General features: G+C 45.6%; 1 pseudogene across 1 annotated transcript; it reads left to right on the forward strand.

Annotated features, from left to right (window-relative positions):
• The first annotated feature begins 14,271 nt into the window (after window positions 1-14,271).
• On the forward strand, window positions 14,272-37,101 carry LOC137418646 (uncharacterized; annotated as a pseudogene). Its single transcript, XR_013621484.1, has 12 exons — window positions 14,272-14,394; window positions 17,503-17,589; window positions 18,306-18,445; window positions 19,277-19,401; window positions 19,810-19,890; window positions 20,026-20,111; window positions 20,629-20,869; window positions 21,032-21,112; window positions 21,262-21,386; window positions 30,407-30,625; window positions 31,686-31,867; window positions 36,645-37,101. The product of XR_013621484.1 is annotated as an uncharacterized LOC137418646 (transcript).
• Window positions 37,102-72,089: the final 34,988 nt, after the last annotated feature.

Consider the following 72,089-nt stretch of genomic DNA (forward strand, 5'->3'; position numbering starts at 1 on the left):
GACCGTCTCTATGTGCATCCTCACCTCCCGGTCCTTTGTCTCCATTATCTCTGTCACCTCATCCACCCTCATTGTCAGTTCCTCACGTACCATCTGACATTGCCTCTGTGTCGCTATCAAGTCATTTTTAATTTTTTTTTGTGTCGCCTTTAACCCGCTGAGTACTGCAGTGTTCCTTTGAACCTGCTCCACTAACTTCGTTTGTCCCTCTGTCAGCTGTTCCACCTCCTCCGTCAGATCTTCTATTCCCCCTTGTAACTTTGCCGTATTATTTCTCACCTCATTCTCCATACGCTTCTCACCTCGCTTTACCTCCTCGCGTAGCCCCGAAACCTCCTCACTTACCCCTCGTCGTATTTCCTCCATCTCTTTTGCAGATGCCACCCTCATCTGTCCCAATTCATCCCTCTGAGCATCCAGTTTGGTTTCTACCCCGATTTTCACCTCCTCTATCTGCTCTCCCATTTGTTTGATTTCCCTGGCAGATTGTTCCCCTATTTCCCGCAATTTGTCCTCCATCCTATTTTCTAACCCCATTAACCCATTTTTCACCCCCTCTAACTGATTCTCCTGGGCAGCCATTCTGTTTTCCACCCCCGTTAAGCCATTCTTTACCTCTTTTATCCCGTTGTCTAACCCCTCAAAATTATTGTCTAACTTCCCAAATTTCTTGTCTAACTCCCCGATTTGATTTCCTAGTCGCTCCCCCATTCTGTTTTCCATTCCCTCCATTTCCCTGGCTCTTTTTTCGTTGTCGCACTTCGACTGTGCCATGTATTCGCTAAACGGTGCCATGAACTGCTGCATGTTAAAGCCCGCTGATACAGCAGGCTCGACTACCGCGCGCTCGTGCGAGGCGCCTCTTTGCGCGCCTGAAACCTCGTGCGCGAGAGCGCCATTTTGTGCGTCTGATACACCCTCAACCACCTCATTGCTCTCCTCCTCCCTTTCCTCCACATACATTTCCCCGAGGTCCTGGGTCGATTCTACCCCGTCTATCTCTCCCACCGGCATCCCGTCGCCTTGACCAGCCATGGCGCGATTTCAAAATTCGGGTTTTGTAAAACAAAACAAATTTCGGCCACTCCAAATTTTGACCAAATTTTTTCCTAGATGTTTTAAAAATTTGGTTCGGGCCCCGAATCTCACTCCCAGACACCAATTGTTACAGATCGCGGTTTAGATGTTATGATGACCGAGCGGTGGTGTGTTTAACCGCGACCTAACAGGATCCCTGACTCACCCGATTCACCCAGAACTTTGGCCGTATCGCACCACAGCTGCCCAATCTGGGAAAAGACTGAAACGACGAAATGCAAGAGGAAAAGGAATAAAACGAAGAGACGGACAGAAGAGTAATTTGATTTATTATTTACACAAGCAAAAAGGAGCAATCAAGGTTTATTTACAACACATTAGACGCAGGTGACACAGGGAAAATACTAGCTTACCTACAGACTTAATTAAATACCCAGGGACAGAACAAACAAAACAAACTCACGTATACAAGAAGGGTGGAAAGGCAGGAGGTGGATGGCTGGAGGGAGAGGAAAGGTCCAAGGGGGTCCTGAAGCTCAACCGGCGCGTTTAGCAGCCGCCGTTCCTTTTCGGCCCTGCTCCAAACCGCCGTTCAGGCCCCCTTTGGCTGTTGGGTGTTCTTGCTGCTGCGGCCTCCATCCGCTGCGTTCCCAGGACTTGTCTGACTCGTTGGTCCAAACCCTCAACTCTTTCTTGGTCCCTCACTCTTTACCACCGACTCCTCACCGCAACCAACTCAACCACTTGACCACCACCTCTACTGACTGACTCTTCACGACTCTCTCTTGACGACCAACTCCCTCTGGCAACCGACTCAGACCAACTCACTAGTCACTTCCGTTTGCGCCTTTTATAGCGCCTCCAGCGATTACGGCGCCGGCGTTTTGGACACGCCCATCGGGGTGCTCACCTCGGCCCTGGTTGGTCGCGCGACCCTCGGGCTCCGCCCTGGATGACGACGGGCGGGCACGCCCCTCCTCCCCTCTGACGAGGTGGAGACACGCCTTTCTTCTCCGACTCAAGCACATGGTCAATGGCGGTTATTGGAGGGGAGGTGATTGAGAATCGAGGGCTCAGCAATGACGAGAGGGGATGTAATATGGAAATGGAGGTTTTGGGGATGGGAAGGAAAGGGGATCTATTCTCTTTCACTGGTGCAATGGAGTACTTCAATTAATGGGAGACACAGCCTTACCCTAAAACACAGAATAAGAGATAACTACCAACAGGGGTATTCTATTACTTGGCTGATGTGTATGCTCGTGGACTAATTATGGGATGCCCTTTCACCTTTACACAGCTCCGGAGGTAGGGGGGCGCAGAATAACCAATAATAATAATAGTACAGCACACAATCAAAAAAATATACAGTCCTCATCTCCGCAACATAGTGATTTTAATTGTCACCATGCCAGTTGGCTGGGTGTGGGTACCTCTCTCACCAGCCATGGCTCTTCAGCAAAGGACTTCTGCGACTCACAGGGACTGACACAATCTGTCAATTTCCCGACCCGGATCTCAGTCAACGGAGCACCTTCTCTTCTGGACTTGGTTATGACTAACTTCCCTGAAAATGTCTGCTGCTCTTCTTCTGCTCCAATCGGTTCATCTGATCATGTGCTTTTTAAAGTGGACATCTCTCTGACCATTCTCAGAGAGCCTCCTCAGCGTCGACGAGTCTGGCATTTCAATCAGGCCAACTGGCACGGTCTTCAAGCAGCCATCAATCATCTGGACTGGTCTCCCATCTCTACCGCCTCTGACGTCAACTCATCCTGGGAATTCTTCCAAAGTAAATTGCTCTCTCTCATGCACAGATTTATCCCATCTCGTCTTCAGTTGTCATACCCTTCCTCCCGTCCATGGTACACGGAATCTTGTGGTGAGGCTATTTCCCAGAAACAACTTGCTTTCGTCTCCTGGAAAGCAAATCCAATGGAAGGAAATCTCATTTCCTTTCACAAAGCCCGAAACAAGTGTGTGTCCACCCTCAGGAGAGCCAGGAAACAATATCTCTCGGTTCTCAGGACAGAACTCTCTTATCTGTCTCCCTCTTCCAAATCCTGGTGGCGTCTGGTCAAATATGTTTCTGGTGTTTGTTCCCCCTCCATCCCCTCCCTCACCTCAAACGGCCACACGGCTGACTCCGCACGTGAAAAAGCTGAATGCCTCAACTCTGTGTTTGCCTCTAAATCTTGTGTCCCAAACCCATCCCTCTCTGTACCCACCATACCCAGTCGTACCCAGCTGCTCCTGGACTCTGTGTCCTTTCCTCCTGACAAGGTGGAAAAGTTTCTGTCAACCCTCGACTGTGATTCTACAACTGGACCTGACGGCATCAGCCCACGGGTCCTAAAATCCTGTTCTTCCGCTCTTTCACTCCCTCTCTCTGTTCTCTTCACCCTCTCTTTTGCTCAAGGTCATCTGCCATCTGCTTGGAAATCTGCCAACATCACCGCTTTGCACAAAAAAGGTGCAAAAACAGATCCCAGCAACTACAGTCCAATCAGCCTTCTCCCAATTATCAGCAAAGTCATGGAATCCATCATTGTTTCAGATAAGAAATCTTTCCTCTTCTCCAATGGCTTGATCTCTGATCATCAATTTGGTTTCAGACCTGGTCACTCTACTCTGGACATGCTGCTTCTGGTTTCTCAACAATGGATGGAGGTCCTCAATGCCAAACAGGAAATTAGAGCTGTCTCCCTTGACATATCACGTGCCTTCGATACGGTCTGGCACCCCGCTCTGCTCACCAAACTCTCCTCTTATGGTATCCATGGAAATCTCCACGCATGGCTGGCAGACCTCCTCTCTAATCGTAGTCAACGTGTGGCCCTGAATGGGTTTCTCTCATCTCCTCTTCCTGTGCAGGCTGGAGTTTCCCAAGGCAGTGTTCTGGGCCCTGTGCTTTTTCTGGTCTTCATCAATGATCTCTCTGACTCTCTTGAAAATCCTTTGCTCTTTACTGACGACTCTACTCTCTGTCGCTCCATTCTTCATCCCTCAGATCGGCAGTCTGCAGCCTCCTCACTCTCTGCAGACCTAGACAAAATCACAGACTGGGCAAACAAGTGGAACATGTCTTTCAATCCTGACAAATCTCACACTCTTACGATGTATCTCCGAAAAGACCGACTGGACAACCCTCCCATCCACTTTCTGAATAATCCTCTCCAAGAAGTTCTGTCACTCAAGCTTTTGGGTCTCACTATCTGCCATGATCTTTCCTGGGAAAACCACATTTCAAATCTGGCCTCCAAAGCCAGTCGCCGACTGGGCATCCTCCGTCGTTGGAAGTCCTTCCTTGGCACACCTGAGCTCCTCACCACATACAAGGCTTTCATCCGCAGCTCAATGGAATACTGCTCTCCTCTCTGGGCTGGTGCTCCTGCCTCACACCTAGCTCGCCTTCACGCTGTTGAAACCAAAGCATTCAGAATCATTGGAATCTCCCGCGATAAAGCTAACTCCAAGGGCCTCTCACTCACTCACCGCAGGCAGGTTGGTGGTCTTTCCGTCTTCTACCGACTCCTCTCTGGCCTTGCCCCCCCCAGCTCTCTCTGGGCTCTGTCCCGCAAATATTCCTACAGGTCGCACAAGATCTGCCTGCAACTCTCTTATGGTTAAACTGCCAAAATCAAGACTCTCTGCTCACCTTCACTCCTTCATTCCTCTTTTCTCCCGCCTCTGGAACAAACTCCCTCACTCTCTTCAATCCCACTCCACCCTCCAAGTCTTTAAAACAGCTGTTCACCACCATCTCTTATCTTCCCCCATCCAAAACCTTTATCTTTTCTACCCCCGCTAATTTCACCCCAATTCCACTTTTTTGAAATACCAACTTCTGTCCAGGAAGTCCTTGGTGTCCTTGTGTTATATACTTCTCCCTCCCTTCCCCCCCCCCCCTTCCCATGCCTCCTCCCCCCGTGCCCTCTCCCTTCCACACATCTCCCTGCTCTCGGATGTTGTGTTTGTGTGCTTCCCCTTCTCTCCCCATCTTGTCTTCCGCTCCCTCTTTTTGGGTATTTTATTTGTCTGGTTGATTTGTTTGTGAAGTAAATGTTAGCTCTTTCACGAGCCTCGATTCAGTATACAAAAAAAAAAAAAAAAACTGTAAACTCCCTTGTGAAACACATTCCCTGCCCTTGGAGCAGGCCTGGCTTGTATAAGATAAGGGCCTGGGAATGTCACAATAGCTTACTCTCACATTTTAGCCTCAACCTCAGCACTTCCACAGGAAAGGATCTCGACGGGGGCTGTCAAAGCCCATCATTGCCCTTTCCTAAAGTGCACCTCTTTAGCGGAGACTTTCTATTTTTCTGGCTATATAAAGGATTGTGTTTCAGAGTATTTTCAGTGTGGCTCGGACTTGCACTGCTTTACGTGATAAGGCTCTGCATTTCGGTCACGCTCCACAATTGTGTTTGATTGATTCTTATTAAACTACTGTTGCTTCAACTAGCCTCTTCTTTCCTATAAAGTGAATACCGACAATTACACCAAAGAAGCCACCAAGGAATGGTTTTGGGAGAGATTAGCAAAGTCCATCAAATGCTAGCAGTAGATGTACTAAATGTGCACAGAAGCTTGAAAATCCGAAGTCATATTTATTCAACCGACTATGTTGTCATGGATTTTTCCAGCTGTGACTTGGATTTTATAGTCGTCATTGTCGTTGTCATGATTGTTGGATTATTTTATTTCACTTGTTCCTGTTCATGTCATCTAACACATCTAATGATCTAAAAATATATATTATTTGCAGAATAGCCATTTAATTATCCTGCTTTTGTAAAAAAATAAATAATAATAATTAAACAACTGCTTGAAAAAGTTGTATTTGCTATTCTTAAATTTTTTGAGAAAATGAAGTTTAAGATTTTGATCGATTGTAAGTCCCGATGGTTCAGCATTTTCTTTTTTATTAACGAACTGCTTTATAACTTGTACAATCATAGAAATAGTGACCTGAAAGTAAAATAGATTTATGACATTTTGCAACATACACACATAATAGATGAGCATGCTTTTATAAGTAACTAGCAGAAGTACCCGGCATTGCCGGGCGGGTGAGGGAAGGGGGAGGGGGAGGGGGAAGGGGAGGGTAGGGGAACGGGGGGGGGGGGGGAGGGAAACGAGCCCCTTGGCAAAGCGAGCGATTTTTTTTTTCATAGCGTCATAGCGTTCATACCGTCACAGCGTCATAGCGTCATAGCGTTCATAGCGTTTCATAGCGTCATAGCGATTTTTTTTTTCATAGCGTCATAGCGGTCATAGCGTCATAGCGTTCAGAGCGTCATAGCGATTTTTTTTTTCATAGCGTTCATAGCGTCATATCGTTCATAGCGTTCATAGCGTCATAGCGTCATCACATGATCGCTCTGAGGGAATCAGCACCCACCTGCTCTGATTCCGTTGATTCCGTGCGCTGAAATGCGCTGAGGTAAATATGAACAAAAAATATGGATCGTCAAATATTTTGAGTTCGGCCATGTTCGTCCCAGGCTCAATGGCCATGTCTATGCCAAATATCAAGCACGTAAGCCTCTCCGTTTAGGAGTCTATCGGTAACATTACACACACACACACACACACACACACACACACACACACACACACACACACACACACACACACACACACACACACACACACACACACACAAACTGTGTTTTATATATATAGACTAGCAGAAGTACCCGGTGTGGTGAAAATGTACCAAAGTTGAACCCAGGTGAGATGCTCACTTAAACCGCTGTGCGGCGTCTATAAGACCTCGGACGTCCACGACTTGAGGCCACTCCTGCGACATTATACAATGACATGTAGAATTGAATGATACATACCCACTTATATTCTAGGCTTGCTTGCATCGACTGATATATTCAATCTTTCTCATATGATGCCTAGATCCTGACATATATATATTGCATGATGTATTTTACAGGATGATGCAAAGATCTGATTGAGATTAAACCTACATATGGGACAAGTTGTGGACTTGGTTGATTTTCACAACACTTAATCTCAATCAATGATCTGCGGATATGGCGGGACATGAGTCTGGCGATGGCCGGATGAACGCAGATTCCAGACGAGCGTTTCCCGACATTCTCCACGCTCCTGCGAGGCCCACCTCCGAGAAGAATGACCAGCGGAGGACCCGTCGAGCTAGCTCCAGCCACGGAGCTCCGACTACTCCGCTGCCGGTCTGCCTCGAAGGGACTGGATGCGTTGGGACCTCGCAAGCATTTTGCGGAACCGCGTCGTCAAAGCGCGAACTGCTCTCCTGAGGCCCGAACGCCGGAGCAGGCGTGACGGACTCTGGCAAGACGCCTGGAGAACGATGCTACTGGGCAACGTCCTGTGGCCGAAACCCCGTCGGAACGACGGACCCGCTTGGAGCCGAAGGTACGAGTCTAGCCTCGGTTGCTCGAAACGCTAACGGCTCCGTCCGAGAGAATCATCCTAGATTTACGTGCCTCGGCCCGAGATGAGATTCCCACGCGAGTGTTCACGACTCCCATGTCTGCCATGCCTCACACGGCCGGCCTACCCAACCAATTGATTTGCGTGCCTCGGCCCGAGATGAGATTCCCACGCGAGTGTTCATGACTCCCATGTCTGCCATGCCTCACACGGCCGGCCTACCCGACCAATCGCTGCTCGGTGGAATCACCTCCTACGCGAAGCCACACGCTGCGCCCATCACAAGCACCACTCTGTGAGGCCGGCGATTCCGATCGCTGCTCGTCGGAATCACCTCCTACGCGCGAATCGCGCACTGCACCCATCACGGGCACAACCCGACCAATCGCTGCTCGGTGGAATCACCTCCTATGCACGAATCGCGCGCTGCCCCCATCGCGGGGACAACCCGACCAATCGCTGCTCGGTGGAATCACCTCCTACGCGCGAATCGCGCACTGCGCCCATCGCGGGCACTACTCTGTGGGGCCGGCGATTCTGATCACGGCTCGTCGGAATCACCTCCTACACGCGAATCGTATGCGATTCCCCTCGCAGGCCATACCCTGCGAGGCCGGCGGCCCCGATTGCTGCTGGTCGGAATCCCACCTACGCGTGGCTACTCAACGAGGCCGGCGAACTCCGCTGCCCGGAATCGCCTCAATGCATGAAGCTCGCTTGGCAAGAGGCTCGCTTGATTGCTGCTGGTCGGAATCCCACCTACGCGTGGCTACTCAACGAGGCCGGCGAACTCCGCTGCCCGGAATCGCCTCAATGCATGAAGCTCGCTTGGCAAGAGGCTCGCTTGGCACCATTCGAGGACTCGCCGCAGCACGGATGAGTTTCTAAGGACATCGAGCGGGACCTTCATAGACTTTCACAGCACTCGGGCATTAATAGATGATCATATACTATATGTATTCTATATGACTAACGATGTCTAAAACTCCGGACAAAACACGGCCCGAAAGCTATCAAACGAGACGCTACTTCAGGACGTGATATGTGTTACACGGTCCGAAGGCTATCAAATGAGACACTACTTCAGGACGTGATATGTATAACACGGTCCGAAGGCTATCAAACGAGACGCTACTTCAGGACGTGATATGTATAACACGGTCCGAAGGATATCAAACGAGACGCTACTTCAGGACGTGATATGTAGAACACGGTCCGAAGGCTATCAAACGAGACGCTACTTCAGGACGTGATATGTATTCAATCCTTTGGCCCGAAAGCTATCAAACGAGACGCTACTTCAGGACGTGCAGTTTATCGCTGCCGAGCGTGCTCGCCCACTCGACTCGGCGTGCTCGCCCACTCGACTTGGCGTGCTCACCCACTCGACTCGGCGTGCCGCACTGGTTCAACGGGCCGAGCTCGACTTTCGGTTTTCCCTCGAACGCAGTGCGCCCTAGATAATACAATTCACTCGTCGGCCGGGTTCGTATTCCGTACACCAATCTCGAGCCCGCTCGAATGCTGGTGCCCAATGGACGCGAGACTATAGATTTCGGTGTGCTACTTTACTCCGTCTGGGGATACCGCTCAGCTGGAACTCGCCGTCAAACCCGCCCGCACGCGCCCGAACCAATTGATGACGTCATCGACTAATCACGCGTTTGCCCTACAGCGCCATTAACTGCTTCCCGCGCTTGCGTCATCAGAGTACGTCTACCTGAGTTTGTCTACCTGGGTACCTCTACAGATAGCAGAAATACTCAACCTGACCGCCCCTGCCCAAAAGTGCGTGTCATAACGTGGCGGCCTTCGAGGGCGACTAGCCAACATCGAGGACTTATGCCGTTAATCGATAAGGCATGGGGAATTTGGGAGTACACGGTGACCCCATGAGATGGTAACATTGAGCGTTGCGCCCGACTCCCTTGTCTCCTGAGCAAGCCACGCGGGCACCGTCCTGCCTGTTCGCCCTTGACTCTGGGCTTGTTGCTTCTAGGACAGGGCTCTTGGCTCGCCTCCATGACACATTTCGAGACTGCGAGACGCCTCGCCTGGCCGCTGCCTGTTTGCGTTTCCCTCTGACCCAGACTGTGAAGGTCGCTCGACTTCGGTACGCGGCGTGCGGCTGCTATCTCAAAACTAGAAAAACGGGGGGGGGGGGTGGATGAGTGGGGGGTGAGATGATGGACATTCCATCCGGGACGTTCTCTCGCTTTGAGTCCATGGATGGACAATCCATCCGGGACATTCTCTCGGTTTGTCAATAGGACGGGCCATGGATGATGGACAATCCATCCGGGACGTTCTCTCGCTTTGAGTCCATGGATGGACAATCCATCCAGGACATTCTCTCGGTTTGTCAATGGGACAATCCATCCATCCGGGACATCCTCTTGGTATGTCAATAGGACGGGCCATGGATGGACAATCCATCCGGGACGTTCTCTCGGTAGCCAGTATAGCCGATCTTCTCCGATCCTCCGAGCGCTGTACTGCAGGACGGGATTGCCGTATGCATTGCGGAGGTTCTGCGCGCTTCGCTGGGGAGGCGCATTTCGGTCGTTTTGTGCGTCGTCAGTTTCGGTCGTTTTGTGCGTCGTCTTAATCTGCCATGCCGGTCGTTCGGGCAGCCTTCGGAGGGCGCTCGTGGCAAACGTATATTTGCCGGAGCTTGTAATTCGTACACGCTGCCGTCAGAGGGTGCTCGGGTCTCGTGAGAAGGATCGCTGCCAACGGTAGTTTCGCGTGCCGAAGCAAGAGTTTGTAATTCGTATGAGCTGCCGTCAGAGGGCGCTCGAGTCTCGTGATTTCAAAAAAGGCCGCTGCCGGAATCGACTAACTCTCGTTATGGCTCTCATCGATTCTCTCACTCGGCAATTCCATGACATGGATCTAACATGGATCGACCATGTACCCTTGGGAGCCTAGGCAGGTACAGACTTACTGTAATGGACTTACTGTAATGGCCTCCTGTCATGTAATCTTACTTACTGTTACAGCTTACTGTAAAGAGGCTTACTGATTTACACATCTTCCACATCGACACATCTTCCTGTAATGTGTTGCATTGCGACGAATGGACATTCGCTCTTCGACAAGGTACAACTTATCCTATCTAGCTACTGTGCCGACGACCCCACTGTAAGACTAGACTACTGTGACCCAGGCATGAGTGCGCCTAGGGAACATCTGCCGTCCCTCCCGTTGCCTGATACACCCCTGCCTGAAGCAGCGAAGGCACTGAGGTGCCCCTCCGACACCTGCCTCCAGCGGCTACTCCGAAGCAGGGACTCCGGGCTTGGGGATGTCGTACCCGGTAGTTTCTGAACCTGTGCTGGCAGGGTACTTTGCCACCTTGACCGCTACGGATGGACCGACTGACCTGTAATAACAATAATGGATTTATTTTATATAGCGCTTTCCAGGAAGCCCTAAAGACGCTTTGACAGAGTGCGAAACATGAAACAATTGCACAAAGACAAGAATCAATAGGGAAATATTTCTTTGACACCCCAATAATGATATAATGACTTCCTCAATCCATTAATGCTGACGCGCGCTCGCTTCCTGCCTAGCGGCAGTATAGTTCTAACGGCGGGGAGAATGTGGTGAAAATGTACCAAAGTTGAACCCAGGTGAGATGCTCACTTAAACCACTGAGCGGCGTCTATAAGACCTCGGACGTCCGCGACTCGAGGCCACTCCTGCGACATTATACAATGACATGTAGAATTGAATGGTACATACCCACATATATTCTAGGCTTGCTTGCATTGACTGATATATTCAATCTTTCTCATATGATGCCTAGATCCTGACATATATATTGCATGATGTATTTTACAGGATGATGCAAAGACCTGATTGAGATTAAACCTACATATGGGACAAGTTGTGGACTTGGTTGATTTTCACAACACCCGGCATTGCCGGGCGGGGGAGGGGAGGGGGAGCGGGAAGGGGAGGGGAGGGGAACGGGGGGGGGGGGGGGGGGGGGAGCAAGCCCCTTGGCAAAGCGAGCTATTTTTTTTTTCATAGCGTCAAAGCGTCATAGCGTTCATAGCGTCATAGCGTTCATAGCGTCATAGCGATTTTTTTTTTCATAGCGTCATAGCGTCATAGCGTTCATAGCGTCATAGCGTTCATAGCGTCATATCGTTCATAGCGTTTCATAGCGTCATAGCGATTTTTTTTTTCATAGCGTCATATCGTTCATAGCGTTCATAGCGTCATAGTGTTCATAGCGTTTCATAGCGTCATAGCGATTTTTTTTTTCATAGCGTCATAGCGTCATAGCGTTCATAGCGTCATAGCGTTCATAGCGTCATATCGTTCATAGCGTTCATAGCGTCATCACGTGATCGCTCTGAGCGAATCAGCGCCCACCTGCTCTGATTCCGTTGATTCCGTGCGCTGAAATGCGCTGAGGTAAATATGAATAAAAAATATGGATCGTCAAATATTTGGAGTTCGGCCATGTTCGTCCCAGGCTCAATGGCGATGTCTATGCCAAATATCAAGCACGTAAGCCTCTCCGTTTAGGAGTCTATCGGTAACATTACACACACACACACACACACACACACACACACACACACACACAAACTGTGTTTTATATATATAGATGAACGATTCCGAAAAGGGAAATAAAGGACATTCTTACTGAAAGTTCATATGGTGAGTGCTGTATAACAGATATGTCAAAATGAAAACTGAAATAAGTAGGGAGTTCGTAGAACACCTCACTGTGCACAGTTTTGAGGGAAAAGGACATGGGTGGGTCTGCTATCGGCAAATTTGATTGGTCGAGATTACGTGAAATGTTGTCATATTTTGTCCAAGTATTGCGAAACGGAAGAATGAATGAATAAATGATCGTTTTAAGGCCATTTCCCCCGCTTGAGCCGGGGTTAGCCTTGCGGGCCCCATGACAATCATGGTTCCCTGTTTTGAGGCAATGTTTTTATGGCCGGATGCTCCTTCCTGACGCCAACCCTTGGTCGCCTCTTAGGATGCGCAGGGATACGGTGTACCTATTCTAAACCGGGGTACACACCGTGATCATTCATCCCAGCAAGCTGGTACTCAATTTGCCGAACTCGGAAGGATGACAGGCTGAGCCAACCCCCCTGGTGTTAATTCAGCGATCGACTGGGATTACGAACCCAGGATCGTAGGACCCCAAGCCAGCACACTAACCGCTAAGCCAACACCAGGCTAAACGGAAAGTTATTGAAAATGCCAAAAATGCGATTTGTGTTCTACAATGTTCAATTATATGATTTAATTGAAATAAAATCGATATTTTAAAAGCCACCGACAAAACAATTGAGAAGTTTACCGCCGTTGAATACACCACCTTATTTAACACGTTACATTCGTTATTCTTGCCTGTTGTCCTTTAGGACGTCGCTAAAAACAGTAAGTTTCATCTTTGGAATGATTTTCAAGCTTGTGTGACAGGCAGAGTAAAAAATATTATCGCACTCATCTCTGCGCATGTGCGATCGGGACAGTTTCAGAGCCAAAGTATGGTAAAACTGCAGGTTTGCATTCCCATCCATGTTCCGATTCGTGCGCAAAATACAACATTCAAATGAAATAAAGTTGTTCCTCGTTTGTAGACAGGACAGATCGATAGACAATGTGAACCAATTGCTTAACCCTGATTTTAACTTCGCGCAAGTGGGGTAATAAAAATGAAATTGCATTCCTAGTAAGAGTGAGTGTTAAGACTGATCTTTTGAATTACAGAGCAGTCAATGTTCTCATCATCTTGTGTTGGTAATGGTATAATTAATCTATACTCGCAACGGTACCCGCCCTATGGGCTTCAATTGGGGGCGGGGCTTCAATTGAGAGGCCCAAATGAAAAGGCAAAATATCAGAAATGTAAGGCTTTTTTTATTTTAAACGATTTATATAAACATCCGTCAAATCATACCACACGCAAATCATCAAAATCTAATCAGTATTTGTAGAATTTCAATAAAAGTCACATCACTGTTCATATCGGTAAATATTATTCCATGGTGTTTGGAAAAACTGGAAAAACGGAAAAATTGGAAATTGGAAAAAATTGGAAAATCAATAAAGCCTGTTTTACTCCAGGTGGTCCCAGGGTTACCCACCCAAAATTTCGTTGCGATCCGTTCAGCCGTTTTTGCGGTACCTGGGAATGGACAGACAGACAGACATTTTGTGAATGATAGTAAGATGCTGATTTAAGGTAAATTTGACGTTAGGGTTCAAATTAATTTTGGCCCACAAAACGTCTTTCCTTTAAGTATCTATGAAAAGAAAACTTTTCAATGTACATTTCACGAAAAAAATTAATAAACGCCAAGCTTGAGAATTGTACTGCGCACCACCATGGCTAGGTATCCAGCTCACCTACATATAAAGAACGGGAATGTCACCTCACCTGAACAATTTTTGCTCCAGGTGACCTAAAAATAGACGGCTCCATCAGTAAATGTTTTGATTAAAAAAATTATTTTCCCGTGTTATGGAATTTTGGCCCACTGTGGAAAATGTGACGCGATCACTGCTTTGCGTGAGTTTGACATTCAAAGCGAACGGCCATGGGAATCAAACGCACGTCAACAAAATCAAAACGTACAAAAAAACATTCTATATACTTAACTCTGTCACAGTTTAAAATGTAATAAAAATAATTGCATTGGTAATTAAAAATGTGACGTTTATGAGAATGAACCTATCGTTGAGGAGAACGTGAGGAAACGTTATCCAATCAGAATCCGCCTTATGTTTGACGTCAGAATCCGAAGAACGTCCAATCAGCAGTCGTTTTATTGAAATTGGGGTTGTTGGTGTTTTTTGCGCTTGCCTTTGTGTATGTAGGATTCGGGCCTTTTCATTTATTTATTTCATTTAAATCTCGTCTCTTTTGCTTTTATCGTGAGTATGTTGGAAAGTTATGATTTGGTAACGTGTGTTTATTTGGATTTATTGTTGGAACAGTGCATGTTGAGCACTGTATAGTGTATATTACAATACTGTACATTGAGAGAATTTACTTCAGGATAAACGGACACCCCTCATTGGCTTGTGGGGACGGTGACTCTGACTGTGACACCTTGCCCTGACTAAAAACATCACCTGACAAAGGGTGAATGAGTTCCCTTCAGGAGCCAGCAGACATCCAGTAGTCAGTACGGAAATGGTGTCTCCGAAAACAAAACACCCAATGGTGGTAGGAAAGCTTATTTTGCCCGTTTTCGTGTGAAGAGGTTTCCTTCTTTCAGGATGAGGTGAAGGTTTTGCCGGTTTTCCTCTTCTTCTCTGTAGCCCTTCACCTTTTGTGGATGTCAGTCTTGTTTAGGGCGAATTTGACGAAAATAAATGAAAGGTTGTGTGTGTTCTATCAGAACATTAATCATTATGTCGTCGTGTCCAGGTTAGCAGAGAGTAATGTAGCTGCAGTGTCCGCCGAACAGACTAATTCGGAGCTGCTGCGCCACACGATGTGGAGTGATGTGCAAAAAGGAGCAGAGGGTTTTCCAGAACATTGGAGACGTCGTTTATCGTGAAGATGAACATGATTGGGTCCAAGATACTGGCTTTGGGAGAGGGGACGACGAGGTTCCATTGATGGCAACACGTTTACTATTTGGGTGAAGCGACATGTTTACTGTTTGGGTGGAGGGACCTTTACTATTTGGGTGAAGGGACATGTTTACTGTTTGGGTGGAGGGACCTTTACTATTTGGGTGGAGGGACATGTTTACTGTTTGGGTGGAGGACGTGTTGACTGTTTGGGCGGAGGGACGTGTTTCCTGTTTGGGCGGAGGGACATGTTTACTGTTTGGGTGAAGGGACCTTTACTATTTGGGCGGAGGGACATGTTTACTATTTGGGTAGAGGGACGTGTTGACTGTTTGGGTGGAGGGACGTGTTTACTGTTTGGGTGGAGGGACCTTTACTATTTGGGTGGAGGGACATGTTTACTGTTTGGGTGAAGGGACATGTTTACTGTTTGGGTGGAGGGACATGTTTACTGTTTGGGTGGAGGGACATGTTTACTGTTTGGGTGGAGGGATATGTTTACTGTTTGGGTGGAGGGATATGTTTACTATTTGGGTGGAAGGTCATGTTTATTTCGGTGAAGGGACATGTTTACTGTTTGGGTGGAGGGACATGTTTACTGTTTGGGTGAAGGGACATGTTTACTATTTGGGTGGAGGGACATGTTTACTGTTTGTGTGGAGGGACATGTTTACTATTTGGGTGGAGGGACATGTTTACTGTTTGGGCGGAGGGACATGTTTACTATTTGGGTGGAGGGACGTGTTTATTGTTTGGGTGGAGGGACGAGTTGACTGTTTGGGCGGAGGGACGAGTTGACTGTTTGGGCGGAGGGACGAGTTGACTGTTTGGGCGGAGGGACGAGTTGACTGTTTGGGCGGAGGGACGAGTTGACTGTTTGGGCAGAGGGACGAGTTGACTGTTTGGGCGGAGGGACGAGTTGACTGTTTGGGCGGAGGGACGAGTTGACTGTTTGGGCGGAGGGACGAGTTGACTGTTTGGGCGGAGGGACGAGTTGACTGTTTGGGCGGAGGGACGAGTTGACTGTTTGGGCGGAGGGACGAGTTGACTGTTTGGGCGGAGGGACGAGTTGACTGTTTGGGCGGAGGGACGTGTTGACTGTTTGGGCGGAGGGACGTGTTGACTGTTTGGGCGGAGGGACGAGTTGACTGTTTGGGCGGAGGGACGCGTTGACTGTTTGGGCGGAGGGACGAGTTGACTGTTTGGGCAGAGGGACGAGTTGACTGTTTGGGCGGAGGGACCTTTATTATTTGGGTGGACGGACGTGTTGACTGTTTGGGCGGAGGGACCTTTATTATTTGGGCGGAGGGACGTGTTGACTGTTTGGGCGGAGAACGTCAAAAATCCTGTAGTGTGTAAAAATTATACAAAGAGTTACTGATTACATTATGGGGTCAAGAGGTTAAAGGTCAGAGGTCTTATTAGGTAAAAACTGTTAATGCGCTAGCTTGTGAACCAGTAATGGTATTTTGACCAAGCTTGGTACAAGCATATATTATGATGCAAAGATGAACTGATTAGATTTTGCCATCAAGAGGTCAAAGGTCATGTGAGGTAAAAATGTGATGCTTCAGAAGTGCTTAAGGGATTTTTAACCAAACTTGGTAGAAGTATTATCAATCATGTATCAGGTAAAAAAAAAAACACATGGATACTGCTAGGACTTCCAGGAAAGAAGTCGGTATTTCAAAAAAGTGGATCTGGGGTGAATTAACGGGGGTAGAAAAGATCAAGGTTTTGGATGGGGGAAGATAAGAGATGGTGGTGAACAGCTGTTTTAAAGACCTGGAGGGAGGAGTGGGATTGAAGGGAGTGGGGGAGTTTGTTCCAGAGGCGGGAGAAAAGAGGAATGAAAGAGTGAAGGTGAGCAGAGAGCCGTGATTTCGGCAGTTTAACCATCAGAGGGTTGCTGGCAGATCTTGTGCGACCTGTAGGAATATTTGGGGGACAGAGCACAGAGAGAGCTGGGGGAGCAAGGCCGGAGAGGAGTCGGTGGAAGACAAAGACCACCAACCTGCCTGCGGTGAGTGAGTGAGAGGCCCTCGGAGTTAGCTTCATCGCGGGAGATTCCAATGATTCTGAACGCTTTGGCCTCAACAGCGTGAAGCCGAGCTAGGTGTGAGGCAGGAGCACCGGCCCAGAGGGGAGAACAGTATTCCATTGAGCTGCGGATGAAAGCCTTGCATGTGGTAAGGAGCTCAGGTGTGCCAAGGAAGGACTTCGCACGACGGAGGATGCCCAGTCGGCGACTGGCTTTGGAGGCCAGCTTGGAAATGTGGTTTTCCCAGGAAAGATCATGGTTCATATTATAAATGCCAAACTGACCCACGTCCTTCGGACACGGGTGTGATTTATTTTTTAATTATGGTGATCACCTTGAAATGTTTGTTTCTGAAGATAATTGCATGCTTGCTCTCTTCTAATAACAATCAATGCCCTCATCTCCTGTGTGGGTGCCAGGGGTGGAAGACACGTCCGGCTGAAAGCGGCATGCGAGTTGCTGAGGAGGGTTGCTGTCATGGAGAGCAGGACAAAATCCATGAAACGGTGAGTTTGGTTTGTTGTTACTTGGGCACAAAAACTTTGGGGTATGTTATGTTGTTAGGTCATCTCATCCTGACTCTCAGAGATGAACTTATAAAATGGGTCATGATGTCCGGATGTCTGTCCGTCCATGCGGTCATCCATCAGTTAACGTTTTGCTATTTTTTCGACTCCTCCCTTGACTCTCTGCCTATTGTTTTGAAACTCGACACATTGATACAAGACAGTGGTCTCACAATCGCCTGGGCTTCGATGTTTATATTTCATATCATAGGGGCGGAGGAGGGGGGGGGGCGTGGAGGGAGGTGGGGGTATCCACTGAAACTTCAGATCCCTACTCGTCCCTTATTTACCAACCAATTGCTCTGCAATCTGATACAGCCCTTAAACGTGATGGTGCACAGGATAGCTCGGTCTTATATATCTCGATTTTGGATCAAGGGGCTTCCTGGTGGGTTCTTCTGAACTACAACCCCTGGTGGGTTCTTCTGAACTACAACCTCAAGAGATGCGACTTGATATGAGCCTCGACTTGGTATCAGCCCACTCGGGGCTATTTAATGATTGTTGCTCAAATTATTTATTTATTTGGACCCATGTTGGGAACACTTTGAGTAACGTTGCACCTTATGGTGGCAGAAATGCAGTAACTATTGAATGTTCACAGCTTTTATTATTCCTTCCCTTTTGTACACAAAGAAAATGTTTTTTAATTGCAGCTGGCAGAGGCGGTACAGCAAGGTGGGCAGCCCGTGGACCTCCTCCTTTGCTGTGGTGACTTTCAAGCTGTTCGTAATGAGAGCGACCTGCTTTGCATGGCTGTACCCCCGAAGTACCGACACATGCAAGACTTCCACAGGTAACCAAACACCTTTTAGCCAGCCATACCATGAGTGTCCAGTCTCTGTCGGGAGATGGAATTCCGTCTTGAGAGATTTCTGCCATTTATTTATTCCATTCATTCGGGCTGACAGGATGGCCTGTAGGTACCTACACTCGTCCCTAAGCTGTCTAGCCTGGATTTGAATCCTGACCCAGCTATAAACTGTCATCCTGGTGTTCCACGGGCAGGGCGAGTTGTCAATGAGTGTGCCATCCCTCGGATTGATGTTAAACTGGGGTCCCGTCTCTCGGCACTAGTTGGTGGACGTTAAAGATCCCACGATGTCATTCACAAAGAGTAGGTGCACTCAGCGCCGACACCATGAACAAATTAGAAATTCTTGCCCTGACCTTAGTCGAGCATCAGGTGTGGCCAGCTGGTTCGTGAAAGACTCTTACACAAGCCTCGACTTGATATACATAAATAAATAATTAAATAAACTTCCCCTTCACCACCGGCATCTGCCTTCCAGCTCTAGTAAGGCATTGGATACAAGTGCTGCTGCCTTTCATGTCTTGCTCCAGCAGGCCTTGGCATGTCTTGGTGCCTTTTGGAGATTGAAGCCATTTCCTTGTCCCCACTTATTTCACTTCCTTGATCAGTTTGTCTGATCTTCCATAATATTAATCCTATAGTTACTGTTAACTTGGTATAACATAACATCTACATACCTTTAACATCTTTTGGCAGTCTTCCCCTTCTGACCACTCACTAGTCCTTCATTATTGGACCCATATTGAGGGGTTTTGTAAGGGGCGGTGCAGGATGACGGACTTTGATTGTACGTGCCATTACTTGATGTCGCAGGTATTATTCTGGAGAGAAGCAGGCTCCTGTGCTGACGGTGTTTATCGGAGGAAACCACGAGGCATCAAACCATCTGCAGGAGTTACCTTTTGGTGGATGGGTGGCACCAAACGTCTACTACATGGGTGTGTTTTCCATGAGACACCTCACACACAACCTCATTCTATATGAGCTGTGTTCTAGCAGGAACCTGTCTTCTCTTTTGTTTGTTTGCGTGTTGTAAATAAATGGTTCTTGATCTGCGGTTCCTGAGATGATGCGTTTTGCTTGGTGCACTTTGTACCTTCGTCTCCATCCTCGGTCCTTGACTGCTGCCTGCAGGTCAACTACGACCGAGCCAGAGGGTCCTGGTAGGCAGTGGTCATGGGCCGAGGACTGCGGTGGCGATGCAGTCACACAGGACTGAAAACGTGTTCTCTCAAGGACTGCAGGTTTGTTTGTCTTGCTTCTTGTTGTTGCTGCTGTTGTTGTTGTTTTAAAATATTAATTTCTGCACATTACGAGGTTGATTTGCCTTTGTGTGACGTGTGCAGGGTATGCTGGCGTGTTGTGTGTTGGTGGGATTCGGATAGCAGGCCTTTCTGGGATCTACAAAGGTCACGATTACCACAAAGGTTTGTTGAAATGCTTGTGCACCTGGATGTAGACAGTGATGGAAACTTTTTGTGTCTCCACACCGCTAGAGTTTTTCGCAAGTTTTAATTCGACCGATCTTGGCAACAGTGGACATTTTCATTTCTCTATTGCAGGCCATTTTGAATGCCCACCATACTCGCAGGATTGCCTGCGGAGCGCCTACCACGTCCGCAGCCTGGATGTGTATCGCCTCATGCAGGTGGGCTTTACCTGTGACCAATGCTTGCATTACCATGGTACTCGAGCCTGCACTGCGATTATTATTTTTTTGATCACAGTTGCCCTCCATTTTCTTTCAACATGAATGAATGAATGAATGATCGTTTTAAGGCCATTTTCCCCGCTAGAGCGGGGGTTAGCCTTGCGGGCCCCATGTCAATCATGGTTCCCTGTTTGAGGCAATGTTTTTATGGCCGGATGCCCTTCCGGAAGCCAACCCTTGGTCACGCTGTTACGATGCGCAGGGATACGGCGTACCTATTCTAAATCGGGGTACACACCGTGATCATTCATCCCAGCAAGCTGGTACTCAATTTGCCGACCTCGGAAGGACGACAGGCTGAGTCAACCCCCCTGGTGTTAATTCCGGGATTCGAACCCAGGATCCTAGGATCCCAAGCCGGCACCCTAACCGCTAAGCCAACACCAGGGCTCAAGCTTTTGCTTTCAACATTCTTTGCATTTCCAAGTCCTCATTATTTTCCTCCTTGTTTCAGCTTTCCAATCCCCCAGATGTTTTCCTCAGTCATGACTGGCCCCTGGGAGTTACGGTGGGAAGCGGCGTTGCAGGGTTGCTCAGAAGGAAGCCGTTCTTTGCTCAAGAAGTGGAAGGGGGCAGGCTTGGTAGTCCTCCAGCTGGAGCATTGCTGAGGAAACTACAACCTGAGGAAACTACAACCGTCTTATTGGTTCTCGGCGCATCTCCATGTTAAATATGCGACCATTGTCCAGCACCAGGTACATTAGAACCAGCTGGGTTACCAGGGGCACCTTGGAAGCAAACCTTCCATTGATTCAAAGGGCTGGACTGATTAGATGACCACAAGGCCCACCAAATAATCACAGGGACCGCATCCTTTGCTCTTATCATGAATTTCTCAATGTGATTTGTTGCTGTAGCTGGAAGAGGGACAGAAATCTCCACAAGTGACTAAATTCCTCGCTCTGGATAAATGTCTTCCCTGGCGGGAGTTTCTCCAGGTGAGGTTCGTGCAAAATGCTTTCTTTGATCAGAGATTTTTTTTTCCCCTGTATATTTCTTTTGTTGAGTATTTTTTGATATACAAATATAATTAGGTGCTGTTCATGCTGGTGTTTTACCAAGATATCCTTAAACCCATCCGGATTAGGTTCTGGAACTGGGACTCTCGTGGAACTCCCCTCCCAAGCTGGAATATGATGAGTGGCTGGCGATCATGCAAGCCACGGACCATCTGACCTGTGCCTCTCCACGCAACCAGTTACCACCAGACAGGTTAGCATGACCCCCGCACTAATTTGCTAATTTTTTTCATTACTGTACACATTCATCAAGGAACCCCTTCCTCGGTGACATTCAGTTTTGCTCATCTTTCCCTGGGCAGTAATTGAATTTGTCGTGCTTTGGACGATGGTGTTTTTTTTTTGTTTTTTTAACGGTGTCCCTGAATTTCAACGAGAATATTATTGTTGTAGCTGTCGGGTCACCTGGTGCGAATCCCAGTGGACTGTCCACAGCGGCCGTAACTGCCAGCTGAGTCAAAGACCCCGAACCGGATCATGATACCTTACTGATGGGACCTCCAAGTCGGCCGATACGTTATGCTAATTTGTGCCACGCACTTCGCCTCTAAAGGCTGAGCTGGTGAGGAGCACGGCACCGTGTGGATGCATGGCGTTTGTTGCCATTCACAATTGATCAACAATGAATGAATGAATGATCGTTTTGAGGCCATTTTTCCCCGCTAGAGCGGGGCTTAGCCTTGCGGGCCCCATGACAATCATGGTTCCCTGTTTGAGGCAATGTTTTTATGGCCGGATGCCCTTCCTGACGCCAACCCTTGGTCACGCTCTTACAATGCGCAGGGATACGGTGTACCTATTCTAAACCGGGGTACACACCGGGATCATTCATCCCAGAAAGCTGGTACCCAATTTGCCGACCTCAGAAGGATGACAGACTGAGTCAACCCCCCTGGCGTTAATTCAGCGATCGGCCGGGATTCGAACCCAGGACCCTAGGATCCCGAGCCGGCACCCTAACCACTAAGCCAACACCATGGATCAACACCATTGATCAACAATGGACTTTCCTAATTGGAAGGGCGATCACCACGGCTCAAATTCACCCTTCGATCAGGTATATTTAATTGTAGTGATAATGGTGCGTGCCGCGTGGTGGAAGGAAATACAAAAGTAGCAATTCCACTGAATCACCAAGAAACCCCTTAACCCTTACTGATACGTGCCCACGAAGCAACGATGAACAGAAGATCCACAATAACTTAAGCCTTTTGGGGCCCAATCATTTATACAATAGAAAGGCAGAGGGATTCTGGAGACGACAAATACCGGGCGATGGCCGGTAGAACCAGGCAGAATGGTTGAAAGTTACAGATTCCGTCTGCTCTGCTGGGAACGAGTCACTGTGTCCCGGTTGTTCCGGCTCGAGAGGAGAGGGCATGCCTCTGGCTGTCTGGGCATGCTCTGGAATGGCAGCTCAAGCGAATTACGCAATTGAATCCAGGCTTCTGCTCTGCTGCCTCTCGGCGCACCCACCTTTATAGCTCCGGCCTCCGTCACCCATGACTTGTTGCATCCCTCCCCTCCCCTTTCGTTCATCATTGGGCCATGGGGGCATGATGCCCCATCCTGACCTTTCACCCTGGTGGTCTGGTGCACAACAACGGCTACAGCTGTCGAGCTGACTTCTCCCATCCAAACCTGTGCCTAAAGGCCTGGTCTTTCGCTTAAAAGAACATAAAACAGGCTCAAAATGATTGCAGTTTTTTTTTTTGGGACTCACACATTAGGGAGGGTGGACATCATCTATATATCACATAAAACACTGAATATCTAATATCACGATGAATTAGTTTTCAATTCAATTCAAAGAAACCTTCATTTCCATAGTTGCCAAAATAGAGTCAAACAAAAATATACAAAAGTAATACTTTTGTGACACTTGACTTCACTTCACACTTATTCTGTTACATTCACTGCAGAGATGACTAAACTATACTACGGAGATAACTACACACCCTGGCGCTGTCTATTGAGGTCTTTTGTCCGGCACTTCAAGTGTCCTTGGTGACTGACCACAAGGCCTGTCCCTGGCCCAAGCAGCCTCTCCATAACTTGAGGATTAGCAAGGGCCCATGTGATTTTTCTACTGGTGGTGTCTTTGGCCCATGTAGCCCAACACGAGCAAGAAAACGGCACTTGTGGCTCAACAAGAAATAAAAGGCATTTGGCCTTGAAACGAGTTTTGTCTTCTGGCTTTTAAGGCCCAGCAAAATGATGCAGCAGATAAGTGGCAGCAGGTGCCACAGCAGGTGAGCAGCACGACCTGGCAGATGGCATGGCTTACAGGAAGGTAGTGTTGTTGAAGTGGCAAGTCAAGTGAGTGGCCAGTAGATGTCGTGAACCGGCAGATGAATGACGTGATGGTAAGATCATGTGATTGCAGCAGATAGGATGGCTGGCTTATGCCCCAACCTACTCTACCCGAGCTGCCCAGCTATTCCCTCTATCCTATCTCGAACTCCATCCTCTCTAAACCGCTCTTGGCTAATATATCCCTCCCGGGCCCGCTAATTCCGTCAAACTAATCTATCTTCCAAGAGAAGATCAAGGCACGTGTCGTGACTATAACATGATGAAGTGGCATGGCCTTACCTGGATCGCTAGCGGAGCGAGCCCTGCACTAACAATTTGGAATGCAATGGGTCATCACAAAAAAAAATTACCCACTCAGTTTGTCTCGGTGGCTTGGTAGTCCAAATGGTAGTCTAACATTTACAATGATACGAAGGGGAAGCATCTCCAACTGACGTAACTTTTGCAAAAACACTTTTTCATTTTACTTTAAACCCACTTTACTGTGGTTCTATGTAACCAATTGACCCGCCATCCCACGTGCTGGTGCCCTAACAAGTGCGTGCGTGCCTGGCTCTAAAATTTTCTTTTCTTTGCCAAAGCACAATATCTCTCTTATGGCTCTCTCTGCAGGCTTCTGCCTGCTTCCCAAATGTGTCATCCCTGGGCTGCTGGGGCCATTTCCGAGCTACCTGCTCCACTCCGAGTTCTGGAGAGTTCTCTCTGGCTCTCGCAAGTTCCCTTTCTAGCCCGTGGCACCTCCAGCGCTCTCTTCGGTGTTTGGGCCCACTTCACAAATTTCTGGGTCGCCCCTCTGGACCCAGTGCACACTGAGCACCCAAGATGCCCCTCCCCAAATACCTACACTCAATGAGCCACACCCCCAGCCTGTCAACGAATTATTGCACCCAATAAACAAAACTTTACTTATTCCAGCACCAATAACGGAACAGCATCCACGTTTCAAACCAGCTGAATCCCCTCCATCCATTTTAAATGGGGATTCCCTCTCCACAGCGGTGTGCTTCTTCTTCATGATTCACACCCTATTTACACCATCAACAACAACAACATGCATTTTAAAGGCCATTTTCCCTGCTAGAGCGGGCGTTAGCCTTGCGGTCCCCATGACGATCTTCTCCATCTTGCCCTATTTACTGCATCTCTCCTTGTTAACCCCCTTGCCCGCATTTCTTCATCAACCATGTTTAGCCAGTCTTTCTCAGTCTTCCCCGTCCTCTACTTCCTTCTACATTCATTTCCATCACTCTTCTCAACCAGTCACTTTCATCCTTCCTCAACACATGACCAAACCATCTCAACCTGATCCTCTTCACAGCATCCATCACAGGCTCTATTCCCATCATCTTTCGCAATTCATCATTTGTCTTCCTCTCTCTCAACGATACTCCGCACATCCGTCGAACCATTCGCATTTCCACCCTTTCCAGCCTTCGTTACCCATGTCTCGCTCCCATAAATCATAACACTTCTCACACATGCAGCATACACCTTTCCCTTCAGCTTCAACGACACTCCCCTCCTCGTCAGCACGCCACTCAGTTCCCGAAACTTCCACTCAGTATGATCCACCTTCTCCATTCAGCATGTCTCCTAGGTAGCAAAATGTTTTCACACTTTCCAGCTTCACGCCGTCTCCAAGATCCAACTCAATACACCATTCGTCCAATATTTATTCCTAAACATTTTAGGTCCACGTACCTCATTCACATTCACCTTATCAACTCCTCACCCATTCATAATCTTGTCAGGATGAGAAGAGGAAGGCATCTACTGTATCCTGTCAACCAATTAAAAATGAAAGTATAAATCATCGGAAAAATACAAAGCCCATCCGCATGCGCTTTGTATTTATGCTTCTTCTTCTTTCTTCGTATACTAAACAAAACGAAAACGGCTAAAAATAAAATAAACTGACGATTTTTATGCAGCCTTGACTTTTGACCTTTTCATCTAAAAAAGAACAATCTGCTTCTAGCTTTTGATTCGTGAACCAATCATGTGAAATTATTACAATTTCAGGTCAATTGGATGAATATTGGCAATTTTATGTGATGCTGACCTTTTGACTAAATTATTTATTTGTCTTCTCCATATTGTCCCCCGTCGCTCAGCGGAGCGAAAGGGGGACTATCGCTTTCCCCTCCGTCCGTGTGTCCGTCCGTCCATCCGTGCGGGCGGGCGTGTGTGCGTGCATGCGTAAGCGATGGACCGCATTCGAATTTGGTGTGTGGGTGCAACCCACGTCAAAATCCAAGATGGCCGCCGCCATGTATGTCTGATGCCATGTATGTCTGAACCTTGTAACCTGCATATCTTGAAAAATAAGCGAAGTACCAACTTCTAATCTGGTGTGTGGATGTATCTAGGCATAAGGAAGAAAGCTATTGAAAATTGGGTTGCCACGTCAAAATCCAAGATGGCCGCCGCCATGTATGTCTGAACATTGTGAGATGAATATCTTGAAAAATAAGCAAAGTACCAACGTCTAATTTGGTGTGTGGGTGTATCTCGGCATAAGGAAGAACGCTATTGAAAATTGGGTCTCCACGTCAAAATCCAAGATGGCCGCCACCATATATATGTCTGAACCTTGTGAGTGAAATATTTTGAAAAATAAGCGAAGTACCAACTTCTAATTGGGGGGAGGGGGGGGGGTATCTAGGCACAAGCAAGAACGCTGTTTAAAATTGGGTCGCCACGTCAAAATCCAAGATGGCCGCCGCCATGTATGTCTGAACCTTGTAACCTGCATATCTTGAAAAATAAGCGAAGTACCAACTTCTAATCTGGTGTGTGGGTGTATCTCGGCATAAGGAAGAACGCTATTGAAAATTGGGTCGCCACGTCAAAATCCAAGATGGACGCCACCATGTATGTCTGAACCTTGTGAGATGAATATCTTGAAAAATAAGCGAAGTACCAACTTCTAATCTGTTGTTTGGGTGTATCTAGGCATAAGGAAGAACGCTATTGAAAATTGGGTCGCCACGTCAAAATCCAAGATGGCCCAGCCATGTATGTCTGAACCTTGTGAGATGAATATCTTGAAAAATAAGCGAAGTACCAACTTCTAATTTGGTGTGTGGGTGTATCTCGGCAAAAGGAAGAACGCTATTGAAAATTGGGTCGCCACGTCAAAATCCAAGATGGCCGCCACCATATATATGTCTGAACCTTGTGAGTGAAATATCTTGAAAAATAAGCGAAGTACCAACTTCTAATCTGCTGTGTGGGTGTATCTAGGCACACGCAAGAAGGCTGTTTAAAATTGGGTCACCAGGTCAAAATCCAAGATGGCCACCGCCATGTAAGTCTGATGCCATGTATGTCTGAACCTTGTAACCTGCATATCTTGAAAAATAAGCGAAGTACCAACTTCTAATCTGGTGTGTGGGTGTATCTAGGCATAAGGAAGAACGCGATTGAAAATTGGGTCGCCACGTCAAAATCCAAGATGGCCGCCGCCATGTATGTCTGAACCTTGTGAGATGAATATCTTGAAAAATAAGCGAAGTACCAACTTCTAATCTGGGGTGTGGGTGTATCTCTGCATAAGGACGAACGCCCCCCCTTCCCACACCTCCTCCCCCCAAGCCCTCTCCCTCACACAGATCTCTCGATGTCCCTGCTCTCAAATGTAGTGTTTGTGTGCTTCCCCCTCTCTCCCCATCTTGTCTCCCGCTCCCTTTATTATATGTTTTATGTGTCTGTTTGATTTTTTTGTGTGATTAATGTTAGCTCTTTCACGAGCCTCGATCCTGTATACAAAGAAAAAAAACGCGATTGAAAATTGGGTCGCCACGTCAAAATCCAAGATGGCCGCCACCATATATATGTCTGAAACTTGTGAGCGAAATATCTCGAACAATAAGCGAAGTACCAACGTCTAATCTGGTGTGTGGGTGTATCTATGGGGTCGCCACGTCAAAATCCAAGATGGCCACCGCCATGTATGTCTGAACCTTGTGAGATGAATATCTTGAAAAATAAGCGAAGTACCAACTTCTAATTTGGTGTGTGGGTGTATCTCGGCATAAGCAAGAAGGCCATTGAAAATTGGGTCGCCACGTCAAAATCCAAGATGGCCACCGCCATGTATGTCTGAACCTTGTGAGATGAATATCTTGAAAAATAAGCGAAGTACCAACTTCTAATTTGGTGTGTGGGTGTATCTCGGCATGATGAAGAATGCTATTGTAAATTGGGTCGCCACGTCAAAATCCAAGATGGCCGCCACCATATATATGTCTGAACCTTGTGAGCGTAATATCTTGAAAAATAAGCAAAGCACCAACTTCTAATCTGGTGTTTGGGTGTATCTAGGCGCAAGGAAGAACGCTGTTGAAAATTGGGTCGCCACGTCAAAATCCAATATGGCCACCGCCATGTATGTCTGAACCTTGTGAGCAGAATATCTTGAAAAATAAGCGAAGTACCAACTTCTAATCTGGTGTGTGGGTGCATCTAGGCATAAGGAAGAAGGCTATTGAAAATTGGGTGGCCACGTCAAAATCCAATATAGCCACCTCCATGTAGGTCTGAACCTTTTGAGCGAAATATCATATCATAGCATGTTTTCTGCGTCTTAAACTTTGTCAACTCACATCACTTCACCGACGGGGGACCTAGGCGTAACGCTTTTTCTCATAATAACACTGGTGACAATTTGATAAAAGCTTCTTTTTTTTCTTTTTTTTTACCAAAAAATGGTAAAAACGTTATGGCCTGGACAGACAGATGGACAGCCACACACATATGTTCACAGGCAGACACAGAAGTGATTGGAAACCCCAGTTTTCCGCTGCAAGGGCAATGGGCTAATTATTTGAAACCCCGTCGATTTGTGTCGTCATCTAAATCCTGAGAGAACTCGTCCTCGGCCTCCACGCCCAACGCCCTTGCTACGGGACCCCATGCCTTGCGGTCACCATGCCCACTTTCGCTATGCTCTCTGCATGGTCCTCCATGCACGTTGCACGGGCTGCCGTGCACTCACCTAGGGGTCCCTACGTGGCCCATCCCTGACAGTTATGGTTCCTCCACCTTCTTGCCAATACTCATGGGGGGACCATGCAAATTTATCTTTTCGCTTCCCCCTCCATTTCTGCAGGGCTCGTGGGGGATCCGTCCCTTTCTCCGATTTACCTTTCAGCCCCATCCTTCTCTCCAAGGCTTACTGGGGCTAACATGGTGCCATTTCCTTTTTGTACTCTAAGCTTTCCATAAACCATGGAGTGAGCATGCAAGTTAAATTCCAACTACACTCCAGGGGCATGCATGCTCCCACATGCGGCCCTCGGCTCACCCTGAGCTGGAGCTGTGCTTGTTAATCCCTCGAGAAGCCACTCTAAAACTGCTGCTATACAGTCTGTCGCCAGAGGTGGCTCTCCCATCTGCGTTCCTCCATTTTTTTCACCTTGCACAGGTGCCCCGCATTTGTCGCTCACCACGTACATGCACATGCACACTTTCCCTCTGCAACACCTGGCCCAGTATGCACAGGCCATGTGGTTTCAATCTCTCGGCAAGAAAGGTCGATGTGCACCGAAAAGCATAGTTTGTAAACCGGCCATTCAATGGACCACACAGACCTTCGCTGCGGCTTCGGGTAGTTCATGTGCTGGGCTCCTTCACATCTACATGCACCTTGGGAAGCGTCCCTGTCCAAACTCATGTTATCTGGACCCCTGTTCCCCATTCACACCATTTATCCACATACCTGGTGTCCATTGCCGGACGCCGCCCGCAATCATGTTTCTCCGGCATGGATCCCTGCACGTGCAGAGTCGCACATGCCGCAGACATCTCCACCTAAGTACGTCCACTGACCTCATCTGCCATGGCCTGTTCTAACTCTCCTCTTGACCTCCTGGCTCTGGCTACTAGATCCCCAACTGGCGCTCCCAATCTTTTCTTTCCCTCTAACTCCCGTTCCGATGCTATTCCTAATCTGTCAGTCCTTGCTATGAACTACGCACATCTGCCAGGCTTCCGCCATTCCTCATGGTTGGCCTTGATTTCTTCCGTCCTCTCGACTTGGGCTGCTTCCATGGCAGCCATCAGCTGTTAACATTGGCCATCACTTCCTGGCTATCGCCCTGCTGCTGCAGTAATGCCGGCCTGTTACCCCCCACTGCTGATTCAGTTGGAGGCACCGGGATAGCTATTGGAGTCTATGGGGCTACTGGGTAGTGGGGGCAACACCACAGCACTCGATAACGACCCCTCTGCTTGCATTTTGGCCGAGGCTATAGTGGCATCAGTCCAGTGGGCCCCCTGGTTCGAGCCACTTTGATCGCTCATCGCAATTAATTTGTAGTGCCAATCGCGCTCAGCAATTTCTCCTGAGGTGCGATTTCTCATACCTTCGGTCCATATCTCGCTGACACCAGTATTGTAGCCATCGGGTCGTCCCAGTTGTGGTGCTCTATGATCAGGGCCCATGCCTGCTACGGGGACGTACACCTGCTACGGGGACGTACATGGTTCTCGGTGCCTCTATCCGGGTGGCTGCCTTGCGCCACAAATACCAGTTTTTCACTGTGTCCAGGCCATGTGGAATCTTGCACTGCCATTATTTATTTAAGGAAAACATACCAACACCTCACAATGGGGAAAACCATATAAACACAAAGGTGGGTATATCGTTTTGTAGATATGAGCTGTCTGGGAGGGAAGGTGAAGGAAACTTAAGAAAAACAAATTTGACACTGCCTGGCATACACATGTTACGTACACTTATGCTGAACATGTACTATGGAAATAACTAGTATAAACTAAAAACCAATTACACCTGAGACACATCAGTAGCAATATTTTGTTTTGGTTCACAAGATAATTTCTGTTATCTGAAATTGTTTTGGTGGTGATGATGGTGCTTTCTGTCGCCCATAGCGTTGTGAAGCTTTGTGCTGATGACCTGTCCCGTGTTCGTGACCTCCTGAGCGGTGATCTTGCTGTTCCAACCAGTTTCTCACCCACGGTTCCATTCTACTCCCCGAAGAATATTGTAGGGGGGAAGGTTAAGCCACCTGTTCCTGTACCCAGCCCACAGACGGCCACCTATTGTCGCCGCCTGGGACTTACAGATGTGTTCATCTTGGCAGCAGCTCGGTGAGCCCGGTGGTGACTTTGGGCTGGCACTGCTACCTTCAGTGATCATTGTGTTAAAGCAGACTGGTGCAGACAATATGAGGCATTTTCACATTTATTCAATGCGTTTGCATCAATAGCTCTTCATTTGTCTTCGTTACTTGGAAGCGTGAAAGCTACGACAGTTTATTTTGACAAAAGCAGGCAGTTGTGTGAAGGTGCCCGGATGTTAGAATCTCTGTGTAACCTCGGGTTTATTTTAGCAATGAATTGCATTTTTTATTTCTTCTTCTTATTATTTATTTATTTTGTATACAAGATCGAGGCTCGTGGAAGAGCATTAAAACTGTTAAAGCATTAAACTGAATTGCGTCGAAATTTTAATTTGCATTAAAACTGAATTCCATTTACAAAGCCAGACTCGTGGTGTAATTGTTAGACCAATCGTCTGGGAGGTTGGAGGTTCAAACCCCGGCCCAGTACTACCAAACACTTTCAAAATGGTACCTGCCGCTTCCTTGCTTAACCCTCAGCATTATAAAAGAATACGAGCACGGACAATCCATGGGGAGGAGGGATTCCTCCTTGGGGAATTCCCTGCTCTTAGTGTGTTTAGAAATGTTGTGCCATTGTTGTGGCATCGCTCGTAACCACAATGCCCTGGGAATTCCCGGCTTTGTCGTGTGTGTGTGTGTGTGTGTGTGTGTGTGTGTGTGTGTGTGTGTGTGTGTGTGTGCGTGTGTGTGTGTGTGTGTGTGTGTGTGTGTGTGTGTGCGCGTGTGTGTGCGTGCGTGTGTGTGTGTGTGTGTGTGTGTGTGTGTGTGTGTGTGTGTGTGTGTGTGTGTGTGTGTGTGTGTGTGTGTGTGTGTGTGTGTGTGCGCGCGCGTGCGTGCGTGCATGTCTGCGTGCATATGCGTTTATTTCTAGCATTAGATCATGTAAAATTAAAGATTTTTTTTTTTTTGCTTGTGCAATTTTTCTCTCCATTACCTTTTATTGGTAAACATGGTGTTGTATTCCATTTGCCGTAATTTATCATCCATTGTAGAAATGTTGGTTCCATGTGTGCATTTCCATGCAGGGCTGGCCATGGACTTGCTGAAGCATCCAATTCGTCCCTCATTGTAAACCTCAGCAGTGCTGACCTATCAGGGAATTCTTCTTTGAACCCCGATGAGATCCTGCTGGACGATGATGATGTTGACGGAGATGAAAGGGCCGCCGATGATGAAATTGACGGCATTTGTCTCGCTGACACGAGTGGTAAGCTGATTCGGCGAGCACTTTGTGATGTCAATGCTTATCTCATCTACTCGCCTCTCCTCGACTCATTTGAAACAAAAGCCAAACTTATCAAACTGAGAAATACACAGCAATTCCAAGCCGCTTATTACATAACTCCCCTCTTATCCAATTGGAATGTATCCCCACCAAACTTTGTTTCAAAGGTACCGCATTTTTGGAGTAAACATGCCATGAGTTGCTTCATTACCTCCGCCACCGAAAGAGGATGGAGGTTATATTTTCACCCCGGCTTGTTTGTTTGTCTGTCTGAACAAGATATCTCAACGTTGTGACGGAATTTGGTGTGACATTGTGAATTTGGCGTTGACGGATTCGGACGGAATTTGGTAGAGAGGTTGGGTGTGTGACAAAGACGAAATTATTAGATTTTGATGAAGATCCAGATGTGGAACTGAGAATTTTAGTGATTCTTCACCATTGAGCGATCAAAATTACACACTCCCGCTGTGCAATTCAAAATGCCTCATCACACGTCGCCATAGAGACAGCCTTGTTTTAACTGAGGATAACGACTGAGTGAAGATTGATGAAATGCAGTTTGGATTTATGCCAGGAAGAGGAACGACAGACGTGCTTTTTATTGTGAGGCAGTTGCAGGAGAAGTATATGGAGAAGAGGAAGAAGTTGTTTCTTGGGTTTGTTGATCTGGAGAAGCATTCGATTGGGTTGCACGTGAAGTAGTGACATGGGCAATGAGGAAGTTAGGAGTGGAGGAATGGTTGATCAGAGTAGTGATGGCAATGTACAAAAGAGCGCGCACAGCTGTAAGGACGAAGCACGGGAACAGTGGTGAGTTTGAGGTGAATGTGGGAGTGCATCAGGGGTCGGTACTAAGTCCACTACTATTTGTAGCTGTGATGGAGGTGCTGGCTCAGACCGTAAACGAGGGTTTACCGTGGGAGTTGTTGTATGCAGATGATCTGGTGTTGATTGCAGAAAGTATGGATGGACTGAAGGAGAAGATGAACAAGTGGAAGGAATGTATGGAGACAAAAGGTCTGAAGGTGAATATTGGAAAGACGAAGGTGATGGCAAGTGGTAAAGCATGTGGTGAGGTGGAAAGAAGTGGGAAGTGGCCGTGTGCTGTGTGCAGGAAGTGTGTCGGAGTGAATTTCATTCAATGTCCAATGTGCGCTGAGTGGGTTCATCAAAAATGTAGTGGTTTGAGAGGGTCATTAACCAGTGTGGCAGCTACATTCAAATGTAAGGTGTGCACAGAGGGATCTGAGGAAATGTTGAGTTGGATCTTGGAGACGGCGTGAAGCTGGAAGGTGTGAAAACATTTTGCTACCTCGGAGACATGCTGAATGGAGAAGGTGGATCTGACTCGGCAACGGTTGCTAGAGTGAGATGTGCATGGAAGAAGTTTCGGGAACTGAGTGGCGTGCTGATGAGGAGGGGAGTGTCGTTGAAGCTGAAGGGAAAGGTGTATGCTGCATGTGTGAGAAGTGTTATGATTTATGGAACGAGACATGGGTAATGAACGTAGAGCAGCAACGAAGGCTGGAAAGGGTGGAAATGCGAATGGTTTGGTGGGTGTGCGGGGTATCGCTGAGAGAGAAGAAGACAAATGATGAATTGAGAAAGATGTTGGGAATAGAGCCTGTGATTGATGCTGTGAAGAGGAACAGGTTGAGATGGTTTGGTCATGTGTTGAGGAAGGATGAAAGTGACTGGTTGAGAAGAGTGATGGAAATGAATGTAGAAGGAAGTAGAGGATGGGGAAGACTGAGAAAGACTTGGCTAAAGAAGGTCGAAGAAGAAATGCGGGCAAGGGGGTTAACAAGGGGAGATGCAGAAAATAGGGCAAAATGGAGAAGATTGTCATGGGGACCGCAAGGCTATCCCCCGCTCTTGCAGGGAAAATGGCCTTAAAATGCCTGTTGTTGTTGTGTTGTATAACGACTGCACGTGAGTTGCTGTGCTATGATTTACACCAATAATACAAACATTTCTTTTGCAGAAATGTATTTGTAATATTCATGTTATTACATTTTTATAAGCAATTGAAGTTGCCATTACATCACCTTCAAAAAAATTTCATGAGTAACTGCTTAGCACTTGCACATGGGAGGGGTACATGCAGACTGGATGTTTGGGAAAATTTCGCAAGAGTTTGAGCGAATAGTTCAGTTATGTGACGGGACGTGACAGACACTGCATTGACGTAAATTAAATATGACCATAAGTATGTTAAATACTTGACCTCACCAGCACGTAATTCAAAACACCTCACACAACCATGTACATGCCACATGATTCAAAACGCCTCACCAACATATAAACGCCAAATTATTAAAAACACCTCACAGCCCCGTTATTAAAATTACCTCACCTCCACGTAATTACCAACTTCCACTGTGCAATTCAAAACACCCAATCAGACGTCGCTATAGAGACGAGCTGCATGTGAGTAGCTGTGTTAGTTTGCTGACACCAATCGTAATACATTTGTTTTGTACATGTATTTGTAATATTCGTGATTTTACATTTTTATAAACAATTGAAGTTGAAGATTTAAGTAAAAAAAAAATTATGAACTTAAAAACACCCCCCTTGGGACATACACATGGGAGAGGTAGGTGCATACCGGAAGTTTGTTACGATTTCACAAAAGTTTGAGGGAGTAGTTCAGCGACAACACAGGACAGACAATGCATACGTGTATACAGTCACGTGAAAAAGTAAGTCCACCCCATGTAAAGTTTTGACTTTTTCAACATATTTCAACATACAGCTATTTGATCTTCATTTCAACAATATTGACAGATAAAGGTGATATAATATAACAAACATCATGAAACATTTACATTTTGTAGTCCATTATATAATTTAAATAAACATAAATGCAAATTTCGCATGTGGAAAAAGTAAGTACACCCCTACATTTATCACTACTTCAAATACCTAAAATTAGAATCAGGTGCACCAACTCGGGTGCAAAAGATTAGAACATTGTTGGGGAGGATCTTGGAGGTACCTGTCTTATTTAAACCTCAGACATTTAGTTTGGTTTGCTCTTTGTTGTTGAAGTGTGCGGCGTCACCATGCCTCGATCAAAAGAGCTCTCTGAGGCCTTCAGAAAGAAGGTTATAGATGCCTACGAGTCTGGGAAGGGATTTAAAAAGATCTCCAAACAATTTGAAATCAATCATTCGACTGTCCGGAAAATCATCTACAAGTGGAGAAGATTCCAAACAACTGCAAACTTGTTCAGGCCAGGCCGCCCCAGCAAGAGCAGACCGAAAGATGCTGAAAGAAGTCTCGAAGAACCCCAGAATGTCATCACGGGCCCCCAGGTAGCTCTTGCCACTGTTGATGTCAAAGTGCACGAGTCTACCATTAGAAAGAGGCTGCACAAATTTGATCTGCATGAGAGGTGTGCCAGGAGGAAACCTTTGCTGTCCAGAAAGAACATCAAGGCAAGATTAAAGTTTGCCAATGAACACTTAGGCAAAGACCAGCACTTCTGGAACAATATGCTCTGGACAGATGAGTCAAAGGTAGAGCTATTTGGCCACATTACCAGAAGACATGTTTGGCGAAAACCAAAGACAGCATTTGACCACAAGAACCTGATACCAACTGTGAAGCATGGTGGTGGAAATATTATGGTTTGGGGCAGCTTTGCTGCATCAGGGCCTGGGCAGCTCACCATCATATAATCCACTATGAATTCTTCATTGTACCAGAAGGTGCTTGAGGATAATGTGAGGCCATCTGCCGGAGAGTTGAAGCTCAACTGAAGGTGGACCCTTGCAACATGACAATGACCCTAAACATACCAGTAAATCCACCAACGAATAGCTGAAAAGAAAGAAATGGAGGGTTCTGGAATGGCCAAGTCAAAGCCCGGATCTAAATCCCATCGAGATGTGGGGGGATTTGAAACGAGCTGTGCATGCAAGAAACCCCTCAAACATCGCACAGCTGAAAGAATTCTGCATGGAGGAGTGGGCAAAAATTTCTCCCAGTCGATGTCAGAGACTGGTAGACAGTTATAAGAAACGCCGACTTGAGGTTGTTTCTGCCAAAGGTGGCAATACCACCTATTAGAGCCAAGGGTGTACTTACTTTTCCACATGCGAAATTTGCATTTATGTTTATTTAAATTATACAATGGACTACAAAATGTAAATGTTTCATGATATTTGTTATATTATATCACCTTTATCTATCAATATTGTTGAAATGAAGATCAAATAGCTGTATGTTGAAATATGTTGAAAAAGTCAAAACTTTACATGGGGTGTACTTACTTTCTCACGTGACTGTATGTATATATGTATGTGTATATATGCACACTGACCTTATGACATGACACTGACGTCATGTGCATAAATTATACCAACACATCACCTCAAAATTAGGAGGCATCCACGTGGTACTGAAGTCTTTGCAGACTGAGATTAAAGCTCCATGGTCACAGACACGAAAGCAGAGATGTCCATCTCTTCAATGCCACTTTTTCGATTGATTTTAATATTCCTGACTAATTTATCAGCAGGGCAGAGACTATGTGTTCGCGTGGCAGGCAACACGTTGCTAGTGGGTCATAGAGCAACCGCTGTGGTGGGACTTGATCTGTGCCTTGCTGCCTCATCAAGTTGGGGGGGGGGGGGGGGTTGATCTGTGTATGGTATATATACACATACATGTATACTGTATTTGTATTTGGGTGCATTCAGTATTGATTCGAATTTCATTTTCTTTCTTCTCTTGCAACTCATCTCAGATTCTGCTTTGAACATCCTGCCAAGCCCCGTGCCTTTGCACAATTCCACCCCATCTAAGGTTTTCAGCTCTTTCCTCAGCACAGCCCCGTCCTCTTTCCTCGACGATTCAGTCCAGTCCGGCAATGCCTTTAGCTCGTGCTGCAGTCCTGTCTCGCGCGATTTGGGCGAGGCCGAGGACTCCATGGAGTCCGAGGAACCGGATCAGACCAAGAGTTCTGGGGGCTCTGGGGGTAAGCGTGTTGGTGTGAGCGATGAGCGTTCAGGGGAGCGCAAGATCAAGCGCCGAAATCGGGACGTTTATGCCTCGCAAGACTACGACTAGCTCTTAAATACAGAGAACATGAAAATGCTTGCTTTGTAAAATGTTTTTATTACTGTGTTCATTTTATTTTGGACAGTTGAGGCAAAAAAAGAAGAAAAAAAACCATTGTGGATGGAAAGGGTGACCGTGTACATAGCATGATGGTGTTGCTGAGCAAATGACTGCAACAACAACACAATATGCATTTAAGGCCATTTTCCCTGCTAGAGCAGGGGTTAGCCTTGCAGTCCCCATGACAATCTTCTCCATTTTGCCCTATTTTCTGCATCTCTCCTTGTTAACCCCCTTGCCCGCATTTCTTCTTCCACCATCTTTAGCCAAGTCTTTCTCGGTCTTCCCCGTCCTCTACTTCCTTCTGCATTAATTTCCATCACTCTTCTCAACCAGTCACTTTCATCCTTCCTCAACACATGACCAAACCATCTCAACCTGTTCCTCTTCACAGCTTCAATCACAGGCAATATTCCCATCATCTTTCGCAATTCATCATTTGTCTTCCTCTCTCTCTCAACGATACTCCGCACATCAATCGAACCATTCACATTTCCACCCTTTCCAGCCTTCGTTGCTGCTCTACGTTCATTACCCATGTCTCGCTCCCATAAATCATAACACTTCTCACACATGCAGCATACACCTTTCCCTTCAGCTTCAGCGACACTCTCGTCCTCATCAGCACGCCACTCGGTTCCCGAAACTTCTTCCATGCACATCTCACTCGAGCAACCGTTGCCGAGTCTGATCCACCGTCTCCATTCAGCATGTCTGCGAGGTAGCAAAATGTTTTCACACCTTCCAGCTTCATGCCGTCTCCAAGATCCAACTCAACATTTCCTCCATCTGCAGCTCCCTCTGTGCACACCTTACATTTGAATGTAGCTGCCACACTGGTAAATGACCCTCTCAGACCACGACATTTTTGATGAACCCACTCAGCGCACATTGTACATTGAATGGAGTTCACTCCGACACCCTTCCTGCACACAGCACACGGCCACTTCCCAGTTCTTTCCACCTCACCACATGCTTTACCACTTGCCATCACCTTCGTCTTTCCGATATTCACCTTCAGACCTTTTGTCTCCATATATTCCTTCCACTTGTTCATCTTTTCCTTCAGTCCATCCATACTTTCCGCAATCAACACCAGATCATCTGCATACAACAACTCCCATGGTAAACCCTCCTTTACGTTCTGAGCCAGCACCTCCATCACAGCTACAAATAGTAGTGGACTTAGTACCGACCTCTGATGCACTCCCACCTTCACCTCAAACTCACCACTGTTCCCATCCTTCGTCCTTACAGCTGTGTGCGCTCTTTTGTACATTGCTATCACTACTCTGATAAACCATTCCTCCACTCCTAACTTCCTCAATGCCCATATCAATACTTTGCGTGGAACCCTATCGAATGCTTTCTCCAGATCAACAAACCCAAAAAACAACTTCTTCCTCTTCTCCATGTACTTATCCTGCAACTGCCTCACAATGAAAAGCGCATCTGTCGTTCCTCTTCCTGGCATATATCCAAACTGCATTTCGTCGTTCTTCACTTTCTTCCTTATCCTCCTCTCCAACACCCTTTCCAATACCTTCATTCCATGCTCCAATAACTTTATCGCTCGGTACGAGCCACTCTCCAGAGGGTCACCTTTCCCCTTGTATAGAGGGACGAGGGTACTCAGTTCCCAGTCCACTGGAATGCGGCCCTCTTTCACCACCAGATTACAGATCTCTGTCATTCTCTTCACACCCCAACTTCCTGCTGCCTTCAACATATCTCCCACAACTCCCGTCGGCCCTCCCGCTTTTTCACTCTTCATTGCTTTTATCGCTTCCTCAACTTCCTTCTCAGTTATCGTCTCTGCCGGTCCTAAAACTGGGTTACTCTCTATGTTACCATCCCATTCATTCTCTGTATTCAACAGCATTTCCATATATCTTTTCCATCTTCCTTTCATTCCATCTGGGTCGACAACGATTTGTCCCACTTCATCCTTCAAGCAACTCACCCCCATCACATCACACCTCTTTCGCTATGTGCTTTGCAATCCTGAATACTGCTTTCTGACCCTCTTCCGAATCCAAGCGTTCTCCGAACATTTCCTACATGCCTCCTGCGCCTTTGCTACCTCTTTCTTTGCAGCCTTCCTGGCTGCCTTATAACTTTCATGCTCTGCTGTTCTGCTCCCGTACCCTTCGCCTTCTGCCACTCCTTGAACTTCTTCCTCTTCTCGTCAATCCTCTTTCCAACTTCATCATCTCACCACCATGTTTCCGAGTGCCTCGATGGTCCTTTTGTCCATCCACATACCTCACCAATGGCTCCCAACAGACTAGCTTTCATTGACATCCAACCACTTTCAAGCTCAACCACATTATCCTCTACCCTACTCAGCCTCTCTTTTAATGCCTCCCTTACTGTCACCTCTTTCAACCTCCACACCTTCATTCTTGGTTGGTACTTCACCCGCCGAGCTCTCCTCGCACCTTTCACCCTTATGTCGCAGACAACCAAGTGGTGCTGTGAAACAGCCTCCTCCCCCGGGATCACCTTTGTGTCCCAGAGGTGCGCCCTATCTCGCCTACGCACCATCAGGTAGTCAACGGTTGTCGTCGACCCACCTGACGTGTATGTAACAAGCTTATTATCCTCTTTCTGGAACTGAGCATTACAAATCAACAAATCAGCTCCACCAGCAAACTCCAAAATCCTTTCACCTTCTCCATTTCTCACACCATATCCGTAACCCCCATGAATTCCCTCAAAACCATCCATACTCCTTCCCACATGTCCATTCAGGTCTCCTCCCACCACAACAACTTCCTCATCTTTCACGTTTTCCATCAGCTTCTCTATCGCACACCAGAACTTGTCCTTCTCTTCATTGCTTCGACCAACCTGCAGAGCATATCCCGAGATGACGTTCACCAAGAGCTTTCCAATCGTCATTTTCACCATCATCAACCTATCACTCACTCTAGTCACACTCACCACACTGTCTACAAACTCCTCAGAAAACAGGACGCCAACACCATTCACGCCCTCCGGGCACCCTTGCCACACAAACTTGTATTTCTGTCCCTGCCTACCCTTCACCATTCTCACACCACTTCCCTTCCATCTCGTCTCTTGCACACAACATATGTCCACTCTTCTTCTGACCAATACTTCCACCACTTCTCCTGATCTCCCTGTCATTGTCCCTACATTCCATGTCCCAAACCTCAGAAACCGATCTCGACTTCGGGCTGCACCCTGCCCTGCCCATATGTAGTTGTAATTGTCATGGTTCTCTTTTTTGAGGCAATATTTTTTATGGCCGGATTCCCTTCCTGACGCCAACCCTCTTAGTCGTCTCTTACGACACACAGGGATACGGTGTACCTATTCTGACCAGGGTACACACTGGGAAACGTTTAAAACATGGAAATTTGGGGTGGGGGGAGGGCGGAGGGGCGGCGTCAGCATCACGGCTGCGGTTTAAACATATTCCAACAATATCCAAACAGAACCATGAAAACCATGAAAAACAATCTGGGAAAAGTCTCCAAGCGAGAACGTGGATTTGAGAAAGAAGGAGCAGAGGTGGAAGAAAAACGAGATACAGGGGGCGGGGCACCAGTTGAGACGAGGAGGAGAGCGAACAAACATGTCCGGGAGGAGAGAAAGAATCAATATAGAATTATTTGTCTAGGGAGGTGAGGTGAGGGGGAGAAAATAAAATAAAAGAAACGAGCAATACAGTGAAGGAAAGAACCCAAATCGACAAAACACCGACGGGGGGAGGGAAGCCCCAAGTTACCAGGCCGCGCACGAGGTACGACCCAGAAAACGATTAACTACACACAAGTTTGTACGAATTACAAACCAATACCAACCAGAAACACACAATAACACGTACACAGCAAAATAACCAGTGGAAATTTGACAAAGACAAGAATGGGAAAACACTTAAACTTCAATGCCGTGGAGAGCTCGAAGTACGCTTCACTCGCCCGAGGAACCGGACTTCGGCTTCAGCCAGAGGAACCGGCTGAGCAAATGACTGCGTTGCCTCGTATTTTAGAGCATTGTTTATTTTTAGGTTTACTCTCCATGAAATGGAGAGGAAACCTATTTTTACTGCTAGAGTTTTTCTTACTAGGACGTGCCCGTACGTGGGTGCCCGTTCCTTGCCAAAAAAAAAAAAAAAAATGTCTTCGCCCATGCATGCATGGGCGTGCCCATGGGCCCATGGGCGTGCCCGTAAGTGCGTGATGTGACCGTACAATGAATGTATCGTCCCGACGCCGCAGCTCGGATGGCGCTGCAGTTAATCGGGCCTGTATCGGCAGAGTTATTATAAACGTGTACTACAATCGATCGTACCTTACAGCGTCTGCTCGCCACGTTCAACATCAGTACGTCGTCACTATGACTATCCATAAGTCCGGAAGTGACGTCCTCATTTGACTGTCCGGAAGGTCGCATATCGCAGTTACGATGAATCGCAAATTAGTTTTAATTAGTTTTAAAACATAGTTTAACGCCAACATAGTTTGCCAACGTGAAATAAATGAATACGCTCTCAAATGTGCCGTCCGAGGCAGAGTCTGTTCGCCACGTTCGGCACACGTGATAGCTCGCTGCTCTCTGATTGGTTGAATCGTTTTTTGGACATAGCTCGGTAACTACTTCTCCGATTAATATGAAACCTTGAAAAGGCACATCCTCGGGTCCCCAGCAATATACCTGGCAAGTTTCAATTAGATCGGACCCGTGGTTGTCGAGAAACAGCGGTCACAGACACACACACATACACACACACAGAGATTACTGGAATTATAGATAGATTAGGTTTACTCTCCATGAAATTGAGAGGAAACCTATTAATTACTGCTAGAGTTTTTCTTATTAGGTTTACTCTCCATGAAATCCATGAAATGGGATTTTTTCCCCAGATGCTCAGTTAAAAAAAACTCAGATTGCAAAAAATTTCGAAGTCATACGTCACATGGTTCGGCCGCCATCTTGTTTTTCGTGAAAAAACACAAAAAACCCTTTTTCTCCGCAACGGCTGAACGGATCGAGCCCAAACTTGGCATGCGTATTCGCATACCCATGACGAACAAAAAAGTCAATCAGCACGACGTCATCCGACACATGGTTTCAGAGTTATAACGTTTTAAAGCTCAAACTAGAAATGGTATCACCTCTATAATTTGTGGATATCGAGTGGAAACTTTACACAAATGTTCCTCATGGGGGGATGTTTCAATGTTACTTGAGACGTTTTGATAAGTCACATGGTTTGGCCACAATAAATAATTGAAGTTAAATTTTAAAAAGCTTGTAACTCTTGAACCACTGCATGGATCGACTTGAATTTTTAATGCAATGTAGCTCTCATAAAGCGGAAGAAGTGTGCAAAATTTCAAAATGATTGGATGTACGGTCTCGAAGCTATCTATATAATAATAGCGTAAGGACTCGACTTTGTTATCCCTTTTACGCCGCACCCAGTGACCCGATGCCCACGGCACTAATGGATTTACGATCTACGAACCGCGCTCTTTGTTTATCACGTACAGCCATACTCGAAAAATCTGAATTAGCCGACGGTGGGGCCCAAAAGCATCCGATTAACTGCCAATACGACGCCATCTTACGACGCCATCGTATTGGCGTCTGCTGGGCGAAGGCGAAGCAAGCCGTCCGCTGATTGGACAGGCGAAGGCGAAAGCAAGCCGTCCACTGAGTGGACAATCCAGAACATGCATTTGTGCCGGTGTCGGCGATCGTTGTTCATATATGCACTCTTCATTCTCATCTTTCTTCCTAACTCTTACTCGGACAAGCAAATCCCCTATGCCATCCGTAATGGTACACTCTATCCATACACCACATCCTCCCTTCCGTGGATGTTCCACGGGTTTCGGCGAGTAAGTCTTTATTGTTGAAAGAAGAAGAAACACACCGTTTTGTCCTTCCAGAACGTGATCACGATAACGCGATCTCTCGCGGTCATTTCAACCTCAAATGAAATTCCAATTGCAGATTTGTCAATATATATATTTTTTGTATTTTTTTTTTTTTGTATACAAGGTCGAGGCTCGTGAAAGAGCGAACATTAATCACACAGAAAGACAAACCGACACATAAAACATATAACATCGGGTGCGGTAGACAAGATGGGGAGAGAGGGGGAAGGACACAAACACAACATTTGAGAGCAGGGACCGAGAGACATGGAGACATCTGAGATCTGAGAGAGGGCGAGGGCTTTGGGGGTGAGGGGGGCATGGGAAGTGTGCGGTGGGAGAGGTATAAAACATATGGACACTGCCAGGACTTCCAGGAAAGAAGTTGGAATTTCAAACAAGGTGGATCTGGGGTGAATTAGTGGGGGTAGAAAAGATCAAGGTTTTGGATGGGGGAAGATAAGAGATGGTGGTGAACAGCTGTTTTAAAGACCTGGAGGGAGGAGTGGGGTGGGATTGAAGGGAGTGACGGAGTTTGTTCCAGAGGCGGGAGAAAAGAGGAATGAAAGAGTGAAGGTGAGCAGAGAGCCGAGATTTCGGCAGTTTAACCATCAGAGGGTTGCTGGCAGATCTTGTGCGACCTGTAGGAATATTTGGGGGACAGAGCACAGAGAGAGCTGGGGGTGCAAGGCCAGAGAGGAGTCGGTAGAAGACAGAAAGACCACCTACCTGCCTGCGGTGAGGGAGTGAAAGGCCCTCAGAGATAGCTTCATCGCGGGAGATTCCAATAATTCTGAAAGCTTTGGTTTCAACAGCGTGAAGCCGAGCTAGGTGTGAGGCAGGAGCACCGGCCCATAGGGGAGAACAGTATTCCATTGAGCTGCGGATGAAAGCCTTGTATGTGGGGAGGAGCTCAGGTGTGCCGAGGAAGGACTTCGCACGACGGAGGATGCCCAGTCGGCGACTGGCTTTGGAGGCCAGCTTGGAAATGTGGTTTTCCCAAGAAAGATCATGGCAGATAGTGAGACCCAAAAGCTTGAGCGACAGAACTTCTTGGAGAGGATTGTTGAGAAAGTAGATGGGAGGGTTGTCCAGTCGATCTTTTCGGAGAGACATAGTAAGAGTGTGAGATTTGTCAGGATTGAAAGACATGTTCCACTTGTTTGACCAGTCTGTGATTTTGTCCAAGTCTTCAGAGAGTGAGGAGGCTGCAGACTGCCGATCTGAGGGAAGAGGAATGGAGCGGCAGAGAGTGGAGTCATCAGCAAAGAGATAGAGAGGATTTTCAAGAGAGTCAGAGAGATCATTGATGAAGACCAGAAAAAGCATGGGGCCCAGAACACTGACTGCCTTGGGGAACTCCAGCCTGAACAGGAAGAGAAGATGAGAGAAACCCATTCAGGGCCACACGTTGACGACGACTAGAGAGGAAGTCCGCCAGCCATGCGTGGAGATTTCCATGGATACCAAAGGAGGAGAGTTTGGTGAGCAGTGCGGGGTGCCAGACCGTGTCGAAGGCACGTGATATGTCGAGGGAGACAGCTCTAATTTCCTGTTTGGCATTGAGGACCTCCATCCATTGTTGAGACAGCAGAAGCAGCATGTCCAGAGTAGAGTGACCTGGTCTGAAACCAAATTGATGATCAGAGATCAAGCCATTGGAGAAGAGGAAAGATTTCATATCCGAAGCAATGATGGATTCCATGACTTTGCTGATAATTGGGAGAAGCCTGATTGGTCTGTAGTTGCTAGGATCTGTTTTGCACCTTTTTTGTGCAAAGCGGTGATGTTGGCTGATTTCCAAGCAGATGGCAGTTGACCTTGAGCAAAAGAGAGGGTGAAGAGAACAGAGAGAGGGTGAGATAGAGTGGCAGAGCAGGATTTTAGGACCCGTGGGCTGATGCCGTCGGGTCCAGTTGCAGAATCAGAGTCGAGGGTTGACAGAAACTTTTCCACCTTGTCAGGAGGAAAGGACACGGAGTCCAGGAGCAGCAGGGTACGACTGGGTATGGTGGGTACAGAGAGGGATGGGTTTGGGACACAAGATTTAGAGGCAAAGACAGAGTTGAGGCATTCAGCTTTTTCACGTGCGGAGTCAGCTGTGTAGCCGTTTGAGGTAAGGGATGGGATGGAGGGGGAACAAACACCAGAAACAGATTTGACCAGACGCCACCAGGATTTGGAAGAGGGAGACAGATGAGAGAGTTCGGTCTTGAGAACGGAGAGATATTGTTTCCTGGCTCTCCTGAGGGTGGACACACACTTGTTTCGGGCTTTGTGAAAGGAAATGAGATTTCCTTCCGTTGGATTTGCTTTCCAGGAGACTAAGGCAAGTTGTTTCTGGGCAACAGCCTCACCACAAGATTCCGTGTACCATGGACGGGAGGAAGGGTATGACAACTGAAGACGAGATGGGATAAATCTGTGCATGAGAGAGAGCAATTTACTTTGGAAGAATTCCCAGGATGAGTTGATGTCAGAGGTGGTAGAGATGGGAGACCAGTCCAGATGATTGATGGCTGCTTGAAGACCGTGCCAGTTGGCCTGAGTGAAATGCCAGACTCGTCGACACTGAGCAGGCTCCCTGAGGATGGTCAGAGAGATGTCCACTTTAACAAGGACATGATCAGATGATCCGATTGGAGCAGAAGAAGAGCAGCAGACATTTTCAGGGAAGTTAGTCATAACCAAGTCCAGAAGAGAAGATGTTCCGTTGACTGAGATCCGGGTCGGGAAATTGACAGATTGTGTCAGTCCCAGTGAGTCGCAGAAGTCCTTTGCTGATGAGCCATGGCTGGTGAGAGAGGTACCCACACCCAGCCAACTGGCATGATGACAGTTGAAATCACCACATATGAGGAAGAGAGAGTTGGGATGAGTAGATAGAAGTTGGTCCATATTATCAGACAGCGAGATGTAGATGGAGTCATCACTGTTTGGTGGACGGTACAACACACATATGAACAAGAGGTGGGAGCGAAGGGGAAGCCATAGCCAGAGGTATTCCTGGGGGTGAGGTGGAGAGAGTGCAGTGCAGGGCGAGTGAGGAAGAGAGTTTTTGATAAAGATAGCAACCCCACCTCCAGGACGAGGCTCAGGTCTATCATACCGGAGGAGGGAGTAGCCCGGGAGAGATACTAAGGAATCAGAGACATCACAAAGGAGGAAAGTTTCTGTTAAGCAGATCACGTCTGGTTTGACAGAAGCAACCTGTATGGAGAGATCAGTTAAGTTTGAACGAAGGCCCCGGATGTTTGAGGTCCATACCGTTAATGAAGAGGAAGGGGGAGCATCAGATACAGAACAGGGGGTAGGAGGGGTAGGGTAAGATGTGGAAGAGGTGGAAGAGGTAGGGAGAGCTGTTGAAGGTGTGTCAGAGATTGCAGAATAGCTCGGAGAAAGGGAAGGATGGGGCGGACAAAAGGTTTGATGGTGATTGGGTGAGGCACAATGAGGTGTTATTTGAGGAGGGGGAAGAGCGAGGCAGAAGGTTGGGGGAGATGGAGGTGAGAGTTGGAAGGGGGAAGAAGCGGGGAGGACGCTTTGAGGAGGGGGAGTGAGAGGGGGGAAATTGAGAAGCAATGAAGGTGGGGAGATTTGAAGGGGAGGGGCAAGGGGGGAGTTTGGGAGGGAAGTGACAAGGGGAGGGATTTGAAAGGGATGGGATATGGGGGAGATTTGGAGGGGAGGGGTGAGGGAGGAGTCTAGGAGGGGAGGGGCGAGGGGGCATCTTGGCGGGGAGGGGTGAGGGGGTAGTTTAGGAGGGAGGGGGCAAGGGGGGAGATTTGAAAGGGATGGGTGATTTTTTTTTTTTTTTTTTTTTTTTTTTTGTATACTGAATCGAGGCTCGTGAAAGAGCTAACATTTACTTCACAAACAAATCAACCAGACAAACAAAATATATAAAAAGAGGGAGCGGAAAACAAGATGGGGAGAGAAGGTGAAGCACACAAACACAACATTTGAGAGCAGGGAGATGTGTGGAAGGGAGAGGGCTTGGGGGGAGGAGGCATGGGAAGGGGGGGGGGGGGTGGAGGGAGAAGTATAAAACACAAGGACACCAATGACTTCCAGGACAGAAGTTGGTATTTCAAAAAAGTGGAATTGGGGTGAAATTAGCGGGGGTAGAAAAGATCAAGGTTTTGGATGGGGGAAGATAAGAGATGGTGGTGAACAGCTGTTTTAAAGACCTGGAGGGTGGAGTGGGATTGAAGAGAGTGAGGGAGTTTGTTCCAGAGGCGGGAGAAAAGAGGAATGAAGGAGTGAAGGTGAGCAGAGAGTCTTGATTTTGGCAGTTTGACCATAAGAGGGTTGCAGGCAGATCTTGTGCGACCTGTAGGAATATTTGCGGGACAGAGCCCAGAGAGAGCTGGGGGGGCAAGGCCAGAGAGGAGTCGGTAGAAGACGGAAAGACCACCAACCTGCCTGCGGTGAGTGAGTGAGAGGCCCTTGGAGTTAGCTTCATCGCGGGAGATTCCAATGATTCTGAATGCTTTGGTTTCAACAGCGTGAAGACGAGCTAGGTGTGAAGCAGGAGCACCAGCCCAGAGGGGAGAGCAGTATTCCATTGAGCTGCGGATGAAAGCCTTGTATGTGGTGAGGAGCTCAGGTGTGCCAAGGAAGGACTTCGCACGACGGAGGATCCCCAGTCGGCGACTGGCTTTGGAGGCCAGATTTGAAATGTGGTTTTCCCAGGAAAGATCATGGCAGATAGTGAGACCCAAAAGCTTGAGTGACAGAACTTCTTGGAGAGGATTATTCAGAAAGTGGATGGGAGGGTTGTCCAGTCGGTCTTTTCGGAGAGACATCGTAAGAGTGTGAGATTTGTCAGGATTGAAAGACATGTTCCACTTGTTTGCCCAGTCTGTGATTTTGTCCAGGTCTGCAGAGAGTGAGGAGGCAGCAGACTGCCGATCTGAGGGATGAAGAATGGAGCGACAGAGAGTAGAGTCATCAGCAAAGAGATACAGAGGATTTTCAAGAGAGTCAGAGAGATCATTGATGAAGACCAGAAAAAGGACAGGGCCTAGAACACTGCCTTGTGGAACTCCAGCCTGAACAAGAAGAGGAGATGAGAGAAACCCATTCAGGGCCACACGTTGACTACGACTAGAGAGGAAGTCCGCCAGCCATGCGTGGAGATTTCCATGGATACCAAAAGAGGAGAGTTTGGTGAGCAGAGCGGGGTGCCAGACCGTATCGAAGGCACGTGATATGTCAAGGGAGACTGCTCTAATTTCCTGTTTGGCATTGAGGACCTCCATCCATTGTTGAGAAAGCAGAAGCAGCATGTCCAGAGTAGAGTGTCCAGGTCTGAAACCAAATTGATGATCAGAGATCAAGCCATTGGAGAAGAGGAAAGATTTCATATCTGAAGCAATGATGGATTCCATGACTTTGCTGATAATTGGGAGAAGGCTGATTGGTCTGTAGATGCTGGGATCTGTTTTTGCACCTTTTTTGTGCAAAGCGGTGATGTTGGCAGATTTCCAAGCAGATGGAAGATGACCTTGAGCAAAAGAGAGGGTGAAGAGAACAGAGAGAGGGAGTGAAAGAGCGGAAGAACAGGATTTTAGGACCCGTGGGCTGATGCCGTCAGGTCCAGTTGCAGATTCCGAGTCGAGGGTTGACAGAAACTTTTCCACCTTGTCAGGAGGAAAGGACACAGAGTCCAGGAGCAGCTGGGTACGACTGGGTACGGTGGGTACAGAGAGGGATGGGTTTGGGACACAGGATTTAGAGGCAAACACAGAGTTGAGGCATTCAGCTTTTTCGCGTGCGGAGTCAGCCGTGTGGCCATTTGAGGTGAGGGAGGGGATGGAGGGGGAACAAACACCAGAAACAGATTTGACCAGACGCCACCAGGATTTGGAAGAGGGAGACAGATAAGAGAGTTCGGTCCTGAGAACGGAGAGATATTGTTTCCTGGCTCTCCTGAGCGTGGACACACACTTGTTTCGGGCTTTGTGAAAGGAAATGAGATTTCCTTCCGTTGGATGGGGAAGATTTGGAGGGGAGGGGTGATGGGGAAGATTTGGAGGGGAGGGGTTATGGGGAAGATTTGGAGGGGAGGTGTGAGATTGGATTTTAGAAAGTGTACGATTTATGGGAAACGAACATTTATTGCAAAATGAGTTTCTTGTGACCTTCGAGTTAAAAATACGTTTAAGGACGCTGGATGGAGGATGGAGTGCAGGAGAGTTTAGGGAATGTAGAAAAAGGGCACTATAGGAGATGGATATTTTTTTGGGGATGAATTGATTTGGTGAGCAAGTCGAAAGCAGCCTTTTAAAGAAGAAGAAAAAGGTGTTATAATATATTACGGAATACATAACTTGAGGGGAAAGTGTAAACATTGAAGGTTAATAACAGTGAAAACTATCTGGGGAAATGGGGGAGAAACACGGGTCGAAGAACGAACGAACGAATAAGAATGAATAAACGAATGAGAACAGAGAAGGAAATGTTTTTTTTTTTTTTTTTTTTTTTTTTTTTTTTGAGTTGAGATTTACACAAGGAAGTAGGCTATGAGTGAAAAGACTGCGAATACAGAGAACGAAAGTTATTGCATCACAAACGACGGACCGCTGCGAGAAAAAAACAAAGCCTCAAGGTTGTACAGTGTACACTGTACAAGACCTCAAGACACGACACAAATTAACACGATTTTCAATACAGGCATGAAAGATTTGCACCGAAAAATCTTCGTCGGGACACAATATACGTACAACACCATAAATAAATACAGTTTTAACGAAAATACAAATGGGAACAATCACTTAACTTCGATTTCATATCGTTCGCGACGCGGCAAAGGCCTTGCTCGCGACGCGGCAAACAGACGATCAATTTATGAAAGATAAACACCGAGAAACAACCAAAGTTGCACACAATAACTTCACACACCGAAAGATAAATACAGTTTCGACAAAATACAATTGTGAACAGACTTAGCTTCGAAAATCCCTGCCCAGATGAGGCATATTAACAAACGAATGAAACAGATTTGGTCAAATTCTGACTTTTTTTCACTTGATCGCATTCGACACAAAGTTTTGAGCTACTAAAGAAGAAGATGTCCTTCGAGGACATGATCACTATCACAAGATCTCCCGCGGTCATTTCAACCTCAAATGAAATTCCAATTGCAGATTTGTCAATAGAAGAGGCATATTAACAAACGAATGAAACAGATTTGGTCAAATTCTGACTTTTTAAAACTTGATCGCATTCGACACAAATTTTTGAGCAACTGAAGAAGAAGCTGTCCTTCCAGGACTTGATCACTATCACACGATCTCCCGCGGTCATTTCAACCTCAAATGAAATTCCAATTGCAGATTTGTCAATAGAAGAAGCATATTAATAACCGAATGAAACAGATTTGGTCAAATTCTGACTTTTTTAAACTTGATCGCATTTCACACAAAGTGAGAAACTAAAGAAGAAGAAGAATCCTTTGGCTTCTTAGATAAAATAAATAATTCTGTCTCTGCAATTTCTGGCTAATTTTCTTTTTAAAATAGCTTTTTCTGCAATCAGTGCATGGATTGACATGTGTGGATGTGTATGTGGGTGTGGGGGGGGAGGGATGTGTGTGTGTGTGTGTGTGTGTGTGGGGGGGGGGTTGGTGTGTGTGTGGTGGGGGGGGGGGGGGTCTGTGGATGTGTGTTTATGTGTGTGTATGTGGGTGGGGGGTAGGGGGAATGTGTGTGTGTGTGTGGGGGGGGTGGATATGTGTGTATGTTGGGGGGTGGGCGGGTGTTGGGGTGTGTGTGTGGAGGAGGGGGGGGTTGGATGTGTGTGTGGGTGGAGGGGTTGTGTGTGTGTGTGTTTGTGTGTGTGTTGGGGGTGGGGGTGTGTGTTTCTGTGTGTGTGTGTATATGTGGATATGCGTGTGTGTGGGTGTGGGGATGTGCGTGTGTGTGGGGGGGGGGGGGGGGTGGATATGTGTGTATGTTGGGGGGTGGGGGGGTGTTGGGGTGTGTGTGTGGAGGAGGGGGGGGGGTTGGATGTGTGTGTGGAGGAGGGGGGGTTGTCTGTGTGTCTGTGTGTATGTGTGTGTGTGTGTGTGTGTGTGTGTGTGTGTGTGTGTGTGTGTGTCTCTGTGTGTGTGTGTTTGTGAATGAAAGAGAGGGATAGAATTGTGAGGAACAGAAATGAAAAAACGAGGTGTGTGTGTGTGTGTGTGTGTGTGTGTGTGTGTGTGTGTGTGTGTGTGTGTGTTGGGGGTGGGGTGTGTGTGTGGGGGTGGAGAGATGTGTCTGTATAGGCGGGGGGGTGGGTGTTGGGGTTGGTGTGTGTGTGTTTGGAGGGGTGTGCGTTTGGGGGGAGGGGTGTGGGTTGGGGTAGGGGGGATGTGTGTGTGTGTGTGTGTCGGGGTTGTATCCAAGGGGTTTGTGTCAAAGCATGTCCAATGAAAGTGGGGTTGTATGAAAAGTGGGGTTGTATGAAAAGTGGGTGCGAGTAAACCGGTCATCACTGCCAGCAGTTTTTAAGTGGCAGTTCTAGTTATTATTATTCTTCCACCGTATTTTGCACCTCTGAAAACTTCATAATTAATGTTCTCAGCAACCCTTGGTCGGATTGACAGGAAATTTCATCAAATGATCGTCTCTGCTGGTATAATTTTTTAATGCTAATTATGACGTCATAGGTCACGTGGTATGGGCGCCATCTTGTAAAACACATTCAACTTTGCCCCGCTGTATCTCCGAAACGGCTCAATGGAAAAATTTGAGGAATGGCTCATTCCAAAGAACTCTGCAATGGGAACAAAAGACATGTGTATCGAGTATATTAAAAATGCTAACGTTAAGAGGTTAGAATTCGTCAAACAAAATTTTTTGTCAAGATGATTGGATGTACGGTCTCGAAGCTATAAGTCTTTATTGTTGAAAGAAGAAGAAACGCACCGTTTTGTCCTTCCAGAATGTGATCACTATCACACGATCTCCCGCAGTCATTTCAACCCTAAATGAAATTCCAATTGAAGATTTGTCAATAGGTGAGGAATATTAACAAACGAATGAAACAGATTTGGTCAAATTGGTGTGTGTGTGTGTGTAGGGGTGTGCATGTGGGGGGAGGGGTGTGTGTGGGGGGATGTGTGTGTGTGTGTCGGGGTTGTATCCAAGGGGGTTGTGTCACAGCATGTCCAATGAAAGTGGTGTTGTATCAAAAGTGGGGTTGTATCAAAAGTGGGGTTGTATCAAAAGTGGGGTTGTATCAAAAGTGGGGTTGTCTCAAAAGTGGGGTTGTATCAAAAGTGGGGTTGTCTCAAAAGTGGGTGCGAGTAAATCGGTCATCACTGCCAGCAGTTTTAAAGTGGCAGTTCTCGTTTATTTTATTTTTACCCGACTTAAATGAGCTTTGCTGCGAAAATGCAGGAGTTTACAGTAATAAGCAGTGCAGTGGAACCTCTTTCACTTTGCTCTAATTGGGTTCGAAACTTACAGTTCAATGTCTTGTGTGTTTCGGAACGCATACCCATTTATGTCCACCTGCGCACACAAGAAGGCCAGCCACTTGATCCAGAAGGAGTGGTCGATTTTTGGTAGAGTGTGGTAAACCAGCATTTTATCTTTGAAATTTAAAAATACTCTTAACGAGAGGATTTTTGTCTTTACAAGAGAGATGGGGTGTGTCTGTATGTGCCATCCTCCATCGACTGTTCAACAGGTCTGTAGCGCATGGCACATTCATCGTCGTTTTAAACTTTTATACGTTTTTCTTTCATTTCTGCCCGAATTTTAATCGGCTGCTTTGTGAAATAAAAGCATAAATCTTTCTCGTTTTTTGCTTCCTTCGTACGTCATGTTTCCTTTTGAGGTGAATTGGATTTCTCTGTTACTCTGGATTGGGTTTGGTTTATTGTGTTGTGCCAACCTGGAACCTAGCCTGGTGTGGGCTTAGCGGTTAGGGTGCCCGCTTGGGATCCTTGGGTTCGAATCCCGGTTGATCGCTGAATTAACACCAGGTGGTTGACTCAGCCTGTCATCCTTCCGAGGTCGGCAAATCGAGTACCAGCTCACTGGTAATTCCCTGCGTGTCGTAAGAGGCGACTAACAGGGTTGGCCGCAGGAAGGGCATCAGGCCATAAAACATTGCTTCAAAAAGGGGCACGGTGCCCGAAAAAGACCAACCCCTGCTCTGCGAAGAAAAATGTTCTCTGAAGGCGGTTCTTTCAACCTGGAACCTAAACGGGCACTGGACACGCACCTCAATTACCTGGAATGAGCGAAGCGAAAAGTGGGGGTAAGCAAGTGGTACACTTTGTCTCTCTGTCTGTCTTTCTGTCCACAAACGTCAGTTTATGATGGAGGAACAACTTTATCTCAATTGAATGTTATATTTTGAACACTAGTCGGAACATTGATAGGAAGACAAGTTTGCTGTTTTACCGTACTTCTATACTACAAAAAGAGTTCCAGACCCCTTTATACCTTTTGACACCATGAAGGCTCTGTAGTCGAATTTCTTTATTCTACCACTAAAACTTCAAGAAACTCGTTTTAACAAAATCAATGTTTTATTGACTTTTGAGAGTTTTTGCTGTATAAATAAACGTACTAATTCCAGATCTTAATGACGTCGTTCTGCCGGTTGTAGCTGGAGCTCCTTCTCGTTGTTGACCAGTCTCTCCAGTTGCTTGATCAGTTTAACTGGTCTTCAGTTTTTCACTCCTCTCCAGTCGCTCTCCCAGTTTCACTCTATTTCCAGTTGCTCTCTCTCCATTATAAAGCAAAAACTCCTTTGATTTTACGAGCATGCAGGGGTCAACCCAGGGATGAATACCCCTGGGACATGAGAGCTTGCAAGCGTCTCTGCTTCTCATCCAAAAGCCTTACTTGGCTCTTTTGGGTTAACTGTCTATATTGGGAACTAAAAAACTACATACTCCCTCCAAGAGGTCACTTTCTTATGACCTGCCTGAGGGGGAATTTGCCCAGGCCTGGGGTTGTCGGAGATGACAAAAAACTATTCCAGAGATAGCACATTTCTGTTCTGGCTCCATAAATGGAACAAAGGCTATTTTGACAGACACAGATGCTGTCTTTAATTATATTGGCTCTAGTCCCAAGACTCTTACTCAGTTAACAGTTCAACATATTCCATTTTACACAAGATCACATTAAGATATATTTTAGCAATATTGTCAATAAGAATATTTATTCCACAGTCCCTGATTTTTTCTTTTTGTTTATATTAACCATTAATCTAAACATTACCACATTAAATATTCAAACCACCAATTTGGTAATTCAATTTCCTAAGGCATACACCGTCATTCTGGAAGAATTGTGATCACAAAACATTTCCTTGTTCATTGACTCTTTTCATGCTGATAATTCAATTCAACTCATTTGCATAAAGATCACAAAACATTTCACCTTTACCAAAACACAATAATTTCAGTTCATCATTAAAATAATAAAGCGTCTGCAACATTTGGCAAAACGTTTGCCCTCAATCAAATATTGACTTTCTTTGTTTGAAAAAAAGGGGCTGATCACTTGTGTTTGAAATTCAAGCATGAAACATTTTTCTTCTGATGTCTTCATAGCACCTACACTATTTGCGTAGGATTTTCCGCTGTTGTGATAGCTGGGCAGAGTCATAAACTGACCCTGCTCTCCATGCATCATCCTTGCCACTCTTGCTGTGAACCATAGTAGATTTGAACAAGGCCTCCATCCAGTTGTAGTCGACTTGCCTCCCCACTCATCGTGAGTATGGAGCAAGTGTTGATGTGATGTTGATTGGCCAGCAAGATGTGGAGCAGGGATGCCAGATGCATCCACAATGATGTTGGGACCATGGTGTTCAAGTCGTCCATGGTCCATACCAGGAGCAACCAGCAGAATCGTGCACAGCTGTTGTGAAGGAAAAGGCGCAGCCGTTCGCTTGCAGCTCCATGCTGGCTCCCCGGAAGTTGCTGAGGTAATGACACACGTCACCGCATCCCGTAGAAGTTGCAGGTAAAATGTCATCGTCCTGCAATTGCTGATGTGATGAATGTTCGAGGTATTCGAACAAAAGTAAGTGATCGCCCTTTTTCATATGTTGCAGTGTGATCCAGACAAATGGTCACATAATTTTCCCTTGGTGAAGGTAAACATCCATCTTACAAAGGAGTATGTCTTCATCATTCTTTGAGAAGGAGGGTGTATGCCAAGATTAACTTCATTTCTTCACAAATGTTCCTTTCTCAAACTTCTTCCCACATGTCGTTATCACTCCATTTGGGATGTGAACTTGTCTTTCCTTTACTCAGCCACATTTATATCTGCTCTCCACACAGATTGAATCAGATGGGGTACATCATAACATGAAATCACTATATATATATTTTTTAACTCATCATGTATATCTTATAACAACTTCACACGAATAATATTCAAATCAGGTATGTGTTTTATACTACTAAACTAAGAATAGCATCCACAATTGCTTTCAGGTTAATATAATTCACAAATTAAACTCATGCAGGTATTGTAACACAACTCAAAGAAAATAAATGCATTAATAATGAGTATATATGATTGAAATCACAAACAGGAATATCTAATTCCCAACAAGTCTTGCAAACAAGCAAACTATGCATAATGTATTATTATCATAGTCCTCCCCACTTTTTGTTTTTCTTTAACAGTGTAACTTGTGGTGATATGAGTTCATCGATCTTGTAAAACGGACACAATTCACAACATTGTGTTATGCCCTTATTTTAACTCTCCTGTATTCATTTGCAACATCACTTGATTCAATCTTTGAATCTCAGTATTCATGTCGCCATAGAAGTCTTCCTCTTGTGGTTCCACATTTATTTCCTCATTTGTTGCTTCTTTTATTTCCTCTTTTGTGGCTGCTTGCACTATCATAGTGTTGTTTGTTATCTTATTCAAACCCACCGTCACGAAGGTTTTCAAGCAAGCCACCATTAAAGCTATTGCCAATATAACTACTAATCCAATGAACAAGTATTGGAGTATCTCAGCTGCTACTCCTCCCAATGTGTTTTCCAGCCATGCAAAGGCACCCCCTTTCACATAATCGTGATATTTTGCTCCCTCTCATCTTATTGTATTGGCTATGTTATAAACGTCTCCCGAATTATCAGGTATGTATGTACAACAATCTGTACCAATCACTGCGCATGTACCTCCTTTTTCTGCTAACAGCATATCTAATGCCATACGATTTTGTAATGCCATGGTTCTTGTCGCTGCCAGCTCACTTGTAAGTTGTGTCAATCCACTAGCTGTTTTATTTGCCAATGTTTCTATAGCCAATGCCATTTGCCGTAGTTCATTTCCTGCCTTCCAGGTTCCATAAAATGGAAATACTACCATTCCAACCCATTCTCCCAAACTAACAGTTCTTTTCTGCCTAGAATGCAGGATACGCATTGGTGACGTTGTTAACAAGCGCATGTGTGGAAGTACAAAACCAAGTAAACATGATCCTGACCATGTCAGTGGGAGATACGCATACGCCTTGTGTCCACATATAAAATATGTATTATTATAGGTCCATGTAGTATCTGTTGTCCAAGTTCCTTCCCAAAACAAAGATATCATCTTTAAGCTAGTGTCCCTTACTGGGACAAGCAATCTCATATAGTCCAACTCGTAACTATAATGGTGGCAGGTGGAGTTTCCCATAAACTTATCATTCTCTTTGGTTCGATGTCGGCTGAAACATAGGAGCCCTTTTATTTGTTGTTGAATAGTTACGGAGGGGGGCATAACTTCATTGTCATATTTAGGCCTATAAATAAATAAATAAAACACCTTTAGGGGCCATTTTTCCCTGCAAAGCGGGGGTTGGCCTTTTTCGGGAACCATGGTTGTTGTTGTTTTTTGGTCCCCTTTTTGAAGCAATGTGTTACGGCCAGATGCCCTTCCTGACGCCAACCCTTTTTGTCGCCTTTTACGACAAGCAGGGAATTACCAGTGAACTGGTACTCAATTAGCCGACCTCGGAAGGATGACAGGCTGAGTCAACCCCCCTGGTGTTAATTCAGCGATCGACCGGGATTCAAACCCAGGATCCTAGGATCCTAAGCTGGCACCCTAGCCGCTAGCCCAAAACCAGGGTAGGCCTATAACTGTCTGCAAATTCCTCACATTGATATCCCCCTTTTTCCCAACCAACATCCCCTAGCATCATCGCCATTGGTAAATGAGGTTTTGTTGCTACCAACCTCTTTGGGAAGCGACTACATAATTCCTCCCAACCAAAAGGAACTGCCTCCAATGGTACTCCGTTCTCACTAGAATGTGGCATTTGTGTGCATATCTAACAATTACTTTCATTTGCTATATCAGCCCTTGTGTGGGCTAAATGTAAAAAAGTATTAATCCCGTGTAATCCATCGGGTTTTAAAGGTGTGTCCCTATCTTCCATCAAACTTCTCCTTTGTTTATGTCATACCGCATAATCATATATCTGCATGTCGGCCACAAATGTTGCTTGTTGTTCTCTCATTACCCCGAAGTAATGCATGCAACACAGAGTCCCCACTACTAGAGAACTCATTCCTAGGATGAATATCACCATTTTCAAGGAGTATCCGAAGTAGAAGTCTCTGTTTTCCCCTGATTTGTCGGCTTGTCTTGATAAGGTCTTTCCCTTTGTCCCACCTGTATCCATCTGTAAAACATGTGAGCTACCCCTTGTATATGTTCATACCTATAACATAATTATATGTCAATGACATTCAACATTATATACCAAACTAACAAACTTCCTAAAAGGTAAATAAAGAAACATCCCTTAATATGTAACATAAATCAGATTATTTGCCTTATCCTGATCCCCCTATCTCCTGGGGTCCATTTTTTTTTTTTTTTTTTTTTTTGGTTTTGTATACTGAATCGAGGCTCGTGAAAGAGCTAACATTTATTTCACAAACAAAACAACCAGACAAACAAAATATACAAAAAGAGGGAGCGGAAGACAAGATGGGGAGACAAGGGGAAGCACCCAACCACAACATTTGAGAGCAGGGAGAAGTGTGGGAGGGAGAGGGCTTGGGGGGAGGAGGCATGGGAAGGGGGGGGGGGGGGGAAGAGGTATAAAACACAAGGGGACCGAAATTAGTGGGGGTAGAAAAGATCAAGGTTTTGGATGGGGGAGGATAAGAGATGGTGGTGAACAGCTGTTTTAAAGACCTGGAGGGTGGAGTGGGATTGAAGAGAGTGAGGGAGTTTGTTCCAGAGGCGGGAGAAAAGAGGAATGAAGGAGCGAAGGTGAGCAGAGAGTCTTGATTTTGGCAGTTAGACCATAAGAGGGTTGCAGGCAGATCTTGTGCGACCTGTAGGAATATTTGGGGGACAGAGCCCAGAGAGAGCTGGGGGGGCAAGGCCAGAGAGGAGTCAGTAGAAGACGGAAAGACCACCAACCTGCCTGCGGTGAGTGAGTGAAAGGCCCTTGGAGTTAGCTTCATCGCGGGAGATTCCAATGATTCTGAACGCTTTCGTTTCAACAGCGTGAAGACGAGCTAGGTGTGAGGCAGGAGCACCAGACCAGAGGGGAGAGCAGTATTCCATAGAGCTGCGGATGAAAGCCTTGTATGTGGTGAGGAGCTCAGGTGTGCCAAGGAAGGACTTCGCACGACGGACGATGCCCAGTCGGCGACTGGCTTTGGAGGCCAGATTTGAAATGTGGTTTTCCCAGGAAAGATCATGGCAAATAGTGAGACCCAAAAGCTTGAGTGACAGAACTTCTTTGAGAGGATTATTCAGAAAGTGGATGGGAGGGTTGTCCAGTCGGTCTTTTTGGAGAGACATCGTAAGAGTGTGAGATTTATCAGGATGGAAAGACATGTTCCATTTGTTTGCCCAGTCTGTGATTTTGTCCAGGTCTGCAGAGAGTGAGGAGGCTGCAGACTGCCGATCTGAGGGATGAGGAATGGAGCGACAGAGAGTAGAGTCGTCAGCAAAGAGATGGAGAGGATTTTCAAGAGAGTCAGAGAGATCATTGATGAAGACCAGAAAAAGCACAGGGCCAGAACAATACCTTGGGGAACTCCAGCCTGAACAGGAAGAGGAGATGAGAGAAACCCATTCAGGGCCACACGTTGACTACGACCAGAGAGGAAGTCCGCCAGCCATGCGTGGAAATTTCCATGGATACCAAAGGAGGAGAGTTTGGTGAGCAGAGCATGGTGCCAGACCGCATCAAAGGCATGTGAAATATCAAGGGAGACAGCTCTAATTTCCTGTTTGGTGTTGAGGACCTCCATCCATTGTTGAGAAAGCAGAAGCAGCATGTCCAGAGTAGAGTGACCAGGTCTGAAACCAAATTGATGATCAGAGATCAAGCCATTGGAGAAGAGGAAAGATTTCATATCTGAAGCAATGATGGATACCATGACTTTGCTGATAATTGGGAGAAGGCTGATTGGTCTGTCATTGCTAGGATCTGTTTTTGCACCTTTTTTGTGCAAAGCGGTGATGTTGGCTGATTTCCAAGCAGATGACAGATGACCTTGAGCAAAAGAGAGGGTGAAGAGAACAGAGAGAGGGAGTGAAAGAGCGGCAGAACATGATTTTAGGACACGTGGGCTGATGCCGTCAGGACCAGTTGCAGAATCAGAGTCGAGGGTTGACAGAAACTCTTCCACCTTGTCAGGAGGAAAGGACACAGAGTCCAGGAGCAGCTGGGTACGACTGGGTACGGTGGGTACAGAGAGGGATGGGTTTGGGACACAAGATTTAGAGGCAAACACAGAGTTGAGGCATTCAGCTTTTTCACGTGCGGAGTCAGCCGTTAAGCCGTTTGAGGTGAGGGAGGGGATGGAGGGGGAACAAACACCAGAAACAGATTTGACCAGACGCCACCAGGATTTGCAAGAGGGAGACAGATAGAGTTCGGTCTTGAGAACGGTGAGATATTGTTTCTTGGCTCTCCTGAGGGTGGACACACACTTGTTTCGGGCTTTGTGAAAGGAAATGAGATTTCCTTCCGTTGGATTTGCTTTCCAGGAGACTAAAGCAAGTTGTTTCAGGGCAACAGCCTCACCACAAGATTCCGTGTACCATGGACGGGAGGAAGGGTATGACAACTGAAGACGAGATGGGATAAATCTGTGCATGAGAGAGAGCAATTTACTTTGGAAGAATTCCCAGGATGAGTTGATGTCAGAGGCGGTAGAGATGGGAGACCAGTCCAGATGATTGATGGCTGCTTGAAGACCGTGCCAGTTGGCCTGAGTGAAATGCCAGACTCGTCGACGCTGAGGAGGGGTGGAGTTCTGGAGAGTTTGGGGAATGTAGAAAAGAGGAACTGTTGGAGATGGTATTTTTATTTTTTTTTGGAATGAATAGATTTGGTGAGCAAGACGAAAGCATCCTTTTGTAGGAGAAGAAGAAAAAGGTGTTATAATATATGAGAAAATAGTTGTTCAGGGGAGAGATTATACATTTCTAACCACGTGATCGCGAACAACGTGAACGAAGAACGAACGAACAAATAAGAACAACAAATAAACGAATAAGATCTGAGAAGGAAAAATTTTTTTTTTTTTTTTTTTGAGTAGAGATATTAAACAAGGAGGTGTGGGGTGAACGACTGGGACGAAACAGAGAACGAAAATAATTGCAGCGCATTCGACGAACCGCTGAGAGAAAAACAAAACCACAACGTCGGAGACGGTACAGTAGCCTAAGCCTACGATTACTAGGCCTCAGAATACTCGATACGCATTAACCGACGATTGTGTATACATGTACGAAAAATTAGCACCGAAAATTTTCCTAAAGATACGCTATAGGTACACACACCGAAAGATAGATACAGTCTCGACAAAAACACAATTGTGAAAGATCACTTAGCTTCGAAAGCGTGAGCGCATGGAACAGCTTCGAAAAAACGTGACCTCTTTTCGAAGCTGAATAGAAGAAGATATTTTCGAATAGAAGCGTTTCTATTCTTATCAACTTCCTATGATCTGTGAATTCGTTCCAAAATACCGCAACCAAAGGTTTTAACCAAAGCTCTACCAGACAATTCCCAATTTGAACTCCAAATACTAGTAAAACAATCAATTCAAAGAATTAACTTCAAAGGGTCAGCAAATTCATTTTTTAAACAGATCTAATTTTATTTCTATTGCTATAAGGAAGAACAATAGCTCTTATAAGTCTTTGTAATCCCTCACTTAATTTACCCAGCATTGAAGAATTTATTTACTATCCCTTCCCCTTCTGTTTACCAGTAACTTTGTTTAAACTCCATAACTTAATGTGATAAATCCCATGTGTACAGCTACCACTTATTGAAACCCCTACTTTTGTAGAAAATATCCAAATAAGTGGTTTTACGCCCCCTAACTGTTGCTCATCCATTTCATGCACCCAGTGAATACTACTAACACCTGTATGCCAGTATAGGTGTGGCAGATTAACAAAATATGTTGCAGGTACACATAACATCGCGTTCTGAGTGTAAAAAAACGTAACAGCGCGTTCATGTCTGCCCCTTGGTTTTAAGATTCACAATGCATTCCGTTTTAAAACTCACAATAGTTCAATTCAGCAAAATTTTCTTTACTATCTGCCCATATCATCTATGCCTAAGACACATCCATACATACAGCACAATTTATATGCTGATAAAAGTCAAGTTTATATATGTCAAAAATCCATGAGCAGAGTACTCTGGGAAGTCAGTGTAAGACCTCTTCCAAATTTGGCTAATTTTGTACTCCCTCATTTTTTAAATGAAGCTCATATCCATAAATAGCTTTTATTCTCATATAAATTCTATCAAAAATGGAATCCCAAGATTACTCACAATTTTACTATTAATTAATGGCTGCTCATAACTCAGTACATCAAATCTTTATATTCCATCTCCCTTGACAAAAGAGATAATGTTCATAATCAAATTATATTTCTATTTTATTTTACGAATTCTCTGGACATTCGATCCCATCCACATGAAACTATCTATTTCCAGACAAGCACATTGTCGGTTTCAACAATCTTGTAAGATTGACACACAAAAAACAAAAACACAAACATTGACACACAAACATACACAAACCCAAGCATTATGTATATTTGTTTGCGTTGGAACCATTATTAACAGATCAAGATGGGTGTCAATTTTATTTCAATTTCGTAAAATTTATCCTTTAATTTGAGAAACACTAATACACAAAGACAAAAAGTTTATTTTTAGAAAACCCCTATAATGTCACACTGAAATTACCCTTTCGATTCCCACAATAATTTATCCAAATTTGACAATACATCCATTTACATGTCAGTTGACCACTGACCTATCAATCATGCAAAACAATAGTCCAAAATTCCTACCTGATGATCATGTGACGCTTGTCACTTGGTTTCCAAAAAATTTGCAAAGCAATGCTACACATTAAAAAAAAAAAAAAAAAAAAAATTGTTTTGCCCAAAATGCTCCCTAAAACCACATTTATAATTGGCAAATATGAGGCTTCCAGAATGAACTCTAATTCTGGATCTTTTAGTTCATGTTCCAAAAATATCCAGTTTTGGCATCTGATCAATTAATTATTAATTTGCTAACAAGCAAAAAGTAAAAGTCATTCCTGCTCCGAAAACTTTTTAGACTTTTCAGACACAAGAAGCGTCAACAGTTATTCATATTGGTCTAACTAGGGCATTGCCCGTACTATATCTATATCTAAAATTATATCCCCCCCCCCCCCTCTATTTACATGAAATGGTTTGGTCCAAAGCGAACGGCTTCCGGAGTTTGGTAAAGAAATCGCCATCGCGTGCACAAACGCGCAGGAAAGCGAATGAATCGCAAATTCGTTTTTATTAGTTTTAAAACATAGTTTAACGCCAACATAGTTTGCAAACGTGAAATAAATGAATACGCTCTCAAATGTGCCATCCGAGGCAGAGTGTGTCCGCCACGTTCGGCACACGCGATAGTTCGCTGCTCTCTGATTGGTTGAATCGTTTTTTGGACATAGCTCGGTAAGTAATTGTCCGATTAATATGAAACCTTGAAAAGGCACATCCTCGGGTCCCCAGCAATATACCTGGCAAGTTAAAAGTATATCGGACCCGTGGTTGTCGAGAAACAGCGGTCACAGACAAACAAACGTACAAACGTACAAACGTACAAACGTACAAACAGAGATTACTGGAATTATAGATAGATGATTTTAATCTGTTGATTCTGTTGAGGCCATTCATCATTTGGGATCTGCAGCAATGAAGGCCTAATCGTTATCTGAGGTACCGGTAAGCCCTTGTACCCTTGAACTTGGTTTGTCCCATGAACTAGTCTTCCTATTTGAATATGGACACCGTCGTTTCCAGTGTCCCATATTTCCACACTTGTAACATCGGTTTCTGTCATTGCCTGATCTGCTCACCTGCTCACTTGTATTGGGCTGCATCTCTGGATCCCTGGGTTGCCACTGCGATCTTCGGTTATCTCCTGAACCATAAAAAAATTATCTGTACTGTTCTTTTTGGGGAGACAAATGGGAATCAGATGGGACAACTCACTTTTATTCCTATTTTCGAGTGCAGTTGTGCATTTATCTCCTCCAATGTATCCTGTATTCTTTTTATTTTAAGTTCTCGGTCCATTATCCGTTCTTGCTGTTCCCATTTCCTGGATTCAACATCCCAATAATAGAATGCTAGCCAGTCTACCTTGAACTTCTGTCTCTTCCTGGCTTTCAATTCTTCTCTGAGTGTTTCCAATATGTTCCTGTCAAAGGTGCCATCCTGTGGGAATTCCCTTTTTCGTCCTTTTGTCCACTCATGCCAGGAAATCCACATCTTTAAGTGATCCTGCACCATATTTCTGATACATGGAGTTGATACAAGCACCTCTTTGACTCGAGTCTAATTGACCTTGTTTATCCTTGCAGAGTCCACTTCCCATTTTGCCTGTATGTGAGTAACACTCTGTACTCACTTAATGTACCAAATAACTACTAGGACTACACATCGGACTACACCTGTACCCACTATCAACTGTGTGTACTGCAAAAATCTCTGAAGTTTGTTCCACCTTCTACAGAGTAGCGTTTAATGTGTTGTTTTCTAGCTTATTCCTATAAGCTCCACTCTGTGGGCTCCCAGGAAGTATCTCTCTACCTTTTCAATCGATGACTTCAGGTGATTTCCAGAGAGTCTCACTGTCCTGTGGCTTTTCCACACCCCAATCTCACTGATCGGTGTTGCAGGTGAGTCTGGATCAGTAAGTCGTTCTGTTGAGGGGGAATCAAACAGAAAATAACCACATATAATATAGCTATATAACTATAGACTCACCACCTTGCTCGTTTTCCAAGGTTGTCTTCACATTGATGTTTCACAAATATCTCAAAGCTTCTTTCTTGAGACCGCACTTTTTTATCCACCAATCAACTTATTTGATTAAATCAATTCAATTATTCAATTGCAATCAATTTATCAATATTCATCAATAAATCACATTAATCAATCAGATAACTATATACCTAAGCCTTTTCTCAATGTTGCCAAAACAGTTCCATCCACTGACGGAGACATATGATCATCGGTCGTCACCTTTGACCCATATCTGCCGTCAATTGACAAATCACCGTTCTGCCTCTGGATCATATCTGACATATTTTTCAATCCTGTCTGATCACAAATTCAAGTTTAACAACCACTGAAGGCAACTCAACCCTTCATTTGTGAGACAATCAGCCAAATTGATCAGACAGATATGAACCAGTTCATTGGGGAATAGCGAGAGAAAAAAACAACATGTCTCACTTTGAATGATACCCAAAGTTCTTGACAATTAAAATGTTATAAAACTCCTGAAATGTTCTACCAATGAATGACACACCGAAAACCTAATGATCACATGCCTGACGATCATAACAATCGTCATGGTTGTAAAACCATTATAATAATCAGTCATACCATAATGATCCATTTCAGAAGGCAAACATTTCCTGTATCATCACATCCACGTGGTATAATCAGCAATGAAACAGCATCATCAACAAAATTTGAGAATGAACATCAACAATGATCAACAATGATGACAATCATGATGACAATGATCAATCTCATCAATGAGAGAAAACAATAATAACTATGGAAGGTGAAAACAGGTAAAAGACAGGTAAAAGAGCGAGGGAAAAGAGGAGGAAAGAGGGGAGGAAAAAGGGTGGGGCAAGAGAGTAGGAGGAGTGGCAGGATGCAACGAAGGAGGAGAAAGCAAACAAGGGAAGAGTGAGGCTGGGGGGAGGATGGGGCAGGGCTCCCTTAGGGATGTGAATACTATGCGAAATACGACACTCATTGTATTATCCTAAAGATAACTGTGTATTATTGGTCGCACTCATAACTTGGTTTTATATCTTGTTTTCCTTACAAGGCTTTCAGAGATTGTGTTAATCCTGTCCCCTGCCTTGAACTTCTGTGCGAACCATTACACTCATCGAGTGACATTTAAGCACTTCAACTGTGTCGTATCATCGCACTCATTTCTTTAGCACTATGGGGCCATGGTTTGGGGGGGGGGGGGGGGGGGAGAAAGAGAGGTGAGGATAAAGGGTACATACCCACACACACAAAAAACACAAAGAGACCACATAATAAGGTGATATGCTAAATCAACATGGGATATGGGATCAACAATCCTATAGGATCCCGAGAAACAGAAAACAAAAACACAGCGCAACGTGCCGCATACAATCAGTTCTATGACATGACTTGGTGGGGGTGGATGATGGTAGGATGGGGTTAGGGTTAAGGTTGGGGTGGAGGGGGCAGGAAATGGAAGGGGGGGGGGAGGAGGGAGAGGACACTTTAAAGGGTCAACAAATTCATGTACAAAAATTCATTCATGTATAAACAGATCTAAGTTTTTGTTTCATCATAACAGGTAGAATTTTTGTTTTGTCCTCTATTAATTGCCTTGCCAAATGTCATAGTATGTTATTTCAATAAATTCCCTTATGACCTCCCCAATACTCATCTGTAACTCACGTATGTAATTACAATTGTCTCCCAAATTTGTTTGGCCTAAATAGCCACAAAATTGGCTGCCAACATGCAGTACCTTTTATCTACCAAACAAGTACCCCTCCATATAAGATCTCTACCAAAGAAGGGGTAGGGGAAACGAAGAAGAGGGTAGTTTAAAATGGGGAAGGTAACACCTCACCACACATCACGGGTGGGTGTTAAAAAGTAAAAGGACTGAAAATTAAGAAAAAAAAGAAGAAAAAAATTTATTTTATTGAAAATTTTGAAAAGACAGGTGAAAATATGAAATTATCAAATGTACATCCCATGATTCTAATTTTTAGAGATTCCGTATCCCAGTGGCATGGGATTGCCTCATTAATTTGTATCTTGATTGTACGATTTTTAGCTGTCATCCAAGATGGCCGCCGTCATTAAAAAAAAATCCTAAAAAGTAGAATATCATAATCAGGGTGCAAATATACAGGTAAAAAGTAGGTTTGGAAAAAAAAAAGGAAGGGGAAAGGGACGCAGAAGGGAAGAAAAAGGGGGGGGCAGGGAGGGAGTTGGATAATGGTTGGATGGGGTGAGGGTGAGGAGTTGGGAAGGAGGTGGGCAGGAAATGAAAGGAGGGAGGGGGAGGGCGGGGGAAGGTTGGGGGGGGTGAGGCGGAAGAGGATGAATGATGTGGATGTGGATGGGGATGAGAAAGAGGTTACATTGAAAGAGAAAAAAAAATTGCTTCTGATCCCATATGTAATATGTGGACAACGGGACCTGGAGGCATTCCCACACATCAAGTGGTTGCTATGGGGACCTGCCTGCATGCATGCCAACGTCCAAGCTGGGAAAGCGTGCATACAGCATTGGTCCGTGCATTTGCCTGGCGCGCGTTACCACGTTTCGGATTAACTCTTATGAAGGTGCTAAACCATATTCGTGCCACAATGGGAATTTATGTTTTAAAATCGAACCAGCCGATTTCCCCTTAGCACTGCACAGACACTGTATAAAAATCGCTTTTTACAAAAAATCGCTAGTTATCGAGAAATCCCTCGGATAATCGTTAAAAAATCGCTTTGTTTCCCCCCCCCCCCCCCCCCCCATGTCAATGATCATCAATCCATGATGTCCATCCGTCAATCTGCTTGTTTTTATGGTACCAACCAATCGGGATCTCAACCATTATTTTAAACAGGAAATCAACACACTTATGAGTTGTTAACCACCAAACTGAGCAGATATAGGACGCAAACCATTAAACTGAGATCACTTATAAAATATATACAAAATTCACGTGAAATGAACAGAAATACACAAAAGCATACGAAATACACAAAATCCATTTTTCAGTTTTTGCATGACTGGACGAATGCAGCACCCTTTCTCTAACGCCCCAGGGTGTAGAATGTACCAAAAAAAACAAACGAGAAAAAAAAGGAATTTTTTTTTTAAAAAAAATTTGGAAAAAAAATCGTCATGATTTCTGAAATGTTCCAGGGTTTTTACACACCTTAAAGACCCCGAGGAGGACCAGCGGTCCTCCCACAAAGAGGTATGTGTCGTGGTTTCCCCACCTTCCACATAATACATACACAGAATAAAACAAAACAGTTGCACAAAACTGGACAATTTTTGCAGATTAACATCGTACTGCACAGACGACAAAAGATGGGATGCTGACCTTGCACACCTGGGCAGTCGATCCTCGTACTTGGCCACCAATTTGTAGTCGAATTTCTTTATTCTACCACTAAAACTTCAAGAAACTCGTTTTAACAAAATCAATGTTTTATTGACTTTTGAGAGTTTTTGCTGTATAAATAAACGTACTAATTCTAGATCTTAATGACGTCGTTCTGCCGGTCGTAGCTGGAGCTCCTCGTTGACCAGTCTCTCCAGTTGCTTGATCAGTTCAACTGGTCTTCAGTTTTTCACTCCTGTCCAGTCGCTCTCCCAGTTTCACTCTATTTCCAGTTGCTCTCTCTCCGTTATAAAGCAAAAACTCCTTTGATCTTACGAGCATGCAGGGGTCAACCCAGGGGAGAATACCCCTGGGACATGAGAGCTTGCAAGCGTCTCTTATCTGCTTCTCATCCAAAAGCCTTATTTGGCTCTTTTGGGTTAACTGTTTATATTGGGAACTAAAAAACACTACATACTCCCTCCAAGAGGTCACTTTGTTATGACCTGCCTGAGGGGGAATTTGCCCAGGCCTGGGGTTGTCAGAGATGACAAAAACTATTCCAGAGATAGCACATTTCTGTTCTGGCTCCATAAATGGAACAAAGGCTATTTTGACAGACACAGATGCTGTCTTTAATGATATTGGCTCTAGTCCCAAGACTCTTACTCAGTTAACAGTTCAACATATTCCATTTTACACAAGATCACATTAAGATATATTTTAGCAATATTGTCAATAAGAATATTTATTCCACAAACCCTTAATACCTTAAGACCATTTAGAGCCTTAAGACCCTTTAGACCCCCACGACACCTAAGAGCCTTTATCACACTAAGACTTTAAACGCTGTATAACCACAAGACCCTTTACCCCAGTGGTTCCCAAACTTTTTGTCAACGACCCTAAATTTGAAATCTTATTCGCATGGAGACCCAAATTATACCGGTACTTACAATAAAAATTGTCGGAGAAAACGCTTTTGAAGCAAAACCCTGGTTTTTTAGGGGGTTATCATGTTCGGATTGTGGCACTGGGGTTTGGAACCCCTGCTCTTTGACCCCTACTACCTCCTCGACCCTTTATAACCTCAAGACCCTTTTGACCCCGAAGGCCCTCTAGACCCCCAATAACCTTTTGACCCTTTTTAAGCATAATACCCTTTAAGGCCCTTTAGGACCCTGTAGATCCTCTAGAACACTTAAACCCCTGAGACCTTCTGTCCAAGGACCTTCTGCAGTAACAATTGAGGGTCACTTGCCATAATCAAAAGCCCCCCCCCCACCCCATTGGTAAAACGCTTCAGTACCAAGCCTAATCGGTGAAAAATATAATTAATTAATTAGTTTTCTGTCCTTTTTTTCAGGTTCTGCTCATCTTGGTTAGTGGGAAAGGTCCCTCGTGGCATCGGGAAAATGGTATCCGTCACAACAATTGCACTCCATTATATTCAAATGGAATATTTTTGTTTTTTAAAATTTATTTATTTTATTTTTTTCCTTTTGGGCTGGAGCACCTTGCTCATCAACTTGATATAAAAGTCGTCACTTGATTGGTTCCAGAAATGCATAGTCAACTTGTTTGGTGCGGAGATGGGTTCAACTCTTCAACCGCTCTCGCCATAGGTCAGTTTCCGCTCTTGGTTTCTTCAACAGTTATTTAATTTAATGGCCAATATTCTGCTGGATTTTTCTAACTTGGTTCCTCCTGTACGAGTGTTTGGACGCAAGACTCGGTTTGCCATCTCCGCTCACCCATACGCTATAGCTGATCCAAAGTGCAGAACAAAAGGCTATGCAGATAGTTTTATCCCTCGTGCTGTCTCGCTCTGAAATTCACTACCTTTAATGTGCTTCCTATTATCCGACGATTGACTTGGCTTCAAGAGGAATATCGATTCCTACTTCCTACATCTTTGAGGTTTAATCAGGTTTTACCTCACCTCTGCTATTTTCTGTCTTTAATGTTTTCTTATTTCTTTGCTTTTTTTTTTTGCTTTATCCTTGTCTTTTTATAACCTTTCCTTAGCCCCTTACCTAGAGTGGCTTTATGCCTTGTTTGGGGCGATTTACATTAATAAAAATTGCAAAAATTCAGGTCCCCCCCCCCCCCCCCTCAAATTACGGATTTTTCAAAAAATTAGCAAATTTTCCAAATTCCCAAATTGCCGGTCCCATTGCAACTATTATTTATTTGAATTTCGCAAGTTTCATGGTGTGTGTATGTATGTACGTGTATATATATATATATCTTGTCTGGCATTGGAATTCCAGACGAGGTATTGTTATCGTGCACCGATATGCATGGCTGGCGGACTTCCTCTCTAGTCGTAGTCAACGTGTGGCCCTGAATGGGTTTCTCTCATCTCCTCTTCCTGTTCAGGCTGAAGTTCCCCAAGGCAGTGTTCTGGGCCCTGTGCTTTTTCTGGTCTTCATCAATGATCTCTCTGACTCTCTTGAAAATCCTCTCTATCTCTTTGCTGACGACTCTACTCTCTGTCGCTCCATTCTTCATCCCTCAGATCGGCAGTCTGCAGCCTCCTAACTCTCTGCAGACCTTGACAAAATCACAGACTGGGCAAACAAGTGGACCATGTCTTTCAATCCTGACAAATCTCACACTCTTACGATGTCTCTCCGAAAAGACCGACTGGACAATCCTCCCATCCACTTTCTGAATAATCCTCTCCAAGAAGTTCTGTCACTCAAGCTTTTGGGTCTCACTATCTGCCATGATCTTTCCTGGAAAAAACACATTTCAAATCTGGCCTCCAAAGCCAGTCGCAGACTGGGCATCCTCCGTCGTGCGAAGTCCTTCCTTGGCACACCTGAGCTCCTCACCACATACAAGGCTTTCATCCGCAGCTCAATGGAATACTGCTCTCCCCTCTGGGCTGGTGCTCCTGCCTCACACCTAGCTCGCCTTCACGCTGTTGAAACCAAAGCATTCAGAATCATTGGAATCTCCCACGACGAAGCTAACTCCAAGGGCCTCTCACTCACTCACCACAGGCAGGTTGGTGGTCTTTCCGTCTTCTACCGACTCCTCTCTGGCCTTGCCCCCCCAGCTCTCTCTGGGCTCTGTCCCGCAAATATTCCTACAGGTCGCACAAGATCTGCCTGCAACCCTCTTTTGGTTAAACTGCCAAAATCAAGACTCTCTGCTCACCTTCACTCCTTCATTCCTCTTTTCTCCCGCCTCTGGAACAAACTCCCTCACTCTCTTCAATCCCACTCCACCCTCCAAGTCTTTAAAACAGCTGTTCACCACCATCTCTTATCTTCCCCCATCCAAAACCTTTATCTTTTCTACCCCCGCTAATTTCACCCCAAATCCACTTTTTGAAATACCAACTTCTGTCCTGGAAGTCCTTGGTGTCCTTGTGCTTTATACTTCTCCCTCCCCCCCACCCCCTTTCCATGCCTCCTCCCCCCGGGCCCTCTCCCTTCCACACATCTCCCTGCTCTCGGATGTTGTGTTTGTGTGCTTCCTCTTTTCTCCCCATCTTGTCTTCCGCTCCCTCTTTTTGTACACCGCTCCTTTCCTATGCCATCTCCAGGCATTGCAAATCGTCATTGCTGGGCACCGAAGGGGGCTCGGCAGTGACGCACGCTGAAAGAAAGTACTCAGTTTTCACTCTGGTTGTTTGTTTTCTTGCTTTCTTTCTTGTTGTACACCGCTCCTTTCCTATGCCATCTCCAGGCATTGCAAATCGTCATTGCCGGGCACCAAAGGGGGCTCAGCAGTGACGCACGCTGAAAGAAAGTACTCAGTTTTCACTCTGGTTTCTTGTTTTCTTGTTTTCTTGTTTTCTTGTTTTCTTTCTTGGTTGTCCGGGTGATATCTCAGCCATCTTTGAGCTAGGAAGCTGAAATTTCGGCACAATAGTGAGCAAGTCCTTTGTCAAAAACGGTATTTTTTTTTTTGATTAATCAATAAATTGAGGAGTTATTTAATTATTAGCGATTAATTAAGTACTTATTTAATTAATTAAATTTCCTTTCTCTTCTGACCATTAACTCAGGCACCTTTTGAGTTAGGAAGCTGATATTTGGACATGCCAATGACCAGGTGATTTGGCTGCAAAGGATATTTTTGATTTATTAATGAATCGATTAATCGATTAATTATTTAATTATTCGATTAATGACAAAAAAAAATTTTTTTTTAAGTTACACATTCTGATGAAATAGTGGTAGTTTATGTGTTCTCTGACCAAATTGATTAATAATTTAATGTTTTTATGATTATTATTTATTTATTTTAATTATTAATCATTTATTTATTTTCTTTCTCATTTGGCCAATATCTCAGGCACCTTTTGAGCTGGGAAACTAATATTTGGACATGACAGTGACCAGGTGATGTGGCTATAAAGGATATTTTTGATTTATTGATTAATCATTTCATCTATTAATTATTTATTGATTAATCGATTAATTATTTATTGAGTAATCAATTAATTATTTAATTTTTTATAAATGACTTATTTAATT

This window comes from Myxine glutinosa, unplaced genomic scaffold, assembly GCF_964187855.1.
Source record: "Myxine glutinosa unplaced genomic scaffold, kmMyxGlut1.1 SCAFFOLD_227, whole genome shotgun sequence".
Classification (NCBI taxonomy): domain Eukaryota; kingdom Metazoa; phylum Chordata; class Myxini; order Myxiniformes; family Myxinidae; genus Myxine; species Myxine glutinosa.